Below are 71,043 nucleotides of genomic sequence, written 5' to 3' on the forward strand. Positions count from 1 at the left end.
AAATAAGATTCTACTCAGTAAGATGGTGACACTATTAATATATAATCAACCAAAGCTTCAATCTAATAACCTTTCACATGCTCAGGAATCTCTATGGCATGATACCAGATTCCATAAAGTCCAAAAGGGCAGATTAATATCCCAACTGGCTGCAGCTTGGTCAACCATCTATGTAACATTACATTCCATACAAGGAGTCTCGGTATAGGACTGTTAGGTGAAGGTGTGTGCGCCTCAGAATCCTATCCCATATCTCTAAATCTAGTGACATTGAGCAGACAGATCAAGTGTCAAAAATAATTCATTTTTGTGCACTTCTGTTAATCAAAGTTTCAGAATCACATCTGTGTCTCCAATTCACAGGACATTGATTGTGAGTATGTGTCCTACAACCGCTGGAAACTTTCCACGAAACCCAGACTCCAGTTTATGAAGACACAAGAAATGAAGCAAGATTTAGTAAAATATTGTTTTGCAGTTGTTGAAGAACATTGCAATTCATTATCTCCCAAGAGAGGGAATGACACCAATGATCATGAAAAATATAGAGCAAATTAGCTATAAGAATGAAGATGCTTCCTCAAAAACATCTATATATTTCTCAGGATTACTGAGCCAACCCACCATATTCAACGCTGGAGATGCAATAACTATCTGGAAAACAATTCCTAAAGAAGATAATTCAAATATGCAGCACCAATATAGTAAATGGGTCTATAGATGAATGCATGCCACTCAAATATACCAAACTAACTCATTATATACACCCAAAGAAAAGACACCTCAATAGATCAGTTTTTTCCTCGTTTCTTTTCACTTTGCTTTCTGAAATTGTGAAGGAAAACTATGGCAAATACGCCTCGATTATAAACAAGAGAAATTATTGATTTAACAAATTGGCTTTTGCTAAATTGTTTGGCCAACACATTTGATGCTTTTGAAAATCAAGGGCATTAACATTTTTGTGTGTGTTACCTATTCGGATGATTTAGTAGTACTCTATAAACAATTTATAAATTATATAAGGCGCATCCTAAACTTTGTTCGATTTTAAACTCAACCCCTGCCTGTTTGAAGGTCTAATCCAGACAGACATCCTAGTGTTTGAAGGTTAAATACTGCTGGAGGTTTTTACTCCTTGAACATCTAATCGTCTACCTAGATAATATAGAGAAACATAACAATTGTGATTTAAAACAGGATAGAACCTGCAAGTTGTGAGACACAATGGAGGGAGACAAAAAGTTTCCCCCACAAATAAAATGCTCAACTGGTACAGTTCCAGATAACTTACTGAATCAATCAAGCGGATGCTACAATTTCAGTTCTTTAACCACATAGTTGGAACATTTAAAAATCATTTTAGATCATTTACAGGTTCCAGATCCTTCACGTCATCCCCATTGTTGGAACTCATACACTAAAGCTATGCAAACACATTAGCACTTACAAGCAAGACAGTAGCAGTGAAATGCTCATTTTTCCCCTGACTTGAGCTCTCTTGCAAGCAAAATAAGCCCCACAGTAGCTAAGGCAGACAAGGCTGTTGATGAGTAGCAAATTGCAAGTAGAGCTCCCCTTAGAGACTGCACTCAAATATTTTTCATGCATTAATGTAACAGTGATCAGTAAGGAAAGGGAACAAAACCAGATCAAAATTAAATGAAATTGGCCCTAAGCACCTTAGCCAGAAGCAAAGCATTATCATTTGCATACTGCAATGAGCTCTCAGGTATGCTTTGGACGCCCTGACTTAGTTGCCATGAGAGTATCCTACATATCGTGCATAGGAGATAATTATATATTGTCATGAGACCCCTTCACAAGAAATAAAGTTAGAAAAGAGAACTCACAGTTCAAACAGGATAATTACCCAAAAACAAAACCAATTGCAGCCCCAATGTTGGCTTTATCAGATGTTAAAGCAACCTGAAGTTCTCCAAACTGCAGTTGGCAACCACATTAGTTATTTAAGTCCAAATACTTGGGCTTAACTTCCATAACATGTGTATGGTTATCATCTACCTTCAGCATCCTAGTTTCTTCTTTTGGTTGTACATTGGTCTCTGCAGACACTGAACTTGCACACAGGAGCTTCCCAGTCGTAGTCATTGCTTTTGCAATCTATAATCATAAAAGAAACCCACAATCTAAAGCTATGTTAATGGCGCATTAAGAAAAAATCCCCATAGACTAATCTATGTAATTTGAGACATAATACACTTGAATTGACATCAGCAAACCCTCCTTCCACAACAATCAAACCCTACCCTCAAATTCCTCTTGCAGAGGTGTCTGGCAACAAATGATGTCTGGATTACTTTTTGAAGCATAAGAGTGAAAAGGGGGGAAATGATTGATCAGAGATAACAGCGGACTTGGACAAGCTATTTAGGTAAGGAAATTATTTTCCGGATGGAATGATTATCTGAAAACACTCGCTAGATATGCAGATTGATTGGAGACATTAGTTGTTGACTGGGACAAGCTATCTAGATCAAGAAATTGTTTTACTCAATGAATTGATAATCCTTTTTTTTACAGGCAAATAGAGATAAATTAATTAGCACCCAGCCAAAAAGGGGGCATGTACAGTGGAAGTAAACAAAAATGAACTGATTATCTTAAAAAACTCACTAAAATTGGAAGTTTTCTGTCATTGGAAGAACTAGCTTTAAAGAGAGCAGAAAAACGACATATATGAGCTAAAAGCATTTCCCCATTTTATGTTGATTCTATACTTACAAGCAGTAAGTGACTTCTAACATATGTGGTGGTGGGCGGAGTGCTCTATACGACTGGTGGCGGGTTACCAGAGAAGAGGGGACATGGAATCAAGTAGTTTGATTGACGTGGCAAATTGCGACTCTTGCGACTCTTATAGAAACAAACAGTAAGCTCTCTGCTGAGCTAAAAGCATTTCCCTATTTCATGTTGATTCTGTACTTACGAGCAGTAAGTGACTTCTAAAATCTGTGCACATTTCAATTTTTATTAACAATTTGGAAACATCAAAGTGTGACAAACTGTACAATATCACAAGGGAACGATATCAAATTAACCATAAAATATGGTAGTGGGATCAATTTACCATGCTTAATAACATGCTAAATTTGAGTGTTTATCAGAGACAAATCAATTGTTTTGGGCAACTTAGAGCTTTAAGCAGGGAATCTTGAGGATTACAGTTTTTGGTGGCAATGTGGTATGCAAAGAATAGATACCCTTTGTAGTTCACCTTGACCATACTGCCCCATGGATTGAAATCTTCTTCCAGCAGATACCAATCGCTTGCCAAATGCTAATTCAGTAAGCAAAATGAAAATAGGCTTCAGAAGGAACACCAGAAAAGGAAAAGTAAAAACCAAACTATATCTGCAGCTATTCTTGCCTGTCTTGGCATTATCGGTCAAAGAGCCTTCTAATGAAGGGAGCTTGCTCACTAAAGTACTGGAACTTGATGTATCAGCTTGTTCCCATGCTCGAGATAGATTTAACAAAGTCTCTCCCAGCTCTTGCCCACACTGAAAATAACCACTGAAAAAATAAGATGCTAGGTAATGAGTTCCAAAGATGAACTACATTGAAATGCCAAATTTTCTTGGGGTCAAATGGTTAGAGACAAATGAATGCACCAAGAAGATCAAAATAAGTTTCAATTCTTTGTATATCAAAACAAAATGGGTTAACTTTTAATTGCTTCCATGTCCCAGACGCCATCGTTCAGACATGAAATACCAAGTTCTTTAAGAACTCATAAAACTTGGGTATAGAAAATATATGGATGCTGTCTGGTTGTTTGAGTTGTAAGCCTGAGAAAGATGTGTATACCCAATTGATAATTTGGATGCTGGACCATCAGTGCCCAGACTGTGATAAGTGAGACCTGGCCTTTGGTGAGGGGAGCCATTCTCTCCCCAGTCCAAAGAGATTAAACTAAAAGTAATAAAAGCAAACCCCATTGTCATTCAGATCCAAGGAGAAGATAAGAAACTGATTCTGTCCTACAATTCTCTGATATAGCTCTTTATGCTGCCAAAGATTCTGGTATTCCTCTTGGTCTAAATCATCCACAGGGTGGCCAACAAAGCACAATGCCGAGAGGAATCTGTTGGGCTTTGTGGAGCCTAGTTTTGTTTGATCCGGTTTAACGACCCGACCCGAATAATATTGCATGGCTTTCTAATGGAAGATTTATTGAGGCTTGTTGGGCCCGTTTAGCCCATTGTGGAACCACCTTTTGTAATTAGGGTTTTTTAGTGTGGTGGGGTTGCCGTGTTATATATATAAAGAGAATATTGTAGCCGTGGGGTTGTACTCTGTATTCTTCCCTGATAATAGTGATATCCCTGCAACTCCGTGGATGTAAGCAAATTGCCGAACCACGTAAATACTGTCTTGTGCGTGTGATTGTTTTTCTTTGGCGTGTGTTTTCTCTAATTTTTGTTTCTCACGGGTTGGGAATTCGGTTTAATTCCCTACAACTAGTATCAGAGCCTAGGGTTAGGTTTGAGTGGGAGCAATGGCAGAGGAAGCAGGAAAGGCGTCTGGAATAGAAAAGTTTGATGGCACAGACTTTGCGTATTGGAGGATGCAGATTGAAGATTATCTCTATGGGAGGAAATTGCATCTGCCTCTTTTAGGGACAAAACCTGAGAGTATGAAGGCTGAGGAATGGACGCTTCTTGACAGACAGGTTCTAGGAGTTATTAGGTTAACTCTGTCTAGGTCTGTTGCACATAATGTTGTAAAGGAGAAGACCACAGCAAATTTGATGAAGGCTTTGTCCAGTATGTATGAAAAGTCGTCCGCAAACAATAAGGTGCATCTGATGAAGAAATTGTTCAATTTGAAGATGGCAGAGAATGCATCAGTATCACAACATCTGAATGAATTTAATACAATCACAAATCAATTGTCGCTGTAGAAATTGATTTGATGATGAGATTCGTGCTCTGATCATCTTGGCTTCTTTGCCAAACAGTTGGGAGGCAAATGAGGATGGCAGTAAGCAATTCTACGGGAAAGGAAAAGCTCAAGTACAATGATATACGAGATTTAATTCTGGCTGAGGAGATTCGCCGAAGAGATGCAGGTGAAACCTCAGGATCTGGTTCTGCCCTAAACCTTGAGACAAGAGGCAAAGGTAATGACAGAAATTCAAATCGGGGTAGATCAAATTCCAGAAATTCTAATCGAAACAGAAGCAAATCTAGATCAGGCCAACAAGTACAATGCTGGAATTGTGGGAAAACAAGTCACTTTAAAAGGCAATGCAAAAGCCTTAAGAAGAAGAATGAAGATGATTCTGCTAATGCTGTAACAGAAGAGGTACAGGAGACAGTCCACTTGATGATTGGGTTTTGGATTCAGGAGCTTCGTTTCATACCACTCCACACCGAGAAATCATACAGAATTATGTTGCAGGTGATTTTGGTAAGGTGTATTTGGCTGATGGTCAGCCTTGGATGTTGTGGGTCTGGGAGACGTCCGGATATCGTTGCCCAATGGATCTGTTTGGTTACTGGAGAAGGTTCGACATATTCCTAACCTGAGGAGGAATCTGATTTCTATTGGACAACTTGATGATGAAGGACATGCAATACTATTTGTTGGTAGTACTTGGAAGGTTACAAAGGGAGCTAGGGTATTGGCTCGTGGAAAGAAAACTGGTACTCTATATATGACCTCATGTCCAAGAAACACAATTGCAGTTGCTGATGCAAGTACTGATACAAGCCTATGGCACCGCAAACTTGGTCACATGAGTGAGAAAGGGATGAAGATTTGTTGTCAAAAGGAAAACTACCAGAATTGAAGTCCATTGATTTTGACATGTGTGAAAGTTGCATCTTAGGAAAGCAAAAAAAGGTGAGCTTCTTGAAAACTGGTAGGACACCGAAGGCTAAAAAATTGGAACTAGTACACACTGATTTGTGGGGGGCCTTCTCCGGTTGCATCCCTAGGAGGTTCAAGTACTACATCACTTTTATTGATGACTCAAGTAGAATAGTATGGGGTTTATTTTCTGAAAAATAAATCTGATGTATTTGAAACTTTTAAGAAGTGGAAGGTCATGGTTGAGACAGAAACAGGTTTGAAAATAAAATGTTTGAGGTCAGATAATGGAGGAGAGTACATAGATGGAGGGTTCAGTGAGTATTGTGCTACACAAGGAATTAGGATGGAGAAGACCATTCCTGGGACACCACAACAGAATGGTGTGACTGAGCGCATGAACAGAACTCTCAATGAGCGTGCTAGAAGTATGAGGTTGCATGCTGGACTACCAAAAACTTTTTGGGCTGATGCTATTAGCACTGCAGCTTACCTGATAAACCGAGGACCATCAGTTCCCATGGAGTTCAGACTTCCTGAGGAGGTTTGGAGCGGTAAAGAGGTGAAGTTTTCACATTTAAAAGTTTTTTGTTGTGTTTCTTATGTTCATATTGATTCTGATGCTCGTAGTAAACTTGATGCAAAGTCAAAAATATGTTTTTTCATTGGCTATGGTGATGAGAAATTTGGCTATAGGTTTTGGGATGAACAAAACAAGAAAATCATCAGAAGTAGAATGTGATATTTAATGAACAGGTTATGTACAAGGACAGGTCAACTGTAGTGTCAGATGTTACAGAGATAGATCAAAAGAAATCTGAGTTTGTTAACTTAGATGAATTGACTGAAAGTACTGTCCAAAAGGAGGGCTGAAGAAGATAAGAAGAATGTAAATTCACAAGTAGATTTGAGTACACCTGTAGCTGAAGTTCGCATATCTTCCAGGAACATTAGACCTCCGCAGCGTTATTCACCTGTTTTAAATTATCTCTTGTTGACTGATGGTGGTGAGCCAGAGTGTTATGATGAAGCCTTGCAAGATGAGAATTCAAGCAAGTGGGAGTTAGCCATGAAGGATGAGATGGATTCCCTGTTGGGGAATCAGACATGGGAACTGACTGAATTGCCAGTAGGAAAGAAGGCTTTGCACAACAAGTGAGTATACAGAATAAAGAATGAACATAATGATAGCAAACGTTACAAGGCCAGATTAGTTGTTAAAGGGTTCCAACAGAAGGAGGGCATTGACTACACAGAGATATTTTCTCCAGTTGTGAAGATGTCAACAATCAGACTTATACTGGGAATGGTGGCTGCAGAAAACTTACATCTTGAGCAGTTAGATGTGAAGACAGCATTCCTTCATGGTGACTTGGAGGAAGACCTTTACATGATTCGGCCAGAAGGGTTCATTGTTCAGGGACAAGAGAATCTAGTCTGCAAACTGAGAAAGAGCTTGTATGGCCTTAAACAAGCTCCTAGACAGTGGTACAAGAAGTTTGATAATTTTATGCATAGAATTGGGTTCAAGAGATGTGAAGCTGATCACTGTTGCTATGTTAAGTCCTTTGACATTCTTACATCATATTATTGTTGTATGTGGATGATATGCTTATTGCAGGGTCTGACATTGAGAAGGTTAATAATCTAAAGAAGCAATTGTCCAAACAGTTTACAATGAAGGATTTGGGAGCTGCAAAGCAAATCCTTGGTATGAGAATCATTAAAGACAAGGCTAATGGTACATTGAAGCTTTCATAGTCAGAGTATGTGAAGAAAGTTTTCAACAGGTTCAACATGAATGAAGCTAAACCAGTGAGCACACCTTGGGTAGTCATTTCAAACTAAGCAAAGAACAGTCACCGAAGACAGAAGAAAAAAGGGACCATATGAGCAAGGTGCCCTATGCCTCAGCTATTGGCAGCTTGATGTATGCTATGGTGTGTACAAGGCCAGACATTGCACATGCAGTGTGAGTTGTGAGCAGATTCATGAGTAGGCCTAGAAAGCAGCATTGGGAGGCAGTCAAGTGGATTTTAAGATATCTGAAGGGTTCATTAGATACATGTCTTTGCTTCATAGGTGCAAGTTTGAAACTACAGGGTTATGTAGATGCTGATTTTGCTGGTGATATTGATAGTAGAAAGAGTACTACTGGGTTTGTTTTTACTCTAAGTGGTACAGCTATATCATGGGCTTCAAATCTACAGAAGATTGTTACTTTGTCTACTACAGAAGCTGAGTATGTTGCAGCAACTGAAGCTGGAAAGGAGATGATTTGGCTACATGGTTTCTTAGATGAATTGGGTAAGAAGCAGGAGATGGGCATTCTACACAATGACAGTCAGAGTGCAATTTTTCTTGCCAAAAATTCGGCTTTTCATTCAAAGTCGAAACATATACAAACAAAATATCACTTATCCATTATCTTGTTGAAGATAAACTGGTAATACTTGAGAAGATTTGTGGATCTAAGAACCCGGCAGACATGTTGACTAAGGGTGTCACTATTGAGAAGTTGAAGTTGTGCGCAGCTTCAATTGGTTTTCTAGCTTGAGGACAGGAGGATGAGTTGCAGGGATGAGGGATTGTTTCTTGGAGGATAGCGGTTTGATGTTGGTGATTGGACTAGTCTCCAAGTGGGAGATTTGTTGGGCTTTGTGGAGCCTAGTTTTGTTTGATCCGGTTTGACGACCCGACCCGAATAATATTGCATGGCTTTTTAATGGAAGATTTATTGAGGTCTGTTGGGCCCGTTTAGCCCATTGTGGAACCACCTTTTGTAATTAGGGTTTTTTAGTGTGGTGGGGTTGCCGTGTTATATATATAGAGAGAATATTGTAGCCGTGGGGTTGTACTCTGTATTCTTCCCTGATAATAGTGATATCCCTGCAACTCTGTGGATGTAGGCAAATTGCCGAACCACGTAAATACTGTCTTGTGTGTGTGATTGTTTTTCTTTGGCGTGTGTTTTCTCTAATTTTTGTTTCTCACGAATTGGGAATTCAGTTTAATTCCCTACAGAATCTGCTCTTTATTTCCTGCTAGATTCCTGAACAGACACAACCCTTTTGTTTATGCCTATAAAAAAAACACCCTTTTGTTTGGAGCCTCTCCAAGAACCAACCACTGGATCCCAATCAAAAAGCCAGAACTCAACACAACAAAATAATAAAGAAAGATGTGGTCAACTACTCCACTGCTCCCTTAAAGTACACATTTTTCAAAATTAATTATTTGGAAGGGCACCCCAGCCAGAAGCAAATAATTGATATTTACTTTCTCATAAATCATTAACCATGCAAAAGCTTTGATTTTTGAGGTAACTTTTGAATTCCAAATCAGTTAGGCTTGCAGGAAGCAGGGTATCGCTCTTCAAGAGAACAAGAGAAAGGATGTTGAAGAAAAGATACCTGACATATCTAAGGAACAAAGTTCCTTATCTAGAGAAGAAGTTGATAAGAGTCTAAGACAACACTTTCAAGAGGAAACAAGAGAGAAGCAAGGGGCCTCAGCAGAAATGAAACATGATTTTTAAAATTAAGATAATGAACACGTCTCCATCAAAAAAAGGGAAAAAAAAAAGGATAATGAAACTTGTCAGACTTCTGATCATCCTCAACTAATCACGTGCTTGCATCTTTTAGAACACAAAAAACAACATTTTACTGTCTTCCAAAAATGACCCATCTTCAAGAAATTTCTTTTTTAAACAGGTTAGGAAAACTTATCATCTAATATGTTATCTATGTTCGCTCTCTTTTTTTACTTTTTTCTTTTTTAAATATAAAAAAAAACAAGAAAACAATTCTTCTTTCCACTATCAAACAGACCTAAGATTGTTTATTTCACATTCATTAAGATTTTTATGAAAGTCAGAATTCCAGAAAGGGGGTTATACTATTAGACAGGGAGCACAAGAAGGAAATGGGAAGCCCTTAGACCTTCAGAGGGAAACACATAAATTTTTTCTGAAGCCATAAAAGAAAAAAAAAAAAAAGAGGCTAAATTACCATCTGTTGAAAAATCCTAATGTTATCATGTGTTTAGGATTGTTGGCTCATGTGGGTCGAAGCAGAGTTCACACATGTTCAAACTAAATACTTATGACCTACGTTGTAGGTAAGAAAGTTACCTTATAGTAATCCATAACGTGTCCCATTAGATAGACCAATAGGATTAATCAGTAAGTTTTTTTAATCAACAGTTAAGTGTGTTAATTAGCATGTCTCAACCTATGTTCTTTCACCATATTTTGAGATAGTGAATCTTAATATGAAATATTTTTCTTATCATGAAGCTCTCTTCATTGATGACTAATTTCATGGCATACAATAAATAATGTAACAATATAGAATCACTAGCTTATCATAGAAACATAACTCATGTGATATATGAGCATGACATATTGAATATGACATGTACATTAAGCAAGCTCCAAAGAAAACAACAAAACCATTAACTACATTATGTAGACATTTTGACAATTGTCAAAAGAAAAATGGAAATTGTACTTTTTTGAGCACTAAAATGTAGAAAACAATAAAGAATCAAAAGTTGCATCTTGTGAATTTAATAGATTGATGGATAAAAAGTTAATGAATATCATGAAACCTAGGGGCAAATGCCATATGAAGACCTAAACATGTAATAAAGGAGTTGATTAAGCCCTAACAATGACATAGTCCCATGGAAAAAGTTTGAGGATGATGTAAGAATGCAGGCATGTTTTGACCTTATATTTTTGCAACGACTTCATGAGAAAGTATTAAGAATGAATTAGGGACATCCTTCAAAGTCACATTGCATGCTTCTGGATGTTGGTTCTCTGACTGATGGAACCTAAGGCAAGGATACCGGCATGACTAATTTCATAGTCAACAAACTCATTTCTTGGTCAATAAATTTTCTCCAGCAACAGACATAATTCCCAATGATACACATTGTAACAAAGTACAAATAGTTCCACCTTCAAAAGTTCTGGTTGCCAGCATAATCTCATGTTTAGGATGATAAATCAGATCTTAGGACAAAGAAATGCATATTGTTTTTTCCTGTGATTAACAGGTGAAAGGACAACACAATCTCACACAAATGACACAGAATATGCTTGATACTTCTTGAATCATTTATGTCCATCCAACAAGTAACAGAAGGTATGGGTGATATGAACTGGAATTGACAAGGAGTGTCGTATGATTCTTCCAGATATATATAAGATGCTTTTGATGGGGGAAAAGGTATGAAGTCAACACATAAAAAAAAACCAATTCCATTTTTTTTTTCTTTTGCATTATTTTTATTAGTGGGATATAATTTGGATAACCAGCAGGAATATGCAAGAATAATAGCTTTTCCTCTCCGGTTGAAGGTGCTTCTAATGAAGAAACAGGTATAAAAGCAGACCAAGCACTGAGTAAATCCCATGCTTGCAGTTCATATTTATCAATGGAATAAATTTAGAAAATAAGGAGGAATAAGCAAAAGAAAAAACTTCCGATATCATTTTGCTGGAGTCATGCATGAAGAGCTATAAGTCTAAACATAAAGCCATCATATCATGCAAGTGGAATGATGTCATGAGAGCAAGGCAATGGCTTGGGGGTGGCAGCATGCTAGTGTGCACATGCACATGTGTGCCTCAACTCAGCAAAAATTCAAGCATGAGATTTTGAGGAGCTGATATTTTTCCTTCAAAATGGATGCCTTGAGAAGGGGTTTCCAAGTGGAAAAAGAATTTTGTGGATTTTCTTCAATTTCAGAAAATTAATTATGCTTGGTCAAGCATTTATGATGTCTTCTTCTAACACATTGGAAATGACTTAAGATGCTCTTTAGGGAGGAGGTGGCTTACTCAAATGCAGTGATGATGGCCCAAGTTATGTCAAACCAAGAGCACAACATGAGGGCCTCAAATGTGTGTGATGATGAGCCTTGCTACCACTCACACATGGGTGTGATGCCATGAGTGTGGTGCAACTCATGGGTGTAATGACACAAGATGCAACTGTGATACTTGATATACACTATGCATGCCTTGGATGGAAGGATATAACAAGGTTGGTACACATGAGCCAATAATGCAATGGATATGATCCATGGGCTAAGAAGAGGGCTTAGCACACACAAGCATGTGGACCAAGAGAGGGTTTGACACACATGGACCCCCTAAACACACAATAGTGAATTGAATGACACTCATGGGCTTAATAACATACAACACTTGGCATTTTGAAGAGCCCAAGCAAGGGCTAACACTAAAGCATGACATATGGAAGCACAAGGGTGTGGCATCTTGGCATTAGGCAAAGCCCAAGCAAGGAGCTGCAGGCACAACTAGAGCAAGACACTTGGTAAGCTGAGATGTGCTAGACACATGGCACAAGACAAGCAAATCTCTACAACAAAGGAGTAGGTGGCATGTATGAAGGTAGCATGACAAGTGAGTGAGTTGTTGAGCTTGGGAATAGGTGGCAAGGCCAAAGGCAAGCAATGCATGTAGCAAGACAAGTGGCCAATGGTTGAAGCCTTTGAAATAGTCCACTGGACAGGTGGCAATGGCTGAAGATTTGACTTCAAATTTGAAAGAGGCCACTTCCCAAATGAGAGGGAGTTTGGTGGGCTGATCTCTATCACCTGGGTAGGGTTTGAATGCCTTTATATGGTCTTCTTTGTTCTGCACGAACTAACTAAAAAGTGTTGTGGAAGTCTTGCTCAAGGAGTCTTAGCTATTTCTTATAAACCTTTGGAGAGTAATACAAGTTCAGCGGTTAGGGGGGGCTTTCTTTCTGAATGCAGATTAAGGGGCAGGGGTGGAAATGGGATTCAAGTATCTCATCTGTTATTCGCGGATGATACGCTGGTCTTTTGCAAGGATTCCCAAAACCAAATGGTTGTCCTAAGTTGGCTTTTAATGTGGTTTGAAGCCATTTCTGGTCTGAACATCAACTTGGAGAAGAGCGAAATTCTGCCGGTGGGAAGAGTTGAGAGTGCTGAGGCCTTGGCTTCTGAATTGGGCTGCAAAGTGGGTTCTCTTCCTTCCACCTACTTGGGGCTGCCTCTTGGTGCTCCTCACAAATCGGTGGTTGTGTGGGATGGTGTGGAAGAAAGGATGAGGAAGAGACTTGCTTTGTGGAAGAGGCAGTTCATTTCTAAGGGGGGGAGAATCACGCTCATTCGGAGCACTTTGGCTAGCATGCCGATTTATCTTATGTCCTTGATGTGTATCCCAAGGGTTGTAAGATTGAGGCTTGAGAAAATCCAAAGGGACTTCCTTTGGGGTGGGGGTGCGTTGGAAAAAAGGCCTCACCTTGTAAAATGGGATGTGGTTCGCTCTCATAAAATGAAGGGTGGCTTGGGGATCAGAAATTTTTCCACCCTCAATAGGGCCCTGCTGTGTAAATGGAGCTGGCGCTTTGCGGCTGAAAGGGAGTCTTTTTGGAAACTTATTATCAGCACGAAGTATGGGGAAGAAGAAGGAGGGTGGATCTCTTGTGAGGTTAGGGAAGGCTATGGGGTGGGGTTGTGGAAGGAAATCAGAAAGGAAGGCGAGCTGTTGTTTAAAAACGTTTCCTTCACCGTAGGGGATGGTAGAAGGGTGAAATTTTGGAAGGACATTTGGTGTGGTAACATTCCCCTTTGTGAGGCATTTCCTTCTCTGTTTGCATTTGCGGTTTCCCAAGATGTGTGGGTAGAGGATTGTTGGGATTCTATGGGGGATGGGGGGGGATGGTCTCCTCGTTTTTCTAGATCATTTAATGACTGGGAGCTGGAGGCGGTGGCGAGCCTCCTTTCGGTCCTTCAAGGTAAGAGACTCAACATTGGGATGGAGGATAGTGTGGTGTGGAATGCTTCTAAGAATGGGATATTCTCTGTAAAATCCCTGTACAATACTCTTGATTCTGGTGGTGCAGTCCTGTTTCCGTGGCGAATCATTTGGAGCCCTTGCGTGCCTACTAAGGTGGGTTTTTTTGCTTGGGAAGCTTCTTGGGGGAAGGTTCTAACCCAAGATCATCTCAAAAGGCGGGGCTGGTCTCTAGCAAACAAATGCTTCTTATGTTGTAATGATGAGGAGACAATTAACCACATCCTTATCCATTGCCCCAAGGCGAGGGTGCTGTGGAATCTTGTGTTTACGTTGTTTAGAGTTAATTGGGTCCTTCAGCTCACGGTTAAAGACACTCTCCTTGACTGGTCCGCTTCCTTTATAGACAAGAAGCGTGGGAAAATCTGGCGGGCAGCCCCCTTTGTTTATTTTGGACGATGTGGAAAGTAAGAAATAGGATAGTGTTTAATAATGAGGTTTTGTCGATCCAAAGATTGAAAGCCTCTTTCGTTTGTAATCTTTTCTCTTGGACGAAGTCTTGGTTAGATGGAGAGCCCCGTTCCTTATTTAGCTTTGCAGATTGGTTGGGCTCTAATTGAGGGTTGGTGGGTGTAAGCTTCTTTGTGCTTTTTGTTTTTGGGGCTTCTCGTGTATACTCCCTGTATGCTTCGGGTTGCCTTCTTGCTTCCCTCTTTTAATGAAATTTTTTCTATGTTTATCTATAAAAAAAAAAGTAATACAAGTTCAGGTGTTACCCTATAATTGTGTGTTGTGTGCTTTTTCTTAGTGCATCTCATGTGAGTTGGGAAAAGACTGGCTTGAAGGGTCTAAGCATCACACAAACACAAAAAATTTAAGGGGAAACTTCGTGCTTGTGAGTTGTGACAACTTGGATGAGTAACAATTATTGGTGTGTGTCTTATTGGTGGATTGCTTAGTCTTAAGATCTTTGGACATGAGGACACAACTAAATTATAAAATGGAATAGCATATATAAACATGCCTAACATGGGTACCCAATGCATAATAAAATAAGCACATTGAGGAAGTAACTGAGGAAACTCATAATGAAATATAAAATGGTCCCATGCTTTCTTGTTTGATTAGCCCATTAGGTATGTATTCCATGGTAAGCATGTTGAGTAAATGTGCCATATTCATACCCAAGTTATATCACGTCTAACACAAATACTTCACATTCTGAAACTTCCTTGTAACAAAGGAAAACAGACCAGATCATAACTATTACATAATAATGACCAAGTGAATGGGAACCACAAGCATTCAAAATTTGAAGAGTGAATCATATAGAACTGTTTCATCATGTAAGTTATGTTTGGATTAACTTTTGAAAAGCCAAAAGCTCTTTTTTGACCTCAATAAGAGTTTCTATACATGTTTGGATAAATTTTGTTAAAAGAGTATATGATTTAAAAAAGAGCTTAATATAGATTTATAAAGGAAGCTATTTCATGTCTAACAAAACCTTTGAAATATCAATGTTGTCTTTTGTTGTGACTTTGGTTTCAGCTTGAGCTAAAAGCTAAAGCCAAAAAAGGGAAAACTATCTTAAACGGGCCCTAAGTCTCTCCAAGTTTTTGGTCTTGGTTGTAGTTTCTTCTTTGCCCTTTTTCCTTTGTTCATGGCACCATAGATAGATAAATTTAAGTTATTGTTACACAAAATAAACTGCAGTTTATTATCTTAAACCAGTGATGTCCTGTAGTGTTACAAACAAATCAATTACATTTTTTTTATCAGAGTACAAACAAATCAATTATCAATACAAACAAGCCATTTTTATTTCTTTTGTTGATTCATAGATTTAATCGCTACCATACAACTGAAAGATCAACCAATTGCAGCTATAATAAATAAATAAATAAATTTAAAAAGAAAAGAAAAGAAAAAGAACAACAATGGTTGTTTCCATAATAATTCATACCAAAAGTTTGAAACAACTAACCTCATCAATCACTGGCCCACTTGAAAGATCAAAAGCCGCATCATTCAGCTTCAGCATTTGCACAACATTTACCAAAAACTCTCAATCCAAAAATATCATTTAAACAAATCACACAACATTGGAATAAATACAAAACAAGTTTCTCTTACATCTAAACGAAGATCACGAGGAAGTTGAGCAAAGTAATCCGATGGAAGAGCAAAACTATCCTGCAAAAATAACGGTCCAAAACTGCATCAGAAGCCAAATTTGAAATTGAAATGCAAAGACATAAAATTGTGGAATCAAAAAAATTTCAAAAATCAAAAAGATCAAAATTGTCCTGAAAAAGGAAGTTCTAAACATTGCATAAGAAAAACGAAAAATGAACTAAAATCATGACCAAAAAAAAAAATTGGGAATAGAAAAGAAAACAGAAGAAGATTAAAAGATCAAAACTGGCCTGCAAAAAATGTCAAAAATTGCATCAACAACACAAACTTGAAGTTGAAATCATCAGAAAACACTAGATTTTAACCCAAAATTGAAACTGAAATAATCACAAAACCACTAAGTTTTTTCTGGAACTGATAAAAGCAAGAGGGAAAGAAAAAAAATGATGTTTAAAGCAAATTCTTCTGTGGGGTTGTGGTTAAAAAACAGAAAAACCAAAATTAAACTCAAATCATGAAAAAATAATAATAATAATATTATGGAAAATTGAGAAAATGCAGAAGACGAAAAGATCAAAGCTACCATATATGTATAGCATAAAGAACCCGAAAAGACTGAAATCATGAACACTAAATTTTGAAATTAAAAAAAAAAATAACAAAAAAGAAAAGGAAAGAAGCTTACAGCAAGTTCTTGGAGAAGGGTTTGCGGGGTTTCGGGGTTGGGGCTGAGGGACTTGGGGGAGTCAGAGTCAGTGAGAGCAAATGGGGCAGTGTGGGGTCTGAAGTGGAAGGGTTTAAGGGTGATAGAGGTGGAGTGAGAGGGTTTAAGAGGGATGTGATGAGGAGAGTGGTGAAAGAGTAGAGTGGGAGAGGAAGAAGAGAGATTAAAGACAGAGTGTGGATGACGAAGATGAAGAAGAGAGGCCATTTCAGGTGCAGGTATTGTGGTATTGGTAGTTTTGGGAAGTTGGGCTTTCTGATTCTTGGTTGTCTTGGGATTTTGGAGTTTTAGTGGGTGTAGAGCCCACCCAACCAGGGAGTGAAAGATAATGCTTGAATGGGATTTCAAATCAATCTTTTATATATATATATATATATATATTATATATATTATATATATATATATATATATATTTAATCTGAGGCTTGTATCCAACCTAAAGCAAAATTATGATTCCTAGCTAAAAAGACTTGGTATTATAGATAAAAGAGAGGGGGAATTTTGAAATAATTTAGTGTCACCTTGTTTTAATTGTGATTGTTGGATTTTTAGATTATGTTTGGTTTTTTTTTAAATTGGAACAAAAGTGTTAGAAAGAGAAAATAAAAAGGAAAAAAATTAAAAAAAATTAAAAATAGATTTAAAATCAATAAATTATTTTTATATATTACTTCAAATTTATTTCATTTATTTTAAATCACTAATATAAAAATTAAATAATTAAAAAATGTATAAGTTTTTAATTAATTTTAATTATATTTAATTTCCTTTGTTATTTTTTATAGATTACTTAGACAAGAAAAAATAATTTTTCTTAGTATTTTTTTCCATACTATGTTTAGAGCAAAAAGTAGAAGTGATTCTTCTCACCAAATTTATTATTTGAAATGAAATTTCAAGTCAATTTTTTGCTGGCATGCAAATCTACTTTAGTTATTTTAATTATTATAAGGAAAACACACAGCTATAGCCATTGTATTTTTTAACATTTTTTTTTTCATTTTTTGAAAATTTTAGGATAATAAAATAGAGAACAAAATTAAAAGAAAAGAAACGTGAAAGAAAAAAAAAAGTTTTTACATGTTTCTTCAAATTTATTTTTTTTCTATTCTATATAAAAATAAATAAATAATTTGAAATCGTGTAAAATTTTATTTGATTTTATTCATATTTTCCGTAGTAAATAAAAAATGAGAAAATAATTTTTTATTTTTTTCCTTTCCTTAATATTTTCTTACACCCAAATATTGGTAAACCTTGATAAAATAATAACCTTTGGACTTCAGAAAATATATCAATTAATCAATAAATTAAAATTTTATTAAGATATTCTTCATTTTTCCAAAATATTGTATCTAATATGATTTTATTGTTGTTAGGACAATGACTTTTTATTGTATGTTGACAATTTTGTTCTAATTATTTTTTGGTATAGAAAACTTTTTAAATAGTAACTTGAAGATTCAAAATTGTTATTTGTTCAACTATAAAGTCATAAGTATTCAATGTTTTCAAAATCGGACTTGTCATTGAATCGAAAAAGTTATTAGTTCACGATTCACTAATTGGATTAAAAATCAAATCATAATCAAATTAGTAACATCATAAATATATACTTTATATATTATTAAAATTAAAAATAATTTTTAAAAATAAAAATAATAAATTACGAGGAACACCATCTTTTCAAAAAATTGTTTAAAATCATAATGTTTTCATTAATTTAAATTTAAATTATAAATTTTAAAAACCATAAAGTTAAAAAAATAAAATTATATAATTAAAATAAATAATAATGAAATAAAGTAAATAAAAAATATATATATAAAGAAATTATGAAAATACGAGTAAAAGACTCATAATCTTATGTTTTTATATTTAAATGTTATGTCCTCGTATTTTTACTCTATAGTTCATATTTAACCAGACATATAAAATGTTAAGATTAAAATATTCATATGTTATTGAATCATTAATTCACAATTTTTTTTTAAAAAAAAATTTAACAATGATACCACCAAAAAAAAAAAAAAAAAACCTTTTCTCTATCACACATCTCATTTTCAACCAATAACAAACTTCTATGTATATAATTGGTATTTTCAACCAACAACATACTTCTATACATATAATTGATATTTAAAAAATTTTCTCTTTAAAGATAAACAATTCAGAGATCAAGATTTCTTTGACTCATTTAGTCGCCAACATTGTAGGTTACCAGTAGCCTAGAATTTGATTTGAAATTGACGAAATTATAGTCACAAATTTAGTTATAGACTTTCACATTTCTATATTATAACTTAAAAGTTTCCAAAGTCTATTGAATTATTGGTAACCATTACAGCTTATAGCCATCAGGATGGTGTCGTTGTTGGTCGATGGTGATGTGTTAGAGTTGGAGGGGGTGACAACGACATAGAAAAAGGGAGTCGGAGGTGAGCAGAAAGGGGGGACTGGAGGTTTACAACCATTGGGATGGTGTCATTGCTGGCTAGTGGTGATGCGTTGGGTTGGATTTAGAAAGGGTCACAATGGAGTAAAAAGGGAGAGCTGGGGGTGGTGGGGAGGTGTGTTGCAGCGAATACCAGGGGATGGGTTTGAGGGGCAAAACGGTGCCATTTTGAAAGGGAGAAAAAGACAAAAAAAAAAAAAAGTCTTTCCAATCGTTCAGTTCATCTATAACCGATCAAGTCACTCGGTTCATCAATTTGGACTGAAATGATGATCGATTGATGGTCTAATCCGATTTTTAAAACCATGTGGGTCTAAAAAGGTTTGGTTAGTGACAAGTTAGGTGTACAAAGGGCTAATGTGGATCAATATATTTTTTATGAACCAAAATTACTTAAATTAATGTTTTGAAAAAGTAAGGGATGTTTAAGCGATAAAAGCAATGCTCAAGTGCTAGAATTGCTCAAGTGCTTATCCAACGCCCAAGGCGCTCAAGCAATAGGTAAGTACAGTCAAGCGCAGTCAAGCGCTCATGCAAAATCTATCAAAATATGGTAGAATATTTTTTGGATAATCATAAAAATTATTTTTGAAAAATTCAAATACCAATCCCTTAGAGCCTAGAGGCCTACACCGATCCCTTTTAGGGTAGGACAATTATTGAGCGTAGTCAAATTTGTCATACCATTCCCAATCTCTCAAGAATTCAAAGCATTGAATGTAGAATTGTTGGAAGACCTACATCCCTTCGGCAAGGTTGAGGAGTATTCACTGAAGCAATAGGAAATTGATGCGTCATGGACGAGAAAGTTTTAGTGTAAAACAGTTAGATAATTCTATGACTTGATTTCACATAGTGGATTTAGATTTAAGGTCTTATGCCCCATGATTTTTTATCTCCATAGTTAGTGTGGAGGCTTTTCACATAAAAAAATCTCTTGTATCCCTTAATCATCTAATTATACTAATTATACCTGATTTCTTAGTTTAGTTTGGGTTAAAATTTGATCTCCTAATAAATAATTTTTTAAAATACATTCATTTACCCTCTTTGGGTGTTACCCTACTTAGCTGCGTTTTTTCAATTATAATTAAACAAATTAAATATTTCATTTTACCAACTAACTATTGAGAAGGTACGGTAGTGAGCTGTAACACCCCTCTAAGTAACCTGACCCCCGAACCCGACTTCGATTTTTCACAGACCTATTTTTTTCCTTTAGGAGTCACACTTAAGGTTTTTCTTTCTTATTTTGTTTTTCCCTTAAAAAATAAAACAAAAATAAGTGGCAACTCCAAGTCTTTTTCTAAAAATCAAATTTTCACCAAATAAAACAAAAGGCGAGTTTCGTCATTGAGTGAGAACGCATCGAGCAAAATGCAAGGTCCACAAAATGGCGACTCCACTGGGGATTTTTTTTTAGAGGGTCAAACTTGAACTCAAGTTGAGGGAAATGTGGTGTTTGATTGGTTGATTAGTGGATACCCCTCTCTACGTGTCTTTGTATGATTGGGTGTCGATTACATGTTGAGAGCTTTGATATGTTTATCCATGATACATGTTTGGTTGTTATGTTCATTTGTGATGTTGACATGTTGATTACATCGATTGACTTGTTTATCTCAACATATTGTTCATTCTTGTTATATTCCTATTTTGTTTATCATATTCTTGCTTAGCTTGTATGTAGATATGAATGATATACCTGTTATTTGCATGACTGCTTGGTGCATGACTGCTTTTCTTCTATGTGATGTATGTATTGTTTGTTTGTGTGGGACACACATATACCCTTACCTCCTACCCCCTAGTCTTAGTCAACCTTGTTTTCCCTTGATCTCGTATTCGATATGAGACTTTTTACTTTGTTTGCTCTTCGATCAACTTAGCGGTTAGGAGTAGGGTCTAACGGGGGGATTTTGAAAATGCAACTTAATGTATGTTTGAATATACATCTTGTTTTTTATTTTAAAAAATAAAAAAGTGGTAGTAAATAAAAAATACAGTAATTGGAATTTAACCCGACCAATATGAATTTAACTCGATCAACTCAAGTTCTTGAATTCAATTCAAGTTTAGAAAAATGAAATTAGGTTAAACTTGAGTTAAATACCTTAAGATAGAAATTAGGTTGGAATGAACTTGAGTTAATCATCTCTTAATTCGGGTTAGGTTTGGGTTAGCCATCAATCCTACCAACTTATCCAAGTTGCAGCCTTTATCCTACCAGACTTGACTATGTTTTTGTTGAAATTCACCAAATTTTCTTGTATTATAAATCAGAATTTTGATTAAATCAATAAATTTTAAAGCAAGGAAAGAGAAAAAAAAAAAAAAGCTTAAAGCGGGATGAATTGATTTGATGGGTGCGGTATAGAGATGGCAACAGATCTTGAATATAGAAAATACAAACAATTTCTATGATACATACATAACCTAACAAACTCATGTAACCCATATAATAAATAAATTGCATACAAATTAACACAAATTAATTTGTTAACATGATTTTAAACATGTGAAACCTATTTGACATTTTAAATTTATAAAATGTTATTTAAAAAAAATCATAATTGTCTTTAAATTTTAATCTTTAATTTTTTTTTTTTTAAGTTCTAAAAAATAGATCATTTTCCACCTATTCATTCCAATATCCATCTATTCATCCATTGTTCTCTCTTCATTTCAAAAATCTCATCTAAACAACAAAAGAGAGAAGAGATAATGGCAAGTCCAACAAAAAGATTGAGAATCCACAAATTTGTTTGGTCCTCAAGTGTATTGAAACTCAATTATATATGAAGAAAGCAGCCAGTTATGCTAAAAAAACCTTTGCCATGATACAAGTACACCCACCAAAATATGGCTAAACAAGCTATCCCTGTAAGAAATTTAACAAAGAAGCAGAAATTAAGATGTGATTTAGGCTTGCCCTCCAACTTTCGCAACCTTTCTTTGTTCTATTTGTCCTGTCAATGGGCACTGCATCTCCGTCCAGCTCATTGGAACCATAGTTGCACCTAACAATAATGGCACAACAATGTTAAAAAGACGGTAATCAACATCTGATTATGGTTATCTGAATGCTAGAGAAATATAATATGATAAATTCAAGTAGGTACATAACCAACCATTGATAAATGGTCCTTTGTTTCATCACCCAGCAAGCATGGAAAATCAAGAAGCAAAATATTGGACCAAGTGGGAACTGGAATGGAACTAGAACTTGAGCAGACATGCCACAGGCATTCAAGACAATTTTTCAATAAGGTGATTAAAAAAAAAACAAAACAGGTATTAAGGCACCATCAGGGGTTGAACATAGCATCACCAAACCCAACCATGAAGTTGAGCACAACACCAATATTCCACAACCGTATCCTTTCCTTGCTCATCTCTTATCCAACAGACCAAAAAACATGGCCATAAGAATTTGACTGAAGGCTTAGAATGGCTGCCTACCAATTATCATGTAGGTGCCCCTAATAGATCATGTTAAATGGTGAGACAAAGGAAACTAAGGAGAAAAATATTGAATCAAGTCTGCCAACAGAATGGTGAGATGCGCACATGGCTGAAACTGGACACAGGGCAAAGGTGCACACATTACATACATATCCAAAGAAGAAAAGGTATATCACAAACATACTCAGAGTAAATAAAAATTCAATTATATATATATATACACACATAAAACCTGAAATAAGCAATTTCACCTGCTGTGCTCTCTGCAGATACAACTCCCAGTTCATTCTTTGCAGTTGATAGAAAGTATGCCCGTGCATCTCCAAGGGAGAGCTTATTAAGTAAAATGTGTTAAGGCAAATTATTTGTAATTAAACATTACAAAAAATCAATCTGAAATCCATTGATGCAGACAGTGAATCAGTGAGTGTACATGAAACTCCACTGCAACAATTTGAGCAAATCTTAAAACAGTTACACCGTAAAATAGTACCTTTTCCAATCCAATGCATATAAAGAGGCAAGGAAGAACAAGTTTACAGTTTACTATACATAGAGCTTATATCAATGTTATATGCACAAAGAAGATAACCCAAACAGCAGTATAGATTGCAACCATGGTTTCAATATATGCAAGATGTAATAATCTCACAAAGATGCTGATTTCAATCACTCTAAAGAGAACATATCTTTAAACAACAGCCAAAAATGTACCAGAATACAATAAAATTTTCAAGAATTTAAAAAAAATTCCAATAAGTTACAACCCCAACAATTTGGAGAAAACAGCAAATTTAACTTCACGCTTCCCAAAACTCGGAAACTGCCTTGCAGTAAAGGAGAATAATAAAAAATGCAACCAATCAAGTCCATCCCATGACTGGCAAAGAGCAAATTAGAAATCACTTCTCCAATGTAAACCAATAGGGACCTGAGACTGCCTCTTTCAATGACAAATATAGGTTCCACATGAGTCTCCTTGCCTTAGCTTATCATTTGATATCAAGTCAAACCAATTCTGTCCCATCCCCTAAAGTAAAACAAAAAGTTGTTAACAAGAGAACCATAAATGTATGAAGCAAAGCAAGCTTCTTGGTAGCACAACACACTAAATTCTCATCTTTAAGCTATTCCTCTCCTTTAATCTCCAATAACATCCTCAAACTCCTGTCCTCCAAAATTGCTATTCCTCTACCTTGATCTCCAACAACACTAATAAACTTCTTTTATCCAAAATTCAGGTTCGGTGATATAAATAATGTTTTGCTAGTGCACACCCTTTTTTTTTTCTCTCTTTTTTTTTAAAAGGTTATTCCATATAATCTTTTAATATATGTAAGCAGCTAACAGTGTTAAAAAAAGTATTAGGTGTTAAATCACACAGAAATACAACTTCAGTGCCTTGAGTTAATCTGAAAAATAGCATTTCCCAAGAAAACTGGCATAACTCAACTCCAATGTGATCTAATGCACACCAGTTGGAAAATAAGTTTCTGGGAGCAGGGTATCCATTGCCTGCAACTGTACAACCACAATGACCATTTCCCATAAGAATATCACAAACTGATGTGGATACTTCAGTTGAAAGGTTTAAGATTCAGCTCAGAAAATCCTGTCAAGTTTTAACATATTGTCATGCATATTATGCATATCAATGAGGAACCCTCAGGAATGTGTCCGTCTGGTGAATGCTTTTTGTCCTGTGCTTGTACTCTTTCAATTGCAATCACTGTCAACAATTTGAAATATGATGGGTCATACAGAAATTGTTTCTCTTGTATGATCAAAGTAACTCCATTTCAGAGTATGCTTCCCATATATGATGCCAAACAAGCTGTTAAAGTTTTTTTTTTTCCCTGCTGTTTTCTATTAACTTAGGAAATATACTTGCCACCAATCAGTATTACTTACCATCACTGGCATATATGGGGCAAAAATAAAATAATCTTCCTCACAGACTAGTGTGCAATCAGTATGCAATAAAGATGAAAAATAAAAATTAACTTTTCTTATGGAAAGATAGAGGAGGCAGTCTTGCATAAGGATACAACTAGAGCTCTGACAATGTCACCAGGGCGAAAAGACGAGTGCATATCCACTTTGTCTATTTCTGTTGCTCTAACATCTTGTTGCCTGTTAATAACATAGAGGGATTTTTTACTTTCTATAGATATTGCCACCAAAAATTACAAAACTAAGTCTACTTAAATTATAAAAATCAACTGAACAAATTGAATATGTAAAAGTCATACAGCAATATGCAAGTGAAATACGAATAGAGCAAGAAATAACAAAATTTATGCACTAATTTCCAATATATGCAACAAATAGAAGCAAGACCAATTAAATCAATCTGCAACAATATAATGACAGAAGATAGCTTGGTCATCATTCAGATGCATATTGTCCATTCAAGTATCCATGAACCAGTAATATGACACAATCAGGTCAGTTTCCATACTTGATAATGCAGTAGTGAGAAGTGAGGAGCTATTAGTTGTAGCATGAATATAATGAATGAGTGCTACACAGCAATCAAAACATTTTACAAAAAATGAACAAAGGTTTAGTGATGCCAATGCATAGCCTAAACATCATTAGATTTCTACAGCCAAGATGCTAGTGAAAGCATCTATGCATGATAAAACATCACCTTCTTGATTAAGAATCAAAGCATTTATATATCATAAACTACACAAACCAGACAAGTTAGAGGAGACCATACTTCAACATTCAATTTCTTTCTTCTGAATAATTTGGCTTTTATCCCAGCTTTGAGGTCATAACTCAAATCCTATCCAGTTCCAACCTCTAAGGAACTAGAATAGGAAAGTATTTGAAACATTGTTGAGTCTAGGATTCATAATATGAGAGAGGGGAGGAGGCCAGGGGTGAACATTTTGTGTATTAAAGTCTAATTAAAAATCCTTGCCAAGCCATATTAATCTACAAATTTCAACAGTGCAATCAGATTGCAAGAAATCAACCAACCAAAATGGGCACAAACAAACAGTTTGAACTAGAACCACCAAATCCAAATTAGAATGAAGGAAATCAACCAACCAAAATAGTCACAAACAGATTGAACTAGAACCACCAAGTCTAATTTCCAATTCAGACTTGACCTCGTCATCAGTCATAGGACTTTATTATTATTACTATTATTATTATTTTTGATAGGTAGGACTTTATTATTATTATTAAGTCTAAATTTCCAATTCAGACTTGAACTTGTCATCCGTCATGGGACTTTACCATAAGAAACAACAATTTCATGATGATGAAATATCAAGGACAAAGAAGGATGAGCAGCAATCCTTCCAAAAGGTATGTAATTGTCTATAATAACAAGGATCAAAAAGATAGATGAGTGAATACTAGTCCATTATTATTATTATTTCTATAAGAAACAACAATTTCGTTGTGATGAAATATTAAGGACAAAGAAGGATGAGCAATACTTCCAAAAGGTATGTAATTGTTTATAATAACAAGGATAAAAAAGATAGATGAGTGTATACTAGTCCAAAAAGTCAAACCTAACTACAATTTGCAATGGTATAAAATCTCCTATAAAAGAAAACAAGTGTCTAGCTCCACATTTTGCTAACGCATCTGTCATGCCATTGCCTAAGTGAGGAGTCCAACAGAAAGAACATCCTAACTCTGACGAAATGTCAATAATCTGGTGCAACTACTCTTTCTTTCTTAGTTGCCCATGATATGACAATAACATAATCACCTTCTACTAGAAAATTGGAATGACCCAAAACTTTCACCGATAACAACCCTTTCAGGAGGGCTAGAATTTTTGCCACAATGGCTAGACCCTAGCCTGCAGGTTTAGAGAATGCTCTGAACATTCTAATCAAACCTCCAATTCCTAGCTGCCTTGGGTTGCCCAAAGAACATCCATCAAAATTTAGCTTGACAAAACATACAAATGGTGGTAGCCATTCACAAGGTGACTCATTAGTCAACCTCGTGGTTCTGCAAACTAGGTTCCAATCTCGCATAATAAGGCTCAAAGGGATGCCCGCAAAAGCTTCACTGGTAGAAGCTCACAGTGAAGAAGAGAAATGGAACAAGTCCCAAACTGCAAAATCACCTTCCATATATGGAATCTGCCACATTAGCCATGCACCGAGTCAATGGCACAAATGGACAGACTTAATTCCACAAGGATGAAATTGTGAATTTTTTCTCTCTTTACAAAATTTGATTCTTTTAAAAAAGTCAAAAGTTTTTGACAAATTCATTCACAAATCAGAGTAAGTTGTATTCCCTTACCAAAATCTTAAAAAATAAAATAATAATAAAAAAAAAAAAAGACGGTTTTTCACATAGAGCAAAATATGAAATTGGAAACTGCAACTTCCTGCCTCTCAGTTGATCTAACATTTTCTCAATCAATCATATTCCAGTTTCTAGAAATTTCTTCTCAATCAATCAATCAACCAACCAACAATTTTTTTTTTTGATAGGATCAATTAACCAACCAACATGCTTGATTGAACTCATGTTTCTCTAGGAACTCTGACTCTACTGATATCTTTTTTGCCCAATTAGTCAAATATTAGTTACACGGATCTCTAAGAATCCTAAGTGCCAATAGAACAAGCGTCTCCAAAACATTCCAATTTCAATCTAAATGCTCAATTAATAGATTATCAAGGAAAGGGCTTTAACTTTCCAAAAACCTTAAGGATGTGCAAGAAGTTAGCAAAAAATATAGAAAAAACTTTAACTTTCCAGTGTTTTCAGAATGCATATCCTAAAGAGCTTGAAACGATTCTATGAAAGACTTATGGTATGCATTTGACAATGGATGAAAATAAAGAAATTTCTAAATACTGAGATGGTTTCACAGATTTAAAGGGTGTGAAGCCTTGCCTAGAAGTAATGTCTGAACATACTAGTGCAATTCTAGTAGGTTTATATTCATTCTTCTCCAGGTAATCAGATATAATGTTAGGAGCCTAGGATGAACTGGAGCTAGTCTAATGGTTACAGTCTCTCTTATTCTTTAACTAGGATCATTTCCTAGTTCCTAGCAGAGAAACTCTGGTGGATCCTATCACCCTCTTCTTTCTCCCTGATGTTTTTCTTTTTTTTCTTCAGATTCTTCCTAATTATTACTCAACTAGCGAACAAATTTCAATATTTCATTTCACAGCCCTAACCTTAGTTATTTATTTATTTTATTTCCAATGTTCTGTCCCCTTCAATGTCTACAACACCAAGATATCTCCATGCAGTTGGAACTCTGGATCCCTACCTCCCTTCATACCCTCTTCATCTCCAAGACACAAAAGAATATCTGAAGGATGAGATCCATTAATTCATCTCATGATTCCTTCACCAAGGACACATTATTATCTCCCACAAAAGAACCTCACGTTAGCTGCTATAATCTAGAGAATCACAAAGACAAAGACTAAGAAATTATCTTTATCCCCCAAACCCTCAAACTAACAGTGAGTGTTCTCTCCTGGATTATAATGTTAGCTTTGACACTGAAACCCTCCAAGATTATCTTGTGGAATAGTACCATTAACCACAACTCTTGACAGATGCAATTGAAATACACCATTTTTTTATCAGAAACAAAAGCATTTTCATTAACAGAGTAAAACAGAAACGGATGATAAATCCTTCCCTAGTTACAAACCTGATCAAAACAAAGGAAAAGAAAAATGAGCAATTGACACAGACCATGTTAAAGCCATTTTTGACATTTGTCATCACTTGGAGCAGGAGAATAAAAATGGAAATCTGCAATTATACTTCTAAATCTACCTGCATTACCCCTCTCATCCAATGCATTGTTCACAAATAATATTTACCAATGAATCCCATTCTTCACGCAAAGTATAATAGTCATTCAATCAATTAATTATGATAACACAGAAAGTAAACAAATGTTTGTTCTAGCGATTAAAAGCCATGAGAAATACCGAATAACTAAAGTTGCCCAGGCAGCCTTTCCATTCATAATCCTGAAACAGAGATCTATCTGTAACTGTGTAAATTCAGGTCCAACTGTGAAATTAAGTTCCTAGATCAATCCACTCAAATATATGGAAAATTTCTTTAGACTTGGGGTAATATCCACCCTTAGATGCGAGAAGAGCCAGCAAACTTTGACCAATCAACAAGGCCATTAACTTATCTAACCAAATCATGGCTGTCTAATACTATGCTGCCTATGTGCTGTAAATAAGCCTGTATGAGCCATGGACATGGAAATTTATGATAATTCTAAATCATTTAAACTGCAATTCATTGCACAAATCAACAATCAACAACTAAATAACAGATTTGCATCCTTTTTTCCATTAGACAGATACATAAAAATTTACATACCTAATTATTCCAGTAAATTTTTCTCGCACAGACTTGGGGCCAACACACATTATATCAGCTGAGGCCATTCTAGCCATAACTTTAGTAACCTATCATAAGCCAGAGGATAAATCTTGGTCATCCCAAACTCAATTCTGTTTAGAAGAAATTCTTATAATGAAATCCTTGAATTGAACCCAAAAAACATATAATGCTGCTGATTGATGAATAAGTTGCAGCATGTATATACAAGAGATCATCAAAATAAATGAACAGAGATAAATATTGAAGAAACTTACCCTGGCAATGACAATGGAACCAGGCTCAGGAATGGCACCATGGGCACTATGACCTGTTACTTCAACAGTTGGCCTCTAATAATGACATCATCAACAACAATGAAAATAAAAAAAAAAATTGTAAAAGACAAATTAGAGTAAGTTAAAACATCAATTCTTAAAAAGATGAGTTCATAAGTAAAATCTAAGGGTAACATCAAACCTAGAACTTGTTCTTAAAGTATATGGACCATTATGGTTCAAAAACATGGAATCCGCATCATCCAATTACTTTCAAATAACCATTACCACATCCATCAATATAGCTTTTAATGCAAATCAACCAATATAAATAGCATGTTTCATATTTTGGCCTTGTTTGGATAGGTTTTTGCTTTAGCTAAAAGTTGAAGTTGACATTGAAGTCAAAACCATATTTCAAGAAAGGGAGAATTATATAATTGGTCAAAAGCATAGTAACCACATCATCCAATTAATTCCAAATAACCTTTACCACATCCATCAATATAGGTTTTAATGCAAACGAACCAATATAAATAGCATGTTTTATATTTTAGCCATGTTTTGGATAGCTTTTTGCTTTAGCTAAAAGTTGAAGTTGACATTGAAGTCAAAAATATTTCGAGAAAGGGAGAATTATATAATTGGTGATATAAAAGATTGAAATTTCACCTCACAACTCATGAGTTCCACTTAAATTGTTCCTAAGGATATTTGACCATTTGACTATCATAAGATGCCAAAATTGCCCCTTTTTGTCTTTCTTCTACCATTTCACCTTTGTTTTTTTTAAATTTTCATTTTTCTCATTTCTTTTGTTCTATTTGTTATTATTATCATTCACTTTATTATGTAAATTTTAATATTAAATATTATCTGTATTGTTTTCAACACTAGATAATTATTTGCAATAATAATTTTTTTGATAGGTGAATTAGAGAATATACTAAAAAGTGTTAGCAAAACGGTGCAATAAAGTACACACAAAGTATACAAAAAAAGGCCAAAAGGCTAGTAAGAAGGAAGGAAGAGCAAATACCAACCACCCTAACAACAACCTAGAAAACTGGACTATCCTTAGTGGGAATGATAAAAGAACAGCCAAAACCAACACAAAAAGAAACACCTAAAACCTGGAAAGGCTTAGGAAGGAAAAGAAAAAAAATGCCCTTGAGCCCTTCCTCAACCAATTTGGGAGTGAAAAACACGACCTTATATTGAGAGAGTTAAAACTCCACTGCTCTTCCTTCTTCCCCTTATTGAGAGAAAAGAGCAATTGTAATTAACCGACCATTCTAGTTTTTGGATTTCCCTCTCTAAACGAGTAGACGAGAACGATTTCCTACTTCCCCTTGAGACCTTAACCCCATGTCCTTTTCTTGACTCCATCTTCCTTAGAAGGGAACTAATTTCGTTTTCAAAACCCACCACAAACAACCTAAAAAAGTTGTTGAAATTGGCAAACTCGCCAGGAATACTAATAGACACGAGCTCCTCCCCCTCCAAAACGCAACAGGCCTCTAAGGCTTTGTTCGCCTCTAACTCCTTAGCCCTTAACCACCAACTCCTTACCTAAAGAACCCATCACTGCACTCCCCATAAAATCCAACATCCTCCCATCTTGTAGCATCATTCTTAGCAGCAAACAACCAAAATCTAGAGTCCCTAAAGGAGGTCCCACCCTTCCCCAACATGCTAGCTCAATGCCATGAACTAGAGACCTAGTCGGAGAAGGAAGAGAAGCAGGGGGACGGAAACCTATCGTTTCTACCACAAAGGCTTCATCGACTCCCAAAACCCATTCCGTTAGACCCTGAATCGCCGCCTTTAGAAGGGGATTGACTAAATGCTCTAAGAAAATGCCAAAAACATCGTGGGCAGGAAGTCTAAGAAGCCCTTCTTCGGATATCTTAACCAAGGTCCCAAAAACAATGGGAGACCCTTGTGGGATGGGATGGTGCTTGGGTAGGCAAAAAGCGCAAAACAGTGTTGAAAGTGGCCCCCCTGTGCTTGTTTTGGTCAGTTTGGAAGGTTAGAAACAGCATTGCTTTTGATGATGGGGTGCTGTCCTTGCAAAGGCTGAAAGCCTTTTTGTTTTTTCACTTTGGTCGAAGACCAAACTGTTTATAAAAGATGGTCCTACGACATTAATAAATTTCATTGATTGGGTGGGTTCCCGTTGAGGGAAGGCTTTTTCGTACATCTTTATTTGGTCTGTTTTTGGGTACAACTGTAAGAGGGTAAGTTTCTTTTATTTGTACATCTTGGGTCGCTTCTTTAACGCCTCTTATTAATACAATACCTTTGTCCTACATCACTTTGCTTACTTATCAAAAAAATAAAAAAAGTTCCCAAAAATAATGGGTCAGCTCCCTGAAGGACTTAAGAGACATGACCTAGACTTGGAAAGCCCACCTTGGCTCTCTTCAGACGAACTTGAGGAGGAAGCTATGGGTTGGCCCAAGAAGACGCTTGGGCTCCTTTCACCTACAACCTTGTCTTTTAAAGACCTAAGGCCTAGCATCCCATAAGGGGGTCCAAGAAGCTCGTCGTCCAAGTTGTTGACCTCATTGGAAAAAGCTCTCTTCGACGTTGCTTGCGCTATGAGACAAGGATCAAGAACCAAAGCCTGCAAAACTTCAACAACACATCTCCCTCCATCCCCTCAACTCTCCCTGCCATGCGTGAGCCTCCCTCCCTTTCATCCTAGGCTTTTGTGCTCCTGTATCTCTCCTTAGAGACCACCCTCGACAACTATGGCAAAACTTCCCACCACAATTGAACGTTAAAGACATCTTTTCTGTCCACAACAGTCAATTTGCTCAACGCCTTTCTCCCACTAGATTTATCGAGCAATCTAGTCCATTTCAGGTGATGCCTGTCCTTTGTCTCCATATCCACCATCACAAAACCTCCACAAGCATCGCCTAACCTCTTAAAGAAATCTTTTCCCCACAAATGCATTGGTAAACCTAATACGCTCACCCACACTTCACTAATGCAGGCGCCTTCTCTGAAGCAGTCAACATCTGGCCCCCACCAGTCTAACTGCAGTCTTCTTCCCTAAAAACCTAGGCACAAACACAAAACTCCTTTAGCTTTAGTAACATCTTTAAACTCAAATAAAATGAAAGCGCCTCCCAACAAAAGCAAATGCACATCCCCTTTCAAACCCCAAGATTGTCAAGCTCATGATTTCAGCCTAGTCCAAGACTGGCAAACGGTTTTGTAGAGCCATCCCATCTCCCCACATGACACTTCTTGAGAGACACCAAGTTACTTAAAACCTCCTCAGTCTCACTCTCAATCCACCTACATTGCCCAAATCCCTCTTGCCTTTGTTCAGCACCTCTACAAAGGAAGAATGCTTTAACAGAATGCCACCTCCCTTTTCCTCCCGACACCTAATCAACTCCTTAGACTTCCTCTAAAGGCCTAGACTTAGGGACAACCCCAATGCTCCTAAGACTAGTGGCAAGGGTCTTCCAAACCCCTTGGAAAACTTTTCCCTTTGGGAAAGCCAAAGAAAACCTTTTTCCCTTTATGCACACAGCTGAACACAGCAAAAATCTTCCAGCTTTGTTGTTGTGCAACTCCAGCTTGTAGCCCCTTCCACCTTCATTCCACACCCTTTTGAAAGGCTCCTTAAAATTCCCTTTGAAGCAGTCTTCCATCACCTTAAGGAGCCAAGCACAACCCCTCTCCCCAAAAAACCCTCGAGCCCTCTCTATAATTCTCCCCATCACCTAACTATTAACTGACTCCAAGGAAATTTCAAAGGATTTTGATTCCTCCCCAAAACAGTAGTTTCCACCAAGAGAAAACTTCTTCAAACTTGCTTCTTCCAGCACACTCCATTAACAAGTTCAAAGTTCCAACAAACCCTGAGCATTTTCCTCACAAAAACTCATACTTTCATGCAGCTCAAGAGAAATAATGTAGGCAATTTTGAGACTTAAAGGCAGTTTAGTGCAGTTATAGTTTCTAATGAAGATTATCTCCAGGCAATAATAATATTAATATGCAATATATATATTAATATAACTATTATGATATATTTTTAATAATAAGTAATTGCTTGCAATAATACATCAAATAATAATACTAATATAAAATAATAATAGTAAATAATATTTAAAATACTAACATATGTACGTGTGTGGATATGTGTGTATCATTATAATGTTAAAAGAACTAAATTTATCCAAAAAAAAAAAAATAATGTTAAAAGAACTAAAATGTTCATATAATAACAACAACAACAACATTAATATTAAAATAATAGTTTTAATAAAAATGATGATAAATGATAATGATGATAATAATAATAAAAAAAACAACAACAATAACAAAAATAATAAATAAAAGAGCAAGATGAAAAGATAAATAATAATTAAGAAAAGGAGAAAATGATTAAAATAAAGAAAAGACAAAAGAATGGTATTTTTGTCTTTTTACTTATCATGGATTTTTTACTAGTTTATAAAGTTTTGTATCCTTCACCCTAATAACACCACTTTTCATACCCTAAAGCATGATGCACTCTTTCAGAAAAACAATCTTGATATTAAAGAAAGTTTCATCAAACATGAAACTTTTAGCATAAGCTAAAAAAATTGACTTTATAAGAAGCATCATTATCCTGACTTCCATATTAAGCTCTTTTATAAGCTAAACGTTCATTTTGGTAAAATTGTCCAAACACATCCAGAAGCTCTTGATGAGCTTAAACAACTTTTGAATCAACTTAACAAACCTAATTATAATGCAACCGTCTTTTAGAGATTTTACAACTAACTCTCAACCTGATGTCATTTCCATGACTGACAAATGCTTCAGATGCCAGCTGAAGCAGTAGAGGGAAATGCCATTAATCATGACAGGAACCAGTTGGCAAACAGGAAGCCTACCCTATTGCACATGCTGTTCAAACCCATGCATCCTAGGAATAACCCTCCACAATTTCCCTAGACCTACGAAAAAGGCCCAGGATGAAGTGGGTAGTCCTTGAAATTTGGCCACTGAAGCGTGCCAGATGTGGCTCCTACCATAACCACATGAATCTTTAAACCCTAAAATTCAAAAGACTCAAAATGAGCATCATAACCAATAACTGATAGCCTCCATTGCTCTCCTAGGTAATAATCAACCCTCCACAGCAACAGCAGCACATTAACATCATGTCATAAAAAAGGTGACTTCATCATGCCTAAACCTAAAAAACCTAGAGTCCATAATCCCTAATACTCTATTTGGTTACAGGAAAACAGAGCAAAAGCAAAGTAAATATGACTTCGTAAGTTCGACCCTTTGAACTATACCCTGCAACCTTAAACCTCCATTTGGCATCTGAGAAAATTGGGTAAAATAAAAAGGAAAGGAGAGAGAAGAAGAGTCAAGGCATTTTATAATGTTTCTATCGGTTGAAAATTAATTAAGAATAAAAAAGAAAAGAAACACGGCCACAACTCAACAACACAACAAACCCAGATAGTTTTAGGCTTCAAAACTTCTTTCCTGACATTTTCTCAGCAACCGAGCAGAGTAGACAACATGATTCAACTAAGGTAAATACTTTAAGACTCCAAATTTTCAACTCATTTCTTTCCCAACAATGTCTCAGCAACCAAACATGGCATCGAACAGTTCCTAATGCTGGTTAGTAATCTAATAAAAATATCGTTCCGACTGGTTTTTGTTCCCCTTTTAAGGAATGAAATAATAAATAAATAAAACGCCCAAAGAGTTTAAGATTCAAAAGTTCCGCTCAGTTTCTTGCCAACACTTTCTCAGCATCCAAACAGAGTGCAAAACAGTTCCCAACCAAAACAGAAGCATAATTAACAATGAAAAAACAAATGAAGATAAAAGATAAAACTGGGGCATTTCCAGCATTCTGGAGCAAAGTAAACATAAAAAAAACCCTAGAAAAGAAAAAGAAAAAGAAAAGAAAAGTGAGTAGACCTGGTCAGATGAAAGGGGAGAAGGAGGGATGAGAGAGCGGCGACCAGTGAGGGAAGCATAAACGGTGTCATTTTGGGGTAAGAAGTAGGCTCCCCTCCCTGCCTTGAGTTGCGAACCCTTCCCCAACACCTCTCCTGGCGTCACCAACTCCTCTGCCTCCTCTCTTTCTTGCATTTTCCTCTCAGTTCTAACCCGACCTCCTTTAAGAATCCGAGTGAAAATGAATCTTAATCTTGAGTATGAAAATAATGAATATCCCCAATATTTCCACCAAAATATTCGTTAACTTAGGAGTATTTACTCTATCATATTTATATTATTTTCTTAAGAAATCTAGTTTAATATTTGCTATTAAACTTTTAATTATTTATTAAAGTTTCACATTTTTTTTCTATTTTTAATTAACTTTTTTCTTTTTCTTTTTTTTTTTACAAAAATTTCATTGTTAATATTTTCATAAAGTTCAATTGCTATATCGATTTTCTCATCATTATACTATACTTGAATCATTATTTTTACAGCTCATTTATAAGACTAGTTGTGATAAGATATGATAATAAGTGTGTGGACCCCATATTTCGGTTTATGCATTTTCACTCAATGGCGAACTCAATTTTTATTTGAAAAATGATTTATTGTTTGAAAAATGACTTAGAGTCACCACTTATTTTTGTTTTATTTTTAAAGGGTAAACAAAATAAGAAAGAAAACCTTAAGTGTGACTCCTTATTTTGAAAAAGGTGGTCTGTGAAAAGCGGGATCGGGTTCGGAGGTTAGGTTACTTATCGGAAAGGTACAGTAAAGACCGTAGCACCCCTCTAAGTCCCTAAAGTCAACTCTCTACTAATAAAATGAAGCAATCATGACAATTGATGAGAGAATCAATGAATACTCAAAGTGATCATGCACATGTGAGAATCTAAATATGCATATAGAAAGACCAGAAAGGGAGTGGATGCATACCTGGGTGACGAGCCACAATGTGCTATCAAGAAATAGGGTTAGTGCATAGTAATGAACATGAAATTTGTCACTCATATCACCAAACAAGATGAGGAACCGCCAATAGCACGTATGACACTTCATTCAAAATTCATTCTTGTTTTAAAGAAAATTTTATTTGATGTTGGACCCCCACCAAAGCCCAATTTATTTTTGCATGAATTAATTCTATAAATTCCATCACTCGGAATTACGGAAATAAATTCATACTTATTTTAAAACATTTTTTTTAAATCATGGAAGTTATGAAAATTGCTTGCCAGAAGAAAAATTGCGGTAAATTTTATTGAAAAATGGATTTTCAAAACCTAAGAAAAATGCTAAAGATGAAAAATGGGAGATTTAAAATTATTTTAAAAAACTAAAATCTAAAGAATTATTTGAAAAATGGGATTCAAAAAAAAATATTTTTAAAATCAAAGAGGAAGAAAATGAAGATGACACGTAGCCTAACGAGGCCAATGCAAACCATACACAAGTGGGTCCCCGGGGGTGTATACGACATTGTACTGTGAGGTTGATGATGGCAAGTGTTGTTCTCTCTCATAACATATTCACATTGACTTTTTAATTAAGACAAACAACCACTAACATTACCAATCCCATTTTACATTGAATTTTTTATTCACATAAATAAGCACTAATATTTCACATACTCATGACCGATTGCATTGATTTCAAGATTCCATATTAACATCAAAAACTACATTCCATTTAACTTCTATGACCGACCACTTTGAATTTTTAATTCAACAACAAACATGTCACCGGATCAATCCTCCATGGTTGTCACTTGATCTCCAATCTCATTGATTTATTTAATTAAATAAACACAACCCATTAACACCATGGATGAACACCAAGAATATAGAAAACAACAAATAGAGAGCAAAGGGTAGGAACAAAATAAAGAACCCGTACAAGCCATGCTTCATATTTGAATCAACAGGCTTAGACGAGAGTGGGTAGTATCAAATGACTATATAAAAAAAAAACAGAACAAGGTTACAAATATATCATGGGGAAAATGAGACAAGGACAAATGGATTTGCAGCAAAAACCATTAAGAGGAGAGATGTGAAGATGCTACTCCCAACCAACAAACATCATCCTAGAAGCAGTAAAAAAAGGAGAAGAAAAACATACCAGTTGAAGTGGATGGAAAATACGCAATAAATGTACCTGAAAAATGCTTCTCCCCAGCAAATTTGTGATGGGTTTCTCACTATTTTGGCTCCAAAAATTCTCTAGAAAATCCGTGAACTACCCCCATTGATACCCTCTCCTTCTCCCTAGCTCTTTTTTTCCTCAAGCTACCCCCATATTTTTCTGTAAACCTCGTATCTCTCACTCTGGTTCTCCCCTTTCTCAAACAACAGAAAAAAAAAATCCAGAAAATATCTCCTCTCGTTTCTCTCCTTTCCCTCTGGCTTCCTCCTCAAAAATATCTCCCCCCAACCCAAACGTCTCCAAACGCACCTCCCTCTCTAGTTGCCAGAATCCTCGCTCTCACTCCCTGTCATGCTCTAAGAAATAATCTCCAACCAATCTCAAGTATTGCCCATGTGTGAGTCGTCAAACACAATGCGAAGTAATAGCCTTAGGGTGGTCTTAAGACGCGGGACGTAACGTAGGCCAAGGTAATAGGGTGAACAAAATGAATCGAAACTAGGCTTAAAGATCCCAATGATATAACCCCCATACCCCTCATGCATGAAATGCAATGCATAGAAAATGTCATGAGTCCCGGATCTAGGGGTTCCCACATGAAAAATGATGATAAATGAATAGACACATCGAATAAGCAAGAATAAAGTGTGGACACTGAACCCAAGTCAAACATCGAGTAGGATGAGAAAAGAAAGAAATAAGATGAAATAGAGTGAAATGGAGGAATAAAATAAAGATGGAAGAATGTAAAGAGATGGAAAAGTGAGTGATGGGCAGCTTGCATCAAAGCATGGAAAGTAGTCACATTCGAAACAGATGGGATGGTGGATAGAGCAAGGATCCAGAGATACTAAAGAAAGGTCGCTCGCCTCTCTCACAAAAATCAAATGGGCGACTTATACTCTCATCCAAAATATACCAAGATAGAATCTCAGAAAGAAGCACTCATACGAACTCTCTCTAACACATGAACTCAATGAAGCAAACTAGCACAGAACAATGTACTTTTTTTTTTTTTTGTGCATACTCTGATAAATAATTAATGAACTCCCATGAAAATATATACCCAAATGATCAAACCCTCTCCACATAGAGATGTAATACGAATCCTCACTAACAAGACAACCTCTCAAACTGAAATCTCTGAACCACTGCCCATGGGGTGAACGGAGGGAAAGAATGTGACAATCCTCCATGTAGTGACGTGTGAAAAACCACCACTCAAGGTGAAATAAGGATAATGTCGAGTAAGTAATGATGAGAGAAAATATAGAGAACGAATATCACAAGTGGGGATATGTGATACCGGAAAAAGTGATGAGATGATGTCAAAGAGGAAAACATCACAATGAAGAGTGATGAATGAGGCCAGAATATGTGTGTCAGGTCTAGAACTCATGACGTATCCAATCAAAGCATGCAAGCACTATAGGGTCCCCAATCCGGTGTAATAGGTAAATGAGGTGATGAAAGAAAAGGCTATGGTACTCGTGTGAGGCTCAATGGGCTAGCAACGGGTATACATAAGGGTGATAGGGTTAATGGGCTCATGAAATGATGGCCACCCATCTTTTAACCACAACCTCGAACATCGTGCTTTCAAGATCTCACATGGCTAATACTAAAGACTGGCATCCGTCCAACATAGTCATGTCAACTCCTCTAAAGTCGTGTGAAATCTCTCACTGATGCTCTGTGATAACCATCAATGTCCTTTGATAATCACCTCACTCTATCATCATAAGCCACTCACCATCGTCTCATAAAATCACCATCTCTAGTCATTCCGAATCTTTGAAGTCATGTGCAATGGCTCAAATCTGGATGTTCCACGATAACCCCTCTACCTCAGCAATATCGTCAAGCAGTCAAACCACTTTCTCATCATGATCCATCTATCATCATGCAAAGCTCACCTCAAGTCTAACCATCTCGGACTCTACTTGGTCAGATCAAGGAAATGATGGAAAAAAATAGGCAATGGTGCTTTAGTATACAAAAGCAAATAAGGATGGTAAGGTCGTATAATGGTACTAAGGGGTGATGTCATGTCACGCTCAAAATGGGTAGGTCATCAAGTCTACAAAGTTAGGATATGGATATGGATATGGTACTACTCTGATCGGAAAGTGAAATGGGTCACAGTCTTGAACTCCCTAGGTCGATCCCCTAATCCTAGGTCAATAGGCTCAATATCCTCCATGATAGGTCAGGCCTCAATACCACAATGCACAAATGAATAGATGCCTCAAGTCAAAAGTATAACATATCATATGATATATGGTCCTATGATGGCAATCTAAAACTGGATAAATGATAGAAACTCTAAGGTCATAAAGGTGTCCACTGTGAGATGGCTACATGTGACTAAAGAATTCCTATCAATAATCCAGAAAATGAATGAGTGTGAAAAAAACAACACTGTCATGAGATCGATACTCCATCTATAACAAAATATTTCTGATTCACTTTTAACCCAAGCTCAATAAAGACAAATGATAAGGTGATAAAACTATCGGGTTACAAATAGAATCAGGCAAGTCAACCAAAGAATGAAGTATCAAGCCCATGATAGGTGAAGAATATAAAAAAGTGAGCATAATTAATGAGCATATCCCAAAACTTCAAGTAGAAAGTGACAACAAACCGAAAGAAAGTGTCAACTCAAGAAAAGAAGATCATCTAAAGCTCTAGGGAGAAAGGGTGCTAGACTCAATGAACGACAAGAAGAAACCAAAACCATACAACAAATGGTGGTCTAATTGATACTCAAACTCGCACTGATCTCTAAGCACTCTCAACTAGAGACCAAATGAGGAAGCACTGGATCTGAACTACAACTAAAGAGACTCTGAAGACCCTCATATGCACCCACGTGTGAGGAAGGAATCCTAATCAAAGGATCTAAGCTCATCCTACAATGTCAAGGTGGCCCTAAAATAAGATGAGTGGACTTTAAAAGATCTCTAGCAGAAACGATTGTACCCTCAGGTGGTACACAACCCTCTGAACGGCTCCGAAGAGATGAGACGCTTCCATGCAAGGTGGTCATCACCTCCACACATGCATTGCCTTAACATCTCAGGGGGTTTTCGATGTCGCTTTTTCTGTGCTTCATTGCTATATCAGTTTGGTACACTGACATGCCAATTTTCGTCGATTGCTCATCTTGTTTTGCTTGGCATAGCGATTATGATTTTTTTCATGATTATTTTGCTCACTTCACATGCATGGACTCACTATTGTACATCGTTTGACTTGGTGTGTTGTTTTCTCTGGATTGTAAATTCTCATTTTTGTATATCTCGTTCATCTTAACATGATTGATTTTATTTGTTGTATATTATCTTGTTTATCTCAACATATTGTTTATTCTTGTTATATACCTATCTTGTTTATCATATTCTTACCTAGCTTGTATGAAGATATGAGTGATATACATGTTATTTGCATGACTGCTTGGTGCATGACTGCTATTCTTCTATGTAATACATGTATTGTTTGTCTGTGTGAGACACACATCCATCCCCTTACCTCTAACTCCTTAGTCTCAATCAACCTTGTTTTCCTTGATTTCATATTTGATATGAGACTTGTTGCTTTGTTTGCTCTTCGACCGAGCTAGTGATTAGGAGTAGGGTCTAGCGATGGGTTCAGAGTAGTTGTTTATAGTTCATGTTGAGAGTCTAGTCGTTTGTGGTCATTTTTCGTTTCACACATGATGTACTCATTGGTTCATTTAGTGATATGATCTTTTATTCTAAGTATGTGTCATTTTTCTCATGAGTGTGCTTTCATTTTGTGGACCTCGTATTTTGCTCAATGCGTTCCCACTCAATGGTGAAACTCGTTTTTTTATTTATTTGACGAAAATTTGATTTTTTTTTAAAAGACTTGGAGTCGCCACTTATTTTTGTTTTATTTTTTAAAGGAAAAACAAAATAAGAAAGAAAAACCCTAAGTGTAACTCTTGAAGAAAAAAAACAGGTCTGTGAAAAACCGAGTCTGGGTTTGGGGGTCAGGTTACTTATTGGGAAGGTACGGTGGTGAGCCGTAGCACCCCTTTAAGTCCGTATACATACGGTCTCTACTAATCGAATTGAGGGAATTGTGGCAATTAATTAATTAATTAATTATGGATACCAAAGAAAATAATCATGTAAATGAGTATGTACAAGTCATGGTGAAAATCAACATACAAAAAAAAAAATGATGAAATCTAATAACCAGAATACGCAAAATGAATGATAAGAGGATTATGCAAAAATGATTTATTGAACTAAATAAAATAAAATAAAATGGTTTTCAAGAAATTTCAAAGGATTTTATTAAAAATGATTTTGAATTAATGATTTCAATTTATTTATTTACAAAAAAAGAATCAATTTATTTTTTAAATTTCATTTATATTCAATTTAAAAAAAAAAAATTATTTACACTTATTGTATCAAAAGAATTTATTATAAAATTTCAATTTGGGTACAAAAATTATTTTCACTTGTTTTTACAAAAAAGAATGAATTTTTACAATTTTATTTACAAAGTGGTTCTCATTTATTAAATTCAAAAATTTATTAATATCCAATCACCATGGTGGTAAAAACCAGAGTATGACCAATATTTTTCTTTATGTATAATATTTATTAATTTGATTGTAAACTCTATAAGGAGTGTATGATATGTATAATATCTATGATTGTGATTGGTTTATTTTTTTTGTCGTCTTAGATGGGTTGTAAACTCTATAAGGAGTGTAAGTATTTCATTTCAAATGTAAAATTTTAATTTTTGTTCATAAATGGGTTGCAAATTAGTTTTTGGAGGAGCATAGATTTTTTATAAAGATTTTTAAAATCAAATTTGAGCACCAATACCAATGACTCAAAACCTTTAAATATTTTCTTTTTTGTTACAATCTCTTAAAAATGTTGTACAATACATACAAGGCCAAACCTCCTTATTCACCAATATGAGAGAAATCAAGGCTCACTCACTCATTGCTCCATAATTACGTTCTCATTTGAATTCATTTTTGTCAATTAATAATCAATATGTAGTTCATCCTTTTTAATGATAATAATATGTTTTGCCCCTTGTTATTTTCTTATTCATCATTTACTTTGTTGAATTTATTTATTTCTATTATATTACATTATTTTATATTACATATTTTGTGTAATATTGTTATACATTTTTTTTTATAATATTGTCTTATTTATAATAAGTTTCTTTTATTTACTTTTGCTCATTTATTTAAATCATTTAATGATTCCTATACATTAATAATTAATTTACAATTTATTTTCTTTTACTATACTTCGTGTTTCCTTTTTTGTATGTTCTCTTCTTTATTATATGTTTGTTTCCATTATTTATTCTTATATATATTTCTTTTTCAAATTAATTCTTTACAATAATGCAGTTTATTCATAATTATTTTGGTTATTATGTTGTTTTAGAATCAATTTATTGTCAAAGAATATGGACCCAAATTCTTCACAAAAGAAAGATCTAGAAAGTAAAAGAAAAAGTTGGTACTCAATGTTATATGAAGAAAAAAAAAATATCGAAAAAAAAGAGAAACATATGCTAAAAAAAAGTTGAATGAAAATATAAAGAAATTAGAGAAAAAAAACAATATTATGATTAATAATATAACATGACAGAAATCGAGTAATAACATTGATTACTACTCAAAAAGTGCTCTTTTATGGCTTGAAATGAACTATTTTAAACACTTTAAAGTAGTAGTTAATACTTTTTAACTCAATTGGCACATTAAGGAACCTAGCAAGGGTTACTCATCAGTTTTTGGCTAGTTTTGGTGTTTTTGGTAGCTTTTTGATCATTGAAACAAGCAAAGAATGAGGGAGAATTTTGTGCAATTCATGGCAATGCAAGTTGAAGCTTAAATACATGAAGAACCAGAGCTTTGGAGCACTTCATAGCCCTTTGCCAAGCTTGGCAATAGGTTGCCAAGCCAATAAAAGATGTAAGGAGGAACACCAGAAGAAGAAATCCAACATGTAGCAATTTCGGATGTCTATGCGAAAATTTCGCATACCATGCGAAATCAAGAGAAGGAACAACTACAGGATTGAGTAAAGTGCAATTTTGCACACTGTGCAAAATTTCGCATGGTCCGCGAAATCTTCCTGTGCACCAACTCCGTCAGATTTTTATCTCTAGATTTTTGTGTAAATTACTATTTTCTCCTTGTAATCAACCAATGATAGGATTTCTTGGTTCGGAACTATAAGGGGGGGGGGGGGTGTTGGAAAGGCCTTTCTATATAAGAAGATCCTTTCGTATAATCTAAAATATATAAAACAGACGACACTTGTAATTCAAAAAGAAAGAAATATGCAGAGCCCTCGCTCTGTCTTTCCTTCTCATTTTGTTTTCATTTTTCTTTCTAGCAAAACAACATCTGAGGATGATTTCTTAGGGGATGAGTGGCTAAGTTTTACGTTTCTTGGAGTGATGGAAACTACGTGAAGGACCCAGATGCAAATGTGGGAGTTTTCCTTACTTTAAATGAAGGTAGTTGTTAACCATTAATGGTTTTTATTTCAAAGTTTAGCTTTAAATCCCTTAGAATCACCTTGAATGACCAATACTTGGTAAGCTTTTCGGATTCTATAGATGCTTATTGCTAGATCCATGGATATCCATTAGTTATCAAGTACAAGCCATTGGAAGGTGGTTCAAGGTGAGAATCACCTTGAATGTGAACAAGAATGCCTTCTTGACTGAGCAAGTGAGTGTCATCATACAATGCAGGTCTCCATTGAAGTACAAAGATCCGGGCTACCCTACCATCTCAGTGAGTATTGGAGGGACTTGTGTGGAGAAAGCTTTGTTGGTCTTAGGAGCAAGTGTGAATTTGCTACCCTACTCTGTCTACAAGCAATTGGGACTTGGAGAGTTAAAGCCAACATCCATCACTCTATCTCTGGCAGATAGATCAGTGAAGATTCTAAGAGGGGTGATTGAAGATGTCTTGGTTCAAGTTGACAAATTCTACTATCTAGTGGATTTTGTTGTTCTTAATATGGATCTGGTTGTCAAATGAACTAATTATGTTCCTATAATACTTGGAAGACCATTCTTAGCTACATCAAATGCAATCATCAATTGTAGGAATGGAGTCATGCAACTCATGTTTGGTAACATGACATTAGAGTTCAACATCTTCCATTTGTGCAGGAAGCATATCCATCCGGAAGAAGAAGAAGGTCCAGAGGAAGTGTGCATGATTGACACTTTAGTGGAGGAGCATTGTGATAAGAGAATGCAGGAGGATTTGATTGAGAGTCTTGGGGATCTTGATGAAGGATTACCTGAACCCTCAGATTTGCTTGCTACCTTGTCTCATTGGAGAAGGAGAGAAGAAATTCTACCCTTATTCAATGAGGAGGAGACACAAAAATCTGCTAAGGAGGAGCCCCCAAAGCTTATTCTTAAGCCACTACTCACAGAGTTGAAGTATGCATACTTGGAAGAAGACAAGCAGTGCCCTGTTGTTATATCTTCATCTCTTACCATTCATTAGGAGGATTGTCTACTTGAAGTCCTTAGAAAATGTAAGAAGGCAATAGGGTGGCAAATTTCTGATTTGAAAGGGATCAGTCCTTTAGTCTGCACCCATCATATTTACATGGAGGATGAAACTAAGCCAGTTCATCAACCTCAGAGAAGGTTGAACCCTCACATGGAAGAGGTGGTGCGAGCTGAAGTTCTTAAGCTGCTTTAGGTCGGTATTATCTACCCCATATCAGATAGCCCATGGGTGAGTCCTACTCAAGTTGTGCCAAAGAAGTCTAGGATCACGGTGATGCAAAATGATAAGGGAGAAGATGTCTCTACATGTCTCACTATAGGTTGGAGGGTGTGTATCGATTACAGGAGATTGAATGCAGTGACAAGGAATGACCATTTCCCGTTGCCCTTTATTGATCAGGTGCTTGAGAGGGTCTCTGGGCATCATTTTTATTGTTTCTTGGATGGCTACTTTGGGTACTTTCAGATAGAAATTGATATTGAAGACCAAGAGAAGACCACTTTCATGTGCCCATTTGGCACCTATACATACAGGAGAATGCCTTTCGGCTTATTCAATGCACCTGGAACTTTCCAAAGATGCATGTTAAGCATTTTCAGTGATATGGTGGAGCGTATTATGGAAGTCTTTATGGATGATATCACCATATATGGAGTGCATTTGATGAATGCTTAGTTAACTTATAAGCTGTTCTGAACTGATGCATTGAGAAAGACTTAGTGCTTAACTGGGAAAAGTGTCATTTCATGGTACAACAAAGGATTGTCCTTGGGCACATCATCTCCAAGCAAGGCATTGAAGTTGACAAAGCAAAGGTTGAACTCATTGTCAAGTTTCCATTCCCAACAAATGTCAAAGGAGTAAGGTAATTCCTTGGCCATGTCGGGTTCTATAGAAGGTTTATCAAGGATTTCTCTAAGCTTGCAAGGCCTTTTTGTGAACTATTGGTGAAGGATACTAAATTCATATGGGATGATAGATGCCAAAGGATTTTTGAAGAATTGAAGCTATTTCTGACAACCGCACCAATAGTGAGGGTTTCCAACTGGCAACTGCCCTTTGAGGTAATGTGTGATGCTAGTGACTTTGCCATAGGAGCTGTTCTTGGGCAAAGAAAATATGGAAAACCCTATGTGATCTACCCCTCAAGCAAAACATTGAATGAGGCACAAAGAAACTACCCAACCACCGAGAAAGAATTGTTAGCTGTAGTTTTTGCCTTGGATAAGTTTCGTGCTTACTTGGTGGGGTCCTTCATTGTGGTTTTCATTGATCACTCTGCTTTGAAGTATCTATTGACTAAGCAAGATGCTAAAACAAGGCTGATTAGATGGATCCTCTTGCTTCAAGAGTTTAATCTCCAGATCAAAGACAGTAAAGAAGTGGAGAATGTGGTAGCATACCACCTTTCAAGGCTAGCTATTTCACATAATTCCCATGGTTTGCCCATCAATGATGATTTTCTAGAGGAGTCTCTCATGTTGGTGGAAGTTACTCCTTGGTATGCTCACATTGCTAACTACCTAGTCACATGAGAAGTTCCAAGTGAGTGGAAAACACAAGATAAGATGTACTTCTTTGCAAAAATTCATGCCTACTATTGGGAAGAGTCATTTCTATTCAAGTATTGTGCGGATCAGATAATAAGGAAGTGTGTTCCTAAAGAAGAGCAACAGGGAATCCTCAGTCATTGCCATGAAAATGCATATGGAGGCCACTTTGCTTCTCAGAAGACAACCATGAGGGTGTTGCAATTGGGTTTCTATTGGCCATCACTTTGCAAAGATGCCCACACCATGTGCAAGAGTTGTGATCGATGCCAGAGGGTTGGGAAGTTGACACGCAGGAACATGATGCCTTTGAACTCCATTTTGATAGTTGATCTTTTTTATGTTTGGGGCATTGACTTCATGGGACCATTCCCTATGTCTTTTGGCTACTCTTACATCTTGGTGGGAGTAGATTATGTTTCTAAGTGGGTTGAGGCAGTCCCATGCAAGCACAATGACCATAGAGTGGTTCTCAAGTTTCTCAATGAGAACATCTTCTCAAGATTTGGGGTGCCCAAAGCCATAATTAGTGATGGGGGTACTCATTTTTGCAACAAGCCTTTTGAAACTCTCCTAGCCAAGTATGAGGTGAAACATAAGGTAGCTACACCTTACCATCCTCAAACTAGTGGGCAAGTTGAGTTAGCAAACCGGGAGATTAAAAACATATTGATGAAAGTTGTGAACACGAATAGAAAAGATTGGTCTGCCAAGCTCCTTGATTCACTATGGGCATATAAAACAACTTACAAGACCATTCTTGGGATGTCTCCTTATCGCCTAGTCTATGGCAAAGCATGCCATCTCCTTGTGGAGTTGGAATACAAGGCTTGGTGGGCAATCAAGAAGCTCAACATGGATTTGAGCAGAGTTGGGTTCAAGAGGTTCTTAGACCTCAATGAGTTGGATGAACTGAGAAATGATGCCTACATCAATTCAAAAATTGCAAAAGAGAGATTGAAGAGGTGACATGATCAGTTGGTTTCCTGTAAAGATTTTCAAAAGGGACAAAAAGTCTTGCTCTATGACTCTAAGCTCCACATCTTTCCGGCAAACTGAAATCAAGGTGGATATGTCCCTTTATCATTCACCAAGTGCATTCAAATGGAGTAGTGGTACTACTAAACTCCAACAGCACCAGTAGCTTCAAAGTGAATGGCCACCATCTCAAGCCCTTTGTGGAACCTTTTTCTCATGACAATGAGAAATTCATCCTCCTTGATCCACATTAAGCTTGACAAGACCAGTTTTTTGGGTGGACTTAGTCTTTCTAAAGACTATCAAGTCCATATCTTTTTGTTTTATTTTTTATTTGAGAGTTTTCTTGTATTGTAACTTGTTTTGATTTTGATTTCTCGCTTTAATTTCATTTTGGTTTGATTTAACTTAGGTTTTTGATGATCAATTTCAGAGGGGACTTCAAAGTAGTTGGGCATGTCCTTAAAGATTCTTGGCAGAGGAAAAACCCTGAAGAAAAGATTCACCAAGGCATTTCGCATACCCTTGTGAAAATTTCGCAGGGTATGCGAAGCCCAACACCAACCCTTTAAATTCCATTCCGCACACACAACACCGGTTTGCACACTGTGCAAAAATCTAAGAGGTCTGCAAATTTTGAATCATCGTGCGAAAATCTATTTTGCATAACATGCAAAATTTTGCATGGTTTGCAAAACACCCTTGCGAATTTATTTTTAAATACCCCCAAACTCTAACTCCCTAATTTTTCCCCCATTTCCCAAGCACCCTCCCATTGCAAATCTCTCTGCCACCTTGTGGCCTCTTCACAGTGTCATCCTGGTCCCATTGTGAATCTCCACCCTTTGTTCACACGCCCCCTAGCATCTCACTCCTCTCTCTCTCTCCCATTTGACATCCTCCTTAGAGCACGAACCAGAGTCCCACTTCTCAATTTCCATATGGCACAGACCCGAGGGGCCCATGGTGTCCCTTTGCAAAGTCGCACTCCGAGGCAGAAAGCCTCCTCTGCTCGGGTACCTCGTGATTTGCCACCTTAGGAGGCCACCATAGAGGCCCCGCAAATTCCATCTTTTGAGGGTGGAGCACCCACTAGTCCCTCATCTTCTGCTCCTCAGCGCAAGTATGAGACTAGGAGACCAGCTACTACACAAGGGACGACTGCTTTGAGCCCTCAGAGTTTAGTGAGGCACCTTCCTGCCAAGAGGGCTAGGACTTTAGGCCCAGGCGAGTCATCCAGAGCTTCACATCTCGAGCCTCCTATAGCTACACATGCTCAAGCTCCTGCAGATTCTGAGCTTCCTTTCGACATGTCACCGGGGTCTATTATTAGACGCCCGATGCTCACAGCACCGCCCATTGAGGGCAACTCAGATCGCATATCGAGACCTTTCCACTAGGAGTTATATTTTGATCAGGAGGTCTTCTGATAGAAGCCTAAGCTCTGAGACTCTTATGGCCTACTGTAGAGATACCATCTTGAGCAACTTATGACTCCTCCTGAGTTCTTTTATCCTAGAGTAGCATTAGACTTTTACCAGTCCATGACTACTCGTGGCGTCCCGAGTCCTACCTCAATTCACTTCACCATTGATGGACGTCATGGTATCCTCGAGGCCAGATATATTGCAGAGGCTCTACAGATTCCTTTCGAGCTAGTTGATCCATATGCTTTCCGCCAATGGTCCCCAGTATCTCAGAGAGACATGGTCCGCATTTTATCCATGAGGACCTCTACAAATTCGATCCTTCTTCGGAAGGAGCTTCCACCTGGGATGTTTCTCGTAGATATGGTGCTATGCTCTAACCTCTTTCCCCTACAATATTCGGTATAGAGGCGATGAGCTATCTTGGATGCTTTGTTCCGCATATCAGAAGGCTTCTACTTTGGCCCGCACCATTTGATCATGACCTCCCTCGTCCACTTTGAAGAGAAGGTCCATAGGAAGAAGCTTCAGAGGGCGGACACCATTCCATTGCTATTCCCGAGGTTGCTTTGCCAGATATTGGAGCATATGGGTTTTCCTACTAAGCCTCAACATGAGCGTCGCCGCATTTGTTGAGAACGATTCATTCTTGACAAATGGAATCAGTTAGCGGGCTATTTTGCACCTCTAGGAGCCCATCCCATGGTAGCACCTCTAGACCCCCACGGGAAGAGCAGACATAGTCTACTCTAGTACCTACAAAGTAGGGCAAGCTTCTGACAAAGACTATACCACTTGCCCCTGCATCACCTAATCCAGTACCACCAGTGCCCATGCATGAGGCCGTTTCTATTGCTCCCCCTATGACTCCTACTATTCCACCTGTTGCTCCTACTACATCCGAGCCTTCCATCACCATCTCTGCTTCGGAGTTTCGCAGCATTGTAGCTACTTTGCATACACTTTCCACCACACACACCGCTCTCTTCCAGCAGATGGCTAAGACGCGTTCCCAGCAATACCAGCAGATTGCTATATTTCGCCAAATCCAGCAGCACCTGGGTCTTCTGCCTCCACCTCAACCTGACCTTCCTACATCATCAGAGCCTTTAGCTCCAATTGAAGATACTATTCTAGCTTAGGACACTACCACAACAGAGGTCCAGATCCCGTCCCCTTAAGAGGCCACCACAGATGCCATTACTTCAATTGATCCTCAGGATGAGCCTCAGACAGTTGACACAGTCACAACTACACCTGATGATGTATCATCTCCACTTAAGGCTCCCACTACTTGATCATAGGACATCTCTTTATCTTATTGTATTTACATATTATATTAGTGGAGATTATTCCTTGTTTTGATGCTTTATATTATGGGATTGGATGTATTACCTAATGATATCTCATATTGTACGTTCTCATATTAATATATAGACATCATTTTTGCTATTACTTGGCATTTTTCGATTTTCTCTACTCATTACTCTTTTGTTTTTTTACTCATGTGGTTTTTCCCATACGACTTAGACTCCATTTCACTCAGAAGGTATCACTTTCTCCTTTTATTTTCAATTACTCTTGACACATTGAGGACAATGTTGATCTTGGTCGGGGGGAGAGTTAAGGAAGGAAGTACTGTTTTGCTTAATTTTAAAATTTTTTACTCTACTCTCCATGGTTATTAAGGAAAAATTCTCAAAATGAAATGAGAGAAATTGAGTTCTTACATTTTTACTTGAATCTTACAGTTTGTATTATGCTTATTGAGGTTGATGAATTATTGAAACTCCTATTGAATTCAACCTTATTTCTTCCACTTTAATCTTACCACACACTATGTACATTAGGTTCCGGTTATAAGATGAAAAACTACCTCACCCCCTGAACTTAGGAAAATTTCGACTTGGTACCTTTGACCTCGTTTTAATAGTGTTGGGACACCTTATAAAAGGCCAATGAGCCTTAAAAAAAAAATGAAATTAAGTGTTTCACTTGCCTTGAAACCCAAGCAAGGTCCGATGAGTATATGGCGAAAGTCTTTAAAACCCGGTGCCCTAAGCCTTTATTGGTTGGGAGTCACCGACCTCAATGCTCGTTACAAGGGTGAATAGGTGGAGTTTAACATATTGTAGGTGCTTGGGTATTGAATTTCAATCTCAAAAATTTGGGATGAAATATGAGGAGTTAATGGTCAAAAGATCCTTAAAGCTTGATGCCCTAAACCTTGATTGGTTGGGAGTCATCGATGGATCCCCGTTACATGGACACTTTAGAAAACAATACCTTTAGCATTGCACTCCTACAATGAAAAAAAAAAATTATTGTGAAATAAAAGAGGTGTGTTCTTAGCCTATTAGAGGTTGGTCAGTTTGCTAAGGTTTGAGAAAGAACTAGGTTGGGGGGGGGAGAATAGTTCAACATACTATAATCGAAAACTAATAAGCTTAACACTTAGATTTTTGTGGAAGAGTAAGAATTGGACCTTTGGGAGTGGAAATTCTTTTGATGCTTAAATTTGCATAACGCCTACTCTTTATAAATTGTGATTAAGTAAGATATTTGAAATACTTTTTAACTCAATTGGCACATTAAGGAACCTAGCAAGGGTTACTAATAAGTTTTTGGCTAGTCTTGGTGTTTTTGGTAGCTTTTTTATCATTGAAACAAGCAAAGAATGAGGGAGAATTTTGTGCAATCCATGGCAATGCAAGTTGAAGCTCAAATACATGAAGAACCAGAGCTTTGGAGCATCTCATAGGTTGCCAAGCCAATCAGAGATGTAAGGAGGAAAACCAGAGGAAGAAATCCAACATGTAGCAATTTCGCATGTCTATGCGAAAATTTCGCATACCATGCGAAATCAAGAGGAGGAACAGCTGTAGGATTGAGTAAAGTGCAATTTTGCACACTGTGCAAAATTTCGCACACCCTGCGAAACCACACCATGCGAAATTTCGCATGGTCTGTGAAATCTTCCTGTGCATTGACTCCATTAGATTTTTATCTCTAGATTTTTGTGTAAATTACTATTTTCTCCTTGTAATTAACCAATGATAGGATTTCTCGGTTAGAAACTATAAAGGGGGATTGGAAAGACCTCTCTATATAAGAAGATCCTTTTGTATAATCTAAAATATATAAAACAGATGACACTTGTAATTCAAAAAGGAAGAAATATATAGAGCTTTTGCTCTGCCTTTCCTTCTCATTTTGTTTTCATTTTTCTTTCTAGCCAAACAACCTCCGAGGATGATTTCTCAGGAGATGAGTGACAAAGTTTTACATTTCTTGGAGTGATGAAAACTAGGTGAAGGACCTGCATGCAAAGGTAGGAGTTTTCCTTGCTTTAAATGAAGGTAGTTGTTAACTATTAATGGTTTTTATTTCAAAGTTTAGCTTTAAATCCCTTAGAATCACCTTGAATGGCCAATACTTGGTAAGATTTCCGGATTTTATGGATTCTTATTGCTAGATCCATGGATATCCATTAGTTATCAAGTACGAGCCATTGGAAGGTGGTTCAAGGTGAGAATCACCTTGAATGGCCAATACTTGGTAAGTTTTCCGAATTCTATGAATGCTTATTGCTAGATCCATGGATGTTCATTAGTTATCAAGTACGAGCCATTGGAAGGTGGTTCAAGGTGAGGGTTAGTGTTTGAAGCCATTAATGGGAAGCAACTGCCATTTTTCAAGAACCCTTTGGATCAAATCTTAATTGCTAAATACAAAACCGGTTTAGGAGATAACCATCCTTTATGTTATTGTCCCCAATGCGAGGAGAAGATCTGAAATCTCCCACTTTGCTTAAGGAACCCGATCCTAGTGACCTAAAGCTCCAAGAGACATTCTTTTTGTAGTTAACTTCAATTGCTATTTTTGCTTAACTTAAAATCAACTTTTTCAACCATAATTCCATTTTCTTTAAAAGCTAATTTTCATAAAAAAAACACCATTTCATTACCTTCACTAAAGTCATTTGTACGAAGAAAACCCATCCCTGTGGACGATCCTAGAGCCACTATACTATAATAGCCATGCTACCCTAGTGTAAGGTGATTTAGGTTTTATAAATTTTGTTGATAACACCCGTTGTCTAGGGACGAATCAAACATCTAATTGTTTTAACATTTTCATTTATCTAATACAATCTAATTGATAACATGATTGCATTATTTATAGGAAATTCCAACCATAAGATTATGATTGAGCAATTGATTGAGAAAGGTAAAAAGCAAATAAATGTTTTTAGTACTTTCGAAATTGGTAAGACATATTTTTTAGTCTAAATAAAAATATTATAGGCCTCGACTTTATATGTAAAATTATTGATTGTTAATTTATAGGGTCTTCATCATGCTAAGATGACTTATCTATTGATAGTTGTATATCCAACACAAATATAATAGGTAAAAAAATTTCCCTCATAAAAAAGGTAATATGCTTCAATTTTTCAATTAATTTTTATATATTGTAGATACGCAAAAGAAAAATAATAGGATCTATTTTAAAAAATATAAATATTGAGTCCAATATATTAGTGAAAGTGCCACTTTGTAAATCATGTCATGTTAAAAGGTTTGAACATGAACCAAAATGATTTTGTTGTTCCAATGGAGAAATATCATTAGTTACAAATGATGCTATTGAACTTATTTTTTTTAAATAGAAAACTCTCATATTTAATGTAAATTGTCTCATTAAATATGCTAAAAAATGATGAACAAAATTCTTAATAGTAAATAGAAAACTCTTTATTATTTAAAATAGTAAATTCAAGTCTTCATGAAGAGCTTTCTCTTCTAACCTTAGGATCACTTGTATGACTAGTTAATTTAATTTCATTATTATCTAAATTTAATTTTCAATAATTGTTAAGCAAATAAATAGATAATGACTAAATTTTATGTGATTATTAATATTTAAAAAAAAAATATTAGAAAAAGTCATACATAATTATTAAAAATTAATAATTAAAATTTAAAACATAAGATTATGAAGATTCTATAATTATTAGAATTATTATAATAAATTTCAATTTAAGGAATTTATTTTAAGTAATGATGAACCTAAATAACAATCATAACATATTACCAATGGTACAATTCAGTTTTATAAGGATAAAAACAAGTTAATTATAAATAAATATAAAATAATTAAAAAATAAAGGATAAAAAATCTTATATTAATTTTATATTATTATAACATATTATTGTGCACCTGCATTTTTCACATCTCCACTTGATGACGAGACTTGTTTTTCATTTGTGAAAATTTGATTTTCTTTTGAAAAAGACTAGTAGTCGTCACTTATTTTAGTTTTTTTTTTTTTTAAGAGAAAACAAAATAAGAAAGAAAACTCTGTGTGACTCATTATTTAGAAAAGACATCTGCAAAAAACCGATTTGAGGATCAAGTTACCTATTGGGAAGGTACAATGGTAAGTCATAATATTCCTCTAAGCTCTTATACATATAACTTCTACTAAACGAATGGAGGAAATTGTGACAATTAATTAATTATTCATAAATACCAATATTAAGGACACAAATCAATACACAAAAATAACGATAAAATCAAATTACAAGAATTCAAAAAATAAAAGACAAGAGAATAATGCAAATTGAATTATTAAATTGATTAAAAAAAGAATATTTTTAAATTAAGAACAAAAAATTTCAAAGGATTTTATTAAAAAACTGATTTTGAATGAATGATTTCAATTTAGTTATTTACAAACAAAAAGTTTAAATTTGATCAAATTTCATATGTATTCAATTTTTATTTTTAAGAAAATTATTTGCACTTATTTTATCTAAAAAATTCATTAAAAACAATTTTATTTACAAGAAAATGATTTTTATTTACCCTTGTTAGGAAATTAATTGTTATAATTTTATTTACAAAAGTATTTGGATTTATTTTCATTTAAGAAAAGTGAATTATACAAATTATTTTTTAAAAAATTATAACTTTATTTACAAAAATGCTAAAAAAAATCAATCTAATTTTATTAATAATAAAAAATTTTTAATAGGAAAGTGATTTTTTATAAAATTATTTAGAAAAACTGTCTTAGTCTCTTTTTTATTTATCAAAAATGATTTATTATTTGGTTTTATTAAAAGAAGATTGATTGAAGAAGATATTCTATCTTGTTTGATTTGGAGGAAAAATTTTCAATTTTATTAGAACTCAAAAATAATATTAAAATAATAATAAATAAATAAAAATAAAATATAAATAAATAAAACTTTGATTCTATTTGTCTTTAAAGATTTGGATTTTATAAATAAATAAATAAAAGTTTATTTGATTTTATTTTAAAAAAAATGAAAAACAAGTTTTCATATTTTATTCATTGAAGCGTCCATTTTTATTTTCCAATTTGATTTTTGTTTTATTTTAAAAAGGCTTTATTTGTTTGAAAAAGAAGTTTACATTTTGACAATTTTATCTAAAAGAAAAAGAATTCGATTCAATTTTATCATTAAAAAAAGAAGATGATTACAAATTATTTAGAAAAAGAATTTATCTTTAAAAAAAAAAATCTTTCACAAATTTATCCAATGAAAAGGGAATTTTTTTTTTTTTTTTAACTTTTGTTGAAAAGGAATTCTCATCTAACTTACTTTAAAAAAGAAAAAAAAAAAAAAGAAGGAATTTTGTCTTTAAAAAAATTATAATTTTATCTAAAAGAGGATTTTACTTAACTTAAAAAAAGGGATTTTTTTTTTTTAAAAAATTATTTAAAAGATAGCTTTGCCTTTTTAAAAAAATAATAAAAAAATTATGAGTTTACCTAAAAAGTTGGATTTTGATTTACTTTTATTAAACATAGATTTTTACAATTTCATTTACAAATCAAAAACAATTTTTTTCTACAACTTTTATTTAGAAAGTGGATTTTTACTTTTTTATTTGTTTTTAGGAATGACTTTTTATAAATTTTATTTAGAAAATTGAATTTTACAAATTTATTTATAAATGGTAAAACTTCTATTCACCAAAAAAAAGATTTTTTTTTTTTTTAGTTTTATTTTGAAAATCAATTTTTACAAATTCATTTACATATTCCAAAATAGTTTTTTATTCCAAAATGATTTGTAGAACTGTTATTTAAAAAAAATATCTACATTAACCTTTTTTTTTTCACAAATTTTAGTTAAAAGGAAATTTCAATTCAAATTTAATTTAAAAGAAACTTACCCAATTTTATTGGAAAAGATTCTATCAAAAAAAATTCTATATTGTTAAAAATAATAAATAAATAAATAGATAAAAAAAAAATTGTTTCCCATTTCATTAGAAGTAATAGTTTTTCATTTTTAGTAAAAAAAAATTACAATAGAAAAGAAAATCTATTTTATGAAAAAGGTTTTCTAGACTGTACAAAAAAAAAAGACATTATTTTATTTAATAAAAATGATCTTAATCAATTTTTTAATTTAAAAGAAGAAGGTTTCACTTTATTTATTTTAAACAAAAATATTTTAAGTTTATTATTTAGAAACAATGCTTCCCAAATTCATTAGTCATGACTTTAGTTTAAAAAAACAACTTTAAGACTTTATTTAAACAAGAGAAAAACAAATTATTTCTTATTTATTATAATATCTTTTAAAAGTGAACCAACATACTAATCCTTATTCATTCAAATACATATACATGTATTTTTTTAATAAAAAATAATAAATAAAATCAATGACAAAATAATGACAATACAACAATTACATATCCATAGGATAAATGATAAAAATGAGCAAAACATGCACACAAATATGTATAAAAATAGATACTAAGTATGTATAGAAATAAATACAAATATGTACAAAAATAAAGGATTGAGATAAATAAATATGTACCTATGGACCCCGCATTTCGGCTCATGCGTTTTCCACTCAATGACGAGCTCGATTTTTATTTGAAAATGATTTTATTTATTAAAAAAATGACTTGGAGTCGCCACTTATTTTTGTTTTATTTTTAAAGGGTAAACAAAATAAGAAAGAAAACCCTAAGTGTGACTCCTTATTTTGGAAAATGTGGTCTGTGAAAAACCAGATCGAGTTCGGGGGTCAGGTTACTTATCAGGAAGGTATGGTAAAGACCGTAGCACCCCTCTAAGTCCCTAAAGTTGGGTCTCTACTAATAAAATGAAGCTGACGTGACAATCAATAGGAAATTAATGAATACTTAAATCGATAATGCACATATAAGAATCAAAACATGCATAGAGGATAACCAGAATGGGAGTGGATGCGTACCTGGGTCACGAATGAGCAATGTACTATCATAAAAATGGGGTCAGTGTACAATAAAGAGCACAAAACATATCACATGCATCACCAAACAAAAATTAAAACTATTCGAGGGAAAACTGGATTTTTGAAATTTATTTGAAAATTGGAGTCTTAGAGATTATTTGAAAATTAGAGTTTTAGATATTATTTGAAAATTGGATTTTTAGAAATTAAATGTAAGAATGAGAATTTTTGAAATTAAATTTGAAAGAAATTGGAATTTTGAAAAATATTTGAGAGTTTGAGATTTTAAAAAGTTAAATTACGAAAATTGGGACTTTGAAAATTAAATTTTGAAAGAAATCAGAATTGAAAATTATTTGAGAAGTAGAAACTATAAATATTGAATTATAAAAATTGGAAATCATTCGAAGACAGAATTTCTAAAAATAAATGAATAGAATGATAATAATAATAACAATAATAAATAAGTAACGGAATAAATGCGAGAATTGGAATATTGGAAACTGAAAATTAAGTTCGAAATTTGGAAAATTGGAATTTCAGAGAACTAAATTTGGAAATCGAAATTTTGAAGAATTATTTAAAGACGGAATTTTAAATAAATGAATAAGTGACTAAATAAATGAATGGAATAATAATAATGACGAAATGATAATGATTGGATAAATAATTGCGGAAGTTAGGATTTCGGAAATTGGAAATTGAACTTAGGGATTGGAAATTTAAAGAATTATTTAGGGATGAAATTTTAAATAAATGAACCAGTGAATAAATAAATGAATAAAATAACAAAAATAATAATGATTGGATAAATGATTACGAAGATGAGAATTTTGGAAATTGGAAATTGAACTTAGATATTGGAAATTTGAAGAATTATTTAGAGAGGGGATTTTAAATAAATGGATAAGTGAATAAGTAAATGAATGGAGTAACAAAAATAATAAAGATTGGATAAATAAGTGCGAAAAGTAGAATTTTAGAAATTGGAAATTGAATTTAGAGATTGAAAATTCGAAGGATTATTTAAAGATGAAATTTTAAATAAATGAATAAGTGAATAAATAAATGAATGGAATAATAATAATGACGAAACAATAAAGATTAGGTAAATAATTGTATAAAATAGAATTTTAGAGATTGGAGATTGAATTTAGAAATTGAAATTTTGAAAAATTATTTAGAGATGAGATTTTAAATAAATGAATAACTGAATAAATAAATGAATGGAATAATAATAATGACGAAATAATAAAGATTAGGTAAATAATTGCGAAAAATAGAATTTTAGAGATTGGAAATTAAAATTGGAAAACGGAATTTTGAAAGATTGTTTAAAGATTGGAATTTTTAAAATAAATAAATAAATAAGTGGAATAATAATAATAATAATAATAATAATGAAAATAACACTTAAACGAATGAACGTGAATAGTGAAATTTTTTAGATTGAAAATTAAATTTGGAAAACGGAATTTTGAAAAATTGAACTTTAATGATTGGAATTTTTAAAGGAAATAAATAAATAAATAAATGGAATAATGATAATAATAACGAAAATGATAATAATTAAATAAATAAGTGTGAAAATTTGGAATTGTGGGAATTGAAAATTAAATTCGGAAACCGAAATTTTGAAAAATTATTTGAAAGTGGAAATTTGAGGATTAAGTCTAATAAAATGGCATTTTGAAGATTTGATTTGAAAGGAAATGGAGTTGCGAAAATTTATTTGAAGGTGACATTTTAAACAAGATTAAATTCGGAATTGTGGAATTTTGTTGGAGAATTAAATTTAAAAATTTGAATATTGGAGAATTAGACCTAAAATTAGAACCTTAGAAAATTATTTCAAGAATGGAAACTTAGAAAATTGAATTTAAAAAAAAAAGGAAGTTTAGGTAAATAGAATTTTCGGGAATCAAAGTTTTATAAACTAAATTTAAAATCAAATTTCAAGAAATTGTTTCGAAAATGGTATTTTGTATAATTAAATTTAAAAATGGAGTTTTGGAAAATTGAATTTTCGAGAATTAAAGTTTTGTAAACTAAACTTTGAAAATTGGAATTTCAGAAAAGGATTTGAAATTTGGAATATATGAATAGAAAGTGAATTTTGAAAGGTTATTTGAGGATGAAATTTTTATAAAAAAAAATTACATTTGTATCATTAAAAAAAAATGAAGACTTGAGAGGGTCAAATGCTGGGCCCATTGGGGCTTACACCAAACAGACAAAGGCTTAGAGCAATTTAATGATAATAATAATAAAAATGACAAGTAGCCTGTAGTGAAGCCCAATCATACAAAGCCCAATATAAAATAATCAGGCCTAAACTCAAAGAATGGGGGGTAAGGCCCATATGAACCAACTTAGGCCCACAACTCAATGCCTTGGGAGCCTACCAACAAAAACCATTACTCAAAATATCCACCTTGAAGATCAAAGAAAGGTTTTACCCCATTTTTAAAATTTTAAAGTTGAAGGTCCAAGGGTGGCAAGCTGATGATGAGGAGTAAAGAGTGCACATTGATGATGGTAGTGATGAAATGGAGAAGGGAGATGGGAGAAATGGGTCTCACGGATGTTTTAAAAAAAATGAATATGTGGTGTAGAGAGAGAAAAGGTGGTGGAAAAAAAAAGGGTGAGTTGGGTATTGGAGGGTGGTGATATGCGTGAGGAGTATGGAGAATGAGTATTTAGATGGGTATTATGGAGGAATGGCTATGCATGTCGGGTAGGATAGATAAGCATGAAGGGCATGGGATGTTAAAAGGAAAAAAATGATATGCATGGGGGAACATGAGATTTACGTATGGGAAGGTAGTGAGATGATGTGGGCATGAAATGGGTAGGATCACGGAATGGGCATAAGGTGGCCATGCAAAGGTGGGAGAAACACGGGTTTTGCGAGTATGTGAGTAATGGGCATGCATGAGGGAGCATGGAGAGTGGAATGGATGCATGGTGTGGTGTAGAGAGAGAAAATGTGGTAATGGGCATGTGAAGGTTTGAGAGAGAAATGGTGGTGATGGGTATGTGGATATTTAAAGAAACGATATGCATGGATGGTTAGGATGGGTGGGGTGGTGAGCTTGGGTATTTGCATGCATGGAGAGTGGAATGGATGCATGGTGTGGTGTAGAGAGAGAAAATGTGGTAATGGGTATGTGAAGGTTTAGAGAGAGAAATGGTGGTGATGGGTATGTGGATATTTAAAGAAACGATATGCATGGATGGTTAGGATGGGTGGGGTGGTGAGCTTGGGTATTTGCATGCATGGAGAGTGGAATGGATGCATGGTGTGGTGTAGAGAGAGAAAATGTGGTAATGGGTATGTGAAGGTTTAGAGAGAGAAATGGTGGTGATGGGTATGTGGATATTTAAAGAAACGATATGCATGGATGGTTAGGATGGGTGGGGTGGTGAGCTTGGGTATTTTGCATGATGAGGATGATAGGTGAGTATGGATAATGTATGAAGATATGGGCATGGGATTAGTGGAATGAGTGATGAAGAGAAACGGGCCCTATGGGTATGGAAAATATGCATGGGTAGGGAATGGGTATGGAGGTTAACATGACCATGCAAAAGTGAAGGGAATGAGTTGGAAGTGTCCATGGACATGGGACTAGGAAGGGTGGTGAGAAAACGGGTATGAAGAATGGAGGGTTAGAGAGAGAAGTGGGTATATGTGGTTCGGTGGGTGTGAGGGAGAAAAATGGTGATGGGTATGTGAGTATTAAAGAAACGATATGCATGGATGGTTAAGATGATTGAGGTGGAGATGGGTGTGGAGAGGTTGGTGAGAAACGGGTTCAGTGGGTAGTGAAAAGTGAAGGCACGCATGGTATAGGGTGAGAAATGGGCGGAATGAGTGATGGAGTATGAAAGATGAAGGTATCGCAAATGAAATAGATGATGGGAGAAATGGATTGGTAAGGGCTGAAAGGTGGTAGTGAGATGGAATGGGTTTGACAGTGGAGATAAAGGCATGGTGGACCTCTGCACTGAGCCATTGCTGCCATATAATCTTGTAAATAATTCTCAAGTGGAAACTGGAAGGCAATGATGGAGACTGATAGTGTATTATAGCATGGTGATGATCCCTTACAACTTGATTTGTGGTTGGGTCTACATAGAAACTGAATATCAAACCCAAACCCAATGAGCAGTCAATGCACCATGTATTCCCTCTTATTCCAGATTTGGTGGGATGATCTGATGGCCAAAGGGTAATAGTGGAGCGCCATCTAGAAACATCTCATCAACCTTCCTCTGTTTAGTGAACATAACCCAATGAATAGAAACCCATTTTTAAGCATCAAAATACCCTTCATCAGCCGAGAGAACTTCACTCAACTTCAAATACCTAGGAGCCGAAATTTTCTGTTAGCAATATCCATATCCCGAAGAACCTAGAAAGTGATTTAAGTGGGAATAAACCAAGCCATTTGATGCCAAAACTCAACAACACCTCAAAATATTACATAATCCTCTCCATAAAGAAAAATATACATCTCCCATTACGAGCCAGAAACAAGAAAAAATAGAAGAAAAATAGGGTGAGTGTAAGAAAAGAGAATACCAGTATGGCCAACTCCATTTTATGGAAATCAAGGAGTTTTTAAGAAAACTGGTGGGGAAGCTCAAATGATCTCAACATACAAATAGGGAACACGATTATCATGTAACTCATACGGGAAGAAACAGAGATCGGGCAAGCAAAAAATGAAAAAACAAGTTTAACATGTTAGATAACTGAAACAAACATCCCAAATGTCATAAAAAAGCATGGTATGACTGGAAAATGAAGTAAAACAAGACAACAGTGGAGAACTTATACTACGAGATTATCAAACCTGAGCGATCCCTCCCTTGCTCTTCTCCTTTATATTCTCAACTTTCTGTAAACATCCTAGAAAAAATGTCTTCCCCTTGCAGCTGGCTTCCTCACCAAGAACGAATCACCCTAAAAAAAAAATGTCTCACTCTCCTCTGTTTTATGCTCCCCCCTGCAAAATCTTCTCATCCGCTTATAAAATCTTCCCTTCTTGTTTCTATCTTCTCCCGCAAGCCAATACCTGCTTTCTTGTGCACCCCTCAGTAATTTCCATCCTCAACCACCATCATGGGTAAGCTACTGATGGATCACCACACGTCTATGCATGGAACTCCATGGGAGGTGTCCCCCCATGCAGTTGGCTTCCTCAATTGTGAATCGCCACGTGGCTCCTTGAGAGCCCTCCACCTGCAAAGAAATTCAACCTGTAGAAATATGAGATAACCAACCCCAAACGGGGGTCTATAGTACCATTTTACAATGCAATCCCAATATCAGTTATGGCTCTCCACAACTTCCCCAACAAAGTTAAGAAATGCAAAAAACATCTCAACCTCTCATAAAAAATATATATATATATAAAATATAGAGAATTTTAGGAAAAATCTAGAGAGAGTCATCATTCCAACTCCAAGTGATCTTTTTATCCCAAATCCAGTCTTACTACCTTTCTGTCCATGCTCATACCCTACCTCTAACTGCACTCACTACTCCCAACCAACCCTACACCTCTTTTCCTGCTTTCAACAAAAACTAAAAGAAATGCCACAACCCATGCATCAACAAAATGGATAGGCCTAATACCAATAAGTATAAAAAAAAAAAAAAAAACTCTAAAATAGACCTAAAGAAATAAATCAAATGCCTAATAGGAAATCCAACAAACTAAACCCAATGATCTAACAAAACTATAGATTATACCAACAACAAGTGAGCCCAAATCTATTAAACCAAAACCAAGATCCAATGCAAATACCCAAGGCCCATAAACCATCATTGTATGAATCAACAAAGACAAGACTTACCTTCTTTTTGAAGAACCCATGTGCAAATTGGTGTCATATGGAGAAGATGGAGGCTTGTTCATGGTAATGCATAGAGGAAAAAAAAAGAAAATAATAATAACATTAAGATACAATTGAAATTAAAATTAAAATTAAAATTAATAACTAATAATTAAAAAAAGGTAGATAGTAAATAAAAATAATAGAAAGAAAGAGATAAAGAGTTGTGGTCTGTAGAGGAAGGGGGCGACAGTTAGAGGTGGTGTGAACAACAGTACTGTCGATGGTGACTTAGTAGTAGTGAAATCAATGTGGAAAGTAGTGGAAGAAGAAAAAAAAAGAAAAAAAAGAAAGAAAGAGAAAAGATGTTAAAAGAATGAGATTGTGAGATGGAGGAAATGGGTGGTAGAGATGGTGGGTGAAATGGGAAGAAAGAAAAAAAAATAAAAAAAATAAAAGGAAAAATATGAAGGAAATGGAAAAGTGCTTGGAAGGTAAGAAGAAGAAAGATGAGGGAATTGAAAGAAAATAAAAAGAAAAGGAGTGGGACAATTGGTAAAGAAAGAAGAAAGGAAAAAAGATGAATGAAAAGGAAAAGTGTTTGGAATGTAAGAAGAAGAAAGAAGATTAAGGAATTGAGAGAAAAAAAAAAAGAAAAAAAATGGGTGGGACGATTGGTAAAAAAGAAGAAAGGAAAAAATAGGAAAGACAAAGAAAAGTACTTGAAAAGTAGGAAGAATAAATAAAATGAGGGAATTGAGAGAAAAGAAAAAGAAAAAAAGAAATTAATCTTTAGGGTGGGTAGGGATAAAAAAATACTGAGAAGGGTGGGTGAATGTGATAATTCTTCAGAAGGCTTATTAGACCAATTTACTCTTTAATTAAATTCTAAAATTACAATTTTTAAAGGAAAAAGACAATTGAAAAAAAAAAAAGACTATCGTTCTAATACCCTCCCTATGAAGGCTTCCCTTTCGCATCCTTCTCGTTAGGGCTTTCCTTTTGCATAATCGGGGTGTTTTCATGGTGGTATCGTATTGTGTGGCATACTGAATCTCATGTAATCGTCTACAGTTCTGTTGTTCCATTGGTGTCTTCATTGAAGACTTCCATTTTGCATCATTGTTGGTGTGTCTCCATTTTCAACATTGTGTCTTTGATGACGCCTTCAACTGCATTTTTTTTTTATTGTATGTGAAATACTTGAAAATTTTTCATTTAAATATAAGAAATCTTAGATTTTAGTTTCTATGGTTTATTTAAATTTTTTCATCGTATGAATTTAGATTCTAGGGTTTATATGGGGTACATCAATTGCCACCACAACTTCATTTTATTAGTAGAGACCTAACTTTAGGGACATAGAGGGGTGCAACTGTCTTAACTGTACCTTCCCGATAAGTAACCTGACCCCCAAGCTCGATCCGGTTTTTTCGTAGATCATTTTTTCCAAAATGATGAGTCACACTTAGGGTTTTCTTTCTTATTTTGTTTACCCTTTTAAAATAAAACAAAGATAAGTGGCGACTCCAAGTCATTTCCTTTTAATAAATATAAATCATTTTCAAATAAAAATCGAACTCGCCATCAAGTGGAAAACGCATGAGTCGAAATGCGAGGTCCATAGGTATCTATTCACATTGGTTTGGATTATTGTGGTGTTATGTTTTTCGATTTGCAAGAGAAATGGAAAGATAAAATATGAATGAAGTTTGATTGCATTATTTTAATTGGTTATTTGGGGAAAACCAATCTAACCTCTTATTGAAGTTGTTGTAGCTATTTTCGTTATTTGTTGTAGGTGGTCATTGAAAAATCGAGTTTTACATTGTTAAAATTATTAACATTTCGTTACTTCATCCGAGTTTTAAATTATTTAAAATAAATAAATAAATAAATATATATATATATGAGGTATTTTGGCATTTAAAAAAAAAATTCTTACCTTTAATGGATTTCTTCCTAGATTTACAAAAAAAAAAAAAAAAAGCTTCGTGGATACAGTTTCAGTTCACAACCTAAAGTGCTGGATCTTTTTCCTTTTTGCTTTTTTTCTTTTTTAATAAAGACAAGCTACAATTGGGGTTAAAGAACACTTTTTTTTTTTTATGTTTTTTTTTTATTTGTTGTTTTTGGCTTATTAAGGGTAGTCTTGGCATTTAAAAAAAGGCATTTAGAGGAATTATGAAATGATAAGGTTTTAGGGCTTGAAATGGAAGATGAAGATTTAATAAAAATGGAGGGCTAAGATTTAGTCTTCCTAAATGAGTATGAATAATAGGCTTAAAGGTTGGGCTAAAAAAATAAAACAAATAGATTCAAAAACATTAACCAGATGGGCTTTAAAAATAAATAAATAAATAAACAAAAAGAGAATGGATACGAGACAAATTTAAGAGTCTACAATTATATTATATTAGCTATTATTATAATCAATATAGTATATTTAATAAATCTATTTATAAATATTATATTCTTAAATATATTTTTGGTATATTAAATATATTAATAATTAGTTATATGATATGATATTACATTGTATTATATTATATTATATTATATAATACTTTTACTGAATTTAAATCTTTGAAGACATCTTTATATTTAGACATTTTCATAACTACTCACGATACTATGAAAATGGTTAATTATCTATTATTAATAAATGTTTTTTTTTCATCCTATCGTTAATAATACTAATAAATTTATCATTTATATTATTCTAATAGCACTAAAATATCATAAATGGGTATTTATTCTATGTTTGCATACTTGATTTACATTTATTATATATTTATTAATTGGGATAAGTGGGGAATAGTATTAAATGTACTAACACATTATATCCAAACAATAAGACTCTTAAATTTTATCCATTGTATTATGATACAAATTGTAAAAGGTTAGTTGAAGTTTGATGCACACATCATTTCAAAATTTATTTTATTTTAACATAATGGTAACAAATATATTGTTGAAAAACAAAAAGAAGACAAAAACGCTAGTATATACACTTTTATTTGTATTGCACATGCACTTTCACGTATGTTACACATGTTCATCTACTAGTATACATATATGGTTTTTTTTTTTTTTTGTAAAATCATATTAAAGAAAATGTATTTATATTCTCTTATAGTTTTTCCTTTTGGTAAGCCCCCAATTTAATTATGTTGGTTATAAAACAATTATTTATTTATTTATTTAGACTATGATTAAAACTTAATGTCTAATAGAAATGTTATGAGTTGTAGTTAAATTATGTATGTTGATTTATTCAAAACAAAATAAGGCAATAATAGACAACTGTCTAATTTATTAAATAATAATAATAATAATAAATAAGTTTTTCTAATTAATTTTTTTTTCAAATATTTAATTAAAGTATGAGTATATGTTATTAAAATTAAATTAGCTAAAATCCTTTTTTGCAAGTCTAAAGTGATATAAATGAAGACCATTAAGAAAATATTAAGGAGTAGAGGATCTTGGTCAAATTTGGATATGCTTATAAACTACAAAAGGAACCTTAATGTAAACCTCAAAATTTGTATCAAATTTATTTTATATTGATTTTGAGTCCAATTTTTTTCCCTAAATTTCAATCCTAATTACATTTGAATAGTTCGATTCACTTATACCCTTTAAATCTTAATTAGTATTATTATTATTATTATTATTATTATTATTAAAATTTTTATTTTTATTTTGTTGTTATTATTATTATTATTTTATTTTACTTCTTTTTTCTTTCACTTTTTTCCCCACCTACTTTGAACAATCACTTATTTCTCTCTCTTGCTCATACTTCCCCTCATTCCCATGTTAGGAAGATACTCTCTGACCTCCCCTCCTCTCTTTTTCCTTCATTTCCTCTTCCTCCCACCATCTACCCACATCTTAACACTCCTCACAGCCACAAACTCTCCCTCTCTCCCCGACCCCCTCTCTTCTCCTTTCTTTCCTTTTTTTTTTCCCTTCATTTTTCCTTCACCACACCACCTTCCACTATCAACGTCACTAGTACTACTATCAATGATGTGACATCAACACCATTTCTGACAACCCCCACCTCTCTTTCTTTTTCTCTCATTTTGTCTCTATTCCTCTCACCCATGAAAAATCATCACCCCATTGCATTTCCATCATAGGGCACAAAATGTGTAAGTTTTTCTTTTATTTATCTCTAATTTCTACATTAATTGTTTTTTAATTTTGTTGATTTGGGCTCAATTTATTTAGTTATTTATTTATTAAATTGGACTTGATTTTGATTAGAGATTCGAGTTTACATATTAAATTTGGCTTGGATCTTGGAACGTTGAATTTAGGTCTAATTGAATTTATTTTGATTTGTCACATTTGACCTTGATTGATTGTGCTTATATCTTGGTTATTAATTTGGAAATCTTGGACTAGGGCATATACCATGTGGATATTTCTGTTGGGCTATATTTGCCAATTTTGGTATATTTTTATTGGTAAAATTTAGTGGACTTATTTGAAGGATTGTTTTTAAAATGTGCAAATTGAAATTGCATAAAGAATGTACCATATGTAAGTTGTTTACATGCTATATATATATATATATATATATGATTCCAATGGATTTGCAATATGAATCAAAACTGAAAAAGACTAAGAATAGTCTACTTACCTCCCGTCATTGTAGTCGGTTTAAAAAAAAAAACTTGATTTCCAAACTCTAATCTCCCTTTTTTAGATGGTGTTTCTGAAGATAATAGCAGACGAGTCCGGGACCATTTTCCTTTTAAAAACTTTATGTCCGTGGCTTCCATCATACCACGTTGTTCTTGCCACCACGTTGAGCAGTTGTTGGCTCCTTAACCGCAGCGGAAGTGAGATGGTGGAGGACGTGGTCAAAGTGTTGGACCACCTCATGAAGTGAGAACGTGTGAACGTGTATTCAGCTTACATTCTCCCACTTGGTCCACACCTTTAACCTAATGTCCTAATTCAGTCCATCAATTGTCCCATTAAGTAACAAATACATGAATCATGGCGATAAGTCCTTTATTTAACGAGTGTTACCTTCCATGTATTACAGTGTACTCATTTCTTAACATTATACTTTATGTGGCAATATTACTTAATGAATAAATCCTATGTTCATTCTTGGTCCAATGAAGTTGAATTTTCTCAAAATTAAATAAAAAATGTGCATCAATATGAGAAAACATCATAATAAGAGTTTGTACAATAGAAACTACATAAGGGAACTAAGTCCCATGTTCACTACATGATCCTTGAATTTCATGGTGGCATGCCCTTAGTCAAAGGATCAGCGATCATCAATTCAGTGCTAATGTGCTCAATAACCACTTTCTTTTCTTTAACACGTTCTCTTATGGCTAGATACTTAATGTCGATGTGTTTGCTTCGACTTCCACTTTTATTGTTCTTCGCCATAAAAGACTGCAGCTGAATTGTCGCAATATATACTCAATGGCCTAGATATTGAATCCATAACTCTAAGCCCGGAAATGAAACTCTTAAGCCATACACCATGTGAAGTAGCCTCAAAACAAGATATGAACTCAGCTTCCATAAGTAGAAGTAGCAGTCATGGTCTGCTTAACGCTCCTCCAAGATATAGCTCCACCGGCCATATAAAATGTATCCAGATGTTGATTTACGTGAATCAACACAACCAGCAAAGTCTGAATCTGAGTAGCCAACAACCTCTAAATTGCTTGTTCGTCTGTACATAAGCTTGTAATCTTTGGTTCCTTGAAGATATCTCATCACTTTCTTTGTAGCTTTCCCAGTGGTCTATACCTGGGTTACTCTGATATCGTCCTAACATTCCAACAGCAAATGCAATGTCAGGCCTTGTGCAGACCTGAGCATACATCAGACTTCCAACTGCAGAAGCGTATGGAATGTTCTTCATTTGTTCCCTCTCAAGATCGTTTTTCGGGCATTGGTCCAGATTGAACCTATCACCCTTCACTATAGGAGAAACACTAGGTGAACAATTCTTCATCCGAAATCTCTCTAAAACTTTATTGATATAGGTTTCTTGAGACAAACCTAAGATACCTTTAAATCTGTCTCTATGGATCTTAATGCAATGACATAAGATGCCTCACCCATATCCTTCATGTCAAAATTTTTAGAGAGAAATTGTTTTACCTCATGAAGTAAACCCTTATCATTGGTTGCAAGTAAGATGTCATCCCACATATAAACAAGAAAACAAACTTTACTCCCCACTGACCTTAAGGTATATGCATTGATCCATAACATTTTCTTCAAACCAAATGAAGAAATTATGTTATGGAATTTTAAATACCATTGGCGGGATGCTTGTTTCAAACCGTAATGGATTTCTTAAGCTTACAAACCAATTGCTCACCATTACTAGAGGGGAATCCTTCAGGTTGTTTCATGTAACCTCCTCCTCTAGCTCTCCATTAAGAAATGCTGTTTTCACATCCATTTGTTGCAATTCCAAATCAAAGTGGGCTACTAATGCCAAATAATGCGCAAGGAATCCTTTTTAGATACAGGAGAAAAGGTTTCCGTGTAATCGATTCCTTCTTTTTGAGTGAACCCCTTTGCAACAAGTCTGGCTTGTATATCTCAATGTTGCCTAATGAGTCTTTCTTTGTCTTAAAAACCCATTTACAACCAATGGTTTTTGCACCATTAGGCAACTCAACAAGGTCCCAAACATCGTTGCACTTCATGGAACTCATCTCATCCTTCATGGCATTGTACCACAATTCTGATTCTTTACAACTCATGGCTTGTGAAAAAGATTCGGGATCATTTCGGCTCCTATATTGTAGTCACATTCCTGTAGATACACTAACATAATCACTAGGAATTGCTGACCTCTTAGTTCGAGCAGACCTTCTTAAGGTTGCACCAATATCTTCCGAGGAAGTATGAGGTTCAACTTGTTGTTCAGAAGTGTTAGGCAACTCCTGATCAAACTTGGTCTACTGGAATGTTGTCAACAACTTGTGGAACTTCAATGACTGGTTGAACTTCATCGATTGTTCGTTCAACACCCGTTTGTACTTGAGGGGTGTTATGAACATAAACAATCTATCGCTTGAAGTGGAAGGTTGAGACTCTGTATGATCAATATCAGAAACTATGTTTCTAAATTGATCGCTCCCACTGACCAAGTCATATTCAAGAAATTTAGCATTTCTTGATTCCACAATCCTAATGCTGTGAGATGGACAGTAAAATCTGTACCCCTTAGACTTTTCAGCATATCCAATGAAATACCCACTAATAGTCCTTGGGTCCAGTTTCTTCTCCTGTGGATTATAAATTCTCACTTCAGACGAGCATCCCAAACGCGCATATGTCGCAAACTCGGTTTCCAACCTTTCAATAACTCAAATGGCGTATTTGGGACAACCTTGGTTGGAACTCGGTTTAATATATACACGCTGTCTTAAGTGCTTCAGTCCACAAGAACTTAGGAAGTTTTGAGCTGCTAAGCATACTCCTCACCATGTCCAATAAAGTTCGGTTTCTTCTTTCTGCTACACCATTTTGGTCTGGAGAACCAGGCATGGTGTATTGGGCAACAATCCCATGCTCTTGAAGAAACTTCGCAAATGGCCCAGGTGATTGTCCATCTTCCAAGTATCTACCATAATATTCTCCACCTCTATCTGATCTCACAATCTTAATTGTTTACCATATTGTTTCTCTACCTTCTGCCTTGAAGACTTTAAGGCATCTAAAGCTTCATGTTTATTATGAAGTATGTAGAGATACATGTATCGTGAGAAATCATCTATGAAAGAGATGAAGTATTTCTGACCATGAGAGTCCATGTCAAGACTACATATATCAGTATGTATGATCTCTAGTATGGTGGAACTCCTAGTAGCACCTCTCTTTGACTTATTGGTCTGCTTACCTTAATGCAGTCCACACAAGTCTCAAAGTCAGTAAATCTAGAGTACTAAGTACCCCATCATTCACCAATCTTTGATTCTATCTATGGAGATTGACCTAATCTCCGGTGCCACATGTAGAGGAATCCTCATTAACAACACATCTTTTAATGCCAGTTTGGACATGTAATGAATTATGAGTGGTATCATTTTGTAAGAATATGTAATAAAGACCATCAGACAAAATACCATTCCCAACACAATCAGATTTATAAATCAAACTGAAAGATGTTTCTGAAAAATGAAAGGAATA

General features: G+C 34.9%; 2 protein-coding genes across 2 annotated transcripts; both read right to left on the reverse strand.

Moving 5' to 3' along the window:
* Window positions 1-1,168: 1,168 nt before the first annotated feature.
* Window positions 1,169-16,789, reverse strand: LOC117912189. The gene is made up of 9 exons (XM_034826688.1): window positions 16,467-16,789; window positions 15,779-15,838; window positions 15,630-15,677; window positions 3,392-3,524; window positions 3,225-3,301; window positions 2,026-2,124; window positions 1,874-1,944; window positions 1,683-1,773; window positions 1,169-1,586 (listed from the first exon to the last, which is right to left on the reverse strand). The coding sequence occupies exons 1-9, from the start codon at window positions 16,710-16,712 to the stop codon at window positions 1,476-1,478; spliced, it is 936 nt and encodes a 311-aa protein (XP_034682579.1). The 5' UTR covers window positions 16,713-16,789; the 3' UTR covers window positions 1,169-1,475.
* Window positions 16,790-21,682: 4,893 nt separating this feature from the next.
* Window positions 21,683-35,256, reverse strand: LOC117912191 (exosome complex component CSL4). The gene is made up of 6 exons (XM_034826691.1): window positions 35,034-35,256; window positions 29,070-29,144; window positions 28,792-28,880; window positions 24,474-24,558; window positions 22,677-22,758; window positions 21,683-21,980 (listed from the first exon to the last, which is right to left on the reverse strand). The coding sequence occupies exons 1-6, from the start codon at window positions 35,205-35,207 to the stop codon at window positions 21,883-21,885; spliced, it is 603 nt and encodes a 200-aa protein (XP_034682582.1). The 5' UTR covers window positions 35,208-35,256; the 3' UTR covers window positions 21,683-21,882.
* Window positions 35,257-71,043: the final 35,787 nt, after the last annotated feature.

This window comes from Vitis riparia, chromosome 4 (assembly GCF_004353265.1).
Source record: "Vitis riparia cultivar Riparia Gloire de Montpellier isolate 1030 chromosome 4, EGFV_Vit.rip_1.0, whole genome shotgun sequence".
Taxonomy (NCBI): Eukaryota; Viridiplantae; Streptophyta; class Magnoliopsida; order Vitales; family Vitaceae; genus Vitis; species Vitis riparia.

Excerpts from the sequence above, each read along its gene's own strand:
- LOC117912189 (XM_034826688.1), bottom strand. The coding sequence starts at position 16,712 with ATGGCCTCTCTTCTTCATCTTCGTCATCCACACTCTGTCTTTAATCTC. Across the intron at positions 3,525-15,629 it reads GTGGGCCAGTGATTGATGAG|TGTGGGCAAGAGCTGGGAGA; the intron begins GTTAGTTGTTTC and ends GGTTATTTTCAG. Across the intron at positions 1,945-2,025 it reads AAGAAACTAGGATGCTGAAG|TTTGGAGAACTTCAGGTTGC; the intron begins GTAGATGATAAC and ends TGCCAACTGCAG.
- LOC117912191 (XM_034826691.1), bottom strand. The coding sequence starts at position 35,207 with ATGCAAGAAAGAGAGGAGGCAGAGGAGTTGGTGACGCCAGGAGAGGTG. Across the intron at positions 29,145-35,033 it reads CTCCCCTTTCATCTGACCAG|AGGCCAACTGTTGAAGTAAC; the intron begins GTCTACTCACTT and ends TGTCATTATTAG. Across the intron at positions 22,759-24,473 it reads ACATTGTCAGAGCTCTAGTT|CTCTCCCTTGGAGATGCACG; the intron begins GTATCCTTATGC and ends TTACTTAATAAG.